Source organism: Trichomycterus rosablanca, chromosome 7, assembly GCF_030014385.1.
Source record: "Trichomycterus rosablanca isolate fTriRos1 chromosome 7, fTriRos1.hap1, whole genome shotgun sequence".
In the NCBI taxonomy this organism is placed as follows: domain Eukaryota; kingdom Metazoa; phylum Chordata; class Actinopteri; order Siluriformes; family Trichomycteridae; genus Trichomycterus; species Trichomycterus rosablanca.
This window is the reverse complement of record NC_085994.1, coordinates 6,287,236-6,359,324: the sequence shown is the minus strand read 5'-3', so window position 1 is coordinate 6,359,324 and position 72,089 is coordinate 6,287,236. Positions and strand designations below refer to the sequence as shown.

The 72,089-nt window shown below is 37.6% G+C and overlaps 1 protein-coding gene across 1 annotated transcript; it reads left to right on the top strand.

The window, feature by feature from the left end:
* The first annotated feature begins 17,099 nt into the window (after positions 1-17,099).
* Positions 17,100-50,349, top strand: snx2 (sorting nexin 2). Its single transcript, XM_062998904.1, has 15 exons — positions 17,100-17,292; positions 27,002-27,116; positions 28,755-28,897; positions 30,091-30,160; positions 31,917-31,960; positions 32,041-32,182; positions 33,034-33,112; positions 36,627-36,702; positions 37,169-37,282; positions 39,157-39,250; positions 41,706-41,911; positions 43,039-43,182; positions 48,092-48,172; positions 50,027-50,098; positions 50,184-50,349. The coding sequence occupies exons 1-15, from the start codon at positions 17,179-17,181 to the stop codon at positions 50,232-50,234; spliced, it is 1,545 nt and encodes a 514-aa protein (XP_062854974.1). The 5' UTR covers positions 17,100-17,178; the 3' UTR covers positions 50,235-50,349.
* The last annotated feature ends 21,740 nt before the right edge of the window (positions 50,350-72,089 follow it).

Sequence of the window (72,089 nt, the reverse complement as noted above, 5' to 3'; positions counted from 1 at the left end):
CTGAGCAGAACTACACCAAATAAAAAAAATATGCGGTTGTGTTATGCACTGGACTTCGCACGGTGGCTAAGTGGGTAGCACTGTCACCTCACAGCAAGAAGGTCCTGGGTTCGATCCCCAGGTGGGGCGGTCCGGGTCCTTTCTGTGTAGAGTTTGTATGTTCTCTTCGTGTCTGTGTGGGTTTCCTCCCACAGTCCAAAGACGTGCAAATGAGGTGAATTGGAGACACTACATTGTCCATGACTGTGTTTGATATAATCTTGTGAACTGACAAATCTTGTGTAACCAGTAACTACCGGGTGCAGAACATGGCGTTAAAATCCTAATAAAACAAACAAACAAATGCACTGGACACTGTGTTAACACTGTAATTCTGTGTTAACACACCACTGGCCTGGCTGGACATTTAAATGGACTGGGCACGACTGGCTGAGGGAGGGGAAGCTGAATGGTGACTGATGCCCCGGCAGAAGAACACAGAGTGGGCCGTTCAGGTGGCGCAGCGGTAAAAACACGTTGGAACCAGGGCTGGATCTCGAATACATCATATCGAATCTCAGCTCTGCCTTGCCGGCTTGGGCTGAGCGGCTATGAACGACGATTGGCCTGTTGTTCAGATGGGCGGGACTAAAGCCGGATATGGGTCTCTCTCTGTCAAAATGGTGCGGTTACGACCTCTGCTGGCTGATTAGAGGCGCATACACAGAGATGAGGAAAGAGTGCTTTTAGGGCGTGTCCCTCCGTACACAACGCTAGGTGGTGCAACACTCGTCAATGTGTGGGTGATGAGATGCATGCGGCTTGCTGGAGGGGGCGTGGGTTAGCTTCGATCTCCTCGGTCAGAGCAGAGATCGGCATAGACGGAGAGAAAGCGTGATGCAATTGAGCAATTGGACGTGCTAAAGGGGGAGAGAAAAAAAAAAGAACACGGAATACTGTCCATGTGTGAATACAGAAAGCAGAAACTCGTGCAAAAAAGGGCAAACCAGCAGCCCCCCCCTCCCCAAGTACAATTTGCCTTTTCACATTAATTAAGGAGGAGAGTGAAAATACCTCTTAAAAACAAACTGAGTAGTGTGTGACTTGTTGAACAGGATCTGATAAAATAAACATTCAGTATACTAACATTTGTTGCTGGCTTGCTCCTGTGTTTGTGTTAGCACTTTACCCTATTACGGGCAAGGTCTGATAACTTTACCTCGCAAACTCCACACAGAAAGTCTGTGCCCTTTTTGCTGTGAGGCGACAGCGCTACCCACAGCATCACCACGCTGCTCTTATAGTATCCTAAACTTTTATATTTTTGGTTTGTTTGTTTTTTGCTTACAAGCAGCATCTAAAGTATTTTCAGCACTTTTGTAATTCTGACATACATACAGGCCAAATCTCAAATTACTTCTGTTTGGTGATGATATTATATACATTTTTGTTGCACAAATATAATTTAGTTTTATCGTTTTTTCCCCTATAAAGTTTTATATTTTGTGTGGTCATTGTATTTATTTAGACACACTAATTTTTTTTTTTTTTTTTATATATATTTTTGTTTATGCCTTTTCTCCCTCTAAGCGCATCCAATTGCCCGATTGCGTCATGCTTCCTCTCCACCAATGCGGATCTCTGCTCCGATCGAGGAGAACGAAGCTAACCCATACCCCCCTCCGACATGTGGGCAGCAGCCGTATGCATTTTATCACCTACACTTTGACGAGTGCAGTGCAGCTCAGCGTTGTGTACGTAGGGACACACCCTGACAGCACTCTTTTCTCATCTCTGTGCAGGCGCCACCAATCAGCCAGCAGAGGTCGTAATTGCACCGGTCATGAGAGAGAGACCCCATCCGGCTTAGCCCTGCCCATATCTGAACAACAGGCCAATCGTTGTTCATGATTCGATGCGATGTATTCGAGATCCCAGCTCTGGTTCCAGCGTGCGTTTTTACCGCTGCGCCACCTGAGCGGCCGTAATTTCAATTTTCAATATTTCTCCAGTAACTATTTCAAACAGCACATGCTGATTCCAGAAATGTGCTCTTATAGGTGTAATATTATGTGGTTGTTTTCACAGATGTAACATGTTAGATTTCACCAGCTGAATGTAATGTAGCAAATGTACTTTTATCTTTTTACAAATTACCCAAAATCTATGAGTACAACTTGATGAACACTTTAGATGTAGACGTCATGGCGTACATTTTGCACAGTACAACACACCTTTGTTTCACACTTTTTTCATTAAAAAGTTATTAGTGCCACTGTGATTTTCTACCTGTTTGATCTTATCTTGCAGCTGTACGTGACTTTGAGAAAAGTGTGATCATTATTCACAATCATCTTTTACAAACCTTGTTGCAATGCAAACTAGAATACATTGTTGTTAGAAAATGTCATGAATATTTATGACCACTGTATTTCATTTAGAACAGTACTGTCACATTGCTGAACCTTTTCTAGAAGAAAAACACCTGCTCTAATACACTGTATGACTAAAACTATGTGAACTCCCCACCCATCGCTAACAAGTGTGTAAAATGAATTATATAAAATTAATGATATGCCTCCAACTTCGGGGACAGGCCCATTTATGTTCCAGTGTGATTGTGCTCTTGATCACAAAGTGAGGTTCATATAGGCATGGTTTATTACATTTGGTGTGAAGAAAATGAACAGAGCCCTGATATCAACTCTTATAGCACACGGTTGAAACAAATAACAACATCCAAATCAAGCCAGGCCTTATCCAACATCAGTGGTTAAACAGACGTATCACTGGAATGAATGCACACACTCAACATTAGTGTGGAGCCTGTTGTGGCTGCCAGGAGGGAAGCTCAGTATTATTGTCTATGGTCTGGGGATTGGATGTTCAACATGCACAGTGAAGTATTTACATACTTTTAGCCACATAGTGTAGGAACTATTTTACATTAGTGGACAGTGTTGGATACTAAATGCTGTACCCTTCACATTGCTTAATAATGTTTTCTAGATTTTAATTGAATCTGTGGTGTTTTCTTTGCGATCTGAAGTAATTTTTTGAAAATATAATTTAAATATTGTGTTTGAACAAAATGAAGTATTACTTAAACTATTGTAATGTCATAACAATCAAAATAAATGCATTCAAATTTAAAAATGATTTGGACATTTGTTACTTTTGTCTGGACTTTGTTTTCTTTTTTTTAGTGAGTGAGTGGGGCGGCGCGGTGGCTAAGTGGGTAGCACTGTCGCCTCACAGCAAGAAGGTCCTGTGTTCGATCCCCAGGTGGGGCGGTCCGGGTCCTTTCTGTGTGGAGTTTGCATGTTCTCCCCGTGTCTGCGTGGGTTTCCAGACGTGCAAGTGAGGTGAATTGGAGACACTAAATTGTCCAAGACTGTGTTTGATATAATTTTGAGAAGTGATGAACCTTGTGTAATGAGTAACTACCGTTCCTGTCATGAATGTAACTTAACAGTGGAAAACATGACGTTAAAATCCTAATAAACAAACAAAATTTAGTGAGTGAGTAAGTGGGTCTTGATCAGAAGCAAGCAGGATCCACACAAAGTACAATCTTCATTCAGGCATCTTCAGTAGCTTCTTTATTCTGATCAAGGTCACAGTGCGTCTGGCACCACTCAGAAACTCCGGGTGCAGGGCAGAAGTACATCCTGGGCAAATATGCAAATAAATTGCATCCCACTTCATAGACAGGACACTGTATCCTGCCCAGTGTACAATGATTTCATATTCTAAGCTGTTTCATTTTTGTGTTTTTTTTGTATGAGCTATAATTTAAAATGTAACATCCTAAAAATCTAACTAATACCTTTGTCCACCTACTTAAGTTATGTACAAGCTTTTTTTCCATAACATACATTTTGTGGAATGCAACTGAAAACAAGAACATGTGACTTAATTCTCATAAAGCTCAATTTAAGTGTCAAAACTACAAGGAAATGACTTTTAATGTTTTGGCGGACTCAGTCTTTGTCAGCAAATGTGTCATGGATTGTTGCTTTATGCCAAACTTTGCAAGAACATTTTTTAATGCAAGATATAGTAAATTATGTATTTTACCATTTACCTTACATAATATTGTAAAAAGATTCAAGGAATCATCAAGACCAGAAACGACTGTTGAATGTGCAGGACCTTTAAGCCCTCCAGTGGCATTGCTTGAGAAACTGTCATGTTACTGTGATAAATATAGAAACATAAGCTTAGGAGTACTTAGGAAAACCATTGTCACCTAACACAGTCCGCCACTGCAGAAGTGCAACCTAAAAACATACACCAACTTTATGTAGAAATGCTGCACATTTTCTGGGCCTGAGCTCATCTCAGATGGACCAAAAGACAGTGGAAACATTTGCTGTGGTTAGATGAGCCAACGATTCAGCTTGTTTTGGGGAAAAACAGACGACAACATTTCCATGCCAAAAATAAAAAAGACTATCCGGACTGCTATCAGCAAATGGCGCAAAAACTAACATCTGCCATGATGTCCGTGCTCACGGTATAGGCGTAAGGGTAATATCAAGCTATTATTGATGTGGAGGTTTATATTGACATCTTAGAGAGAAATATGCTGCCATCAAAGCAACGTACACGCTTATGCGTACATGCCAGGCGTCATTCTGCACATACTAGAATGGCTGGCTTTGTAGACACAAAGTGCATGTGCTTAACTGGCCTGCCTGCAGTATAGATCTGTTACCTGTTGAAAATGTATGGCGCATCATGAATGGGACAATCAAACAGCGACCGTGAACTGTTGAGCAGATGAAGTCTGCAGATAAATGTGCAACAATTCCGACAATTAGCATTCTGAGTGTTATTGATAGGAAAGCAGATGTAACAGTGATAAACATGCCCCAATTTCTTTTGATTATGTTGCAGGCTTCAAACTCTAAATTTGTTTATAACTCTATGAAATCTATATTTTTTATATTATTGTATATTTTTTTACAAATTGTATTAAAAAAATCCCGAGTTTAGAGTTACCTACACTTGTCAGTTGTTTCTATTTATCATCCGTTTACAAAATACCAGCTTTATGTTTCCCTCTAGCAGAAAGCATGTTTCATTTTTTACAAAAACCAATACCTGGGGAGGCTGCGTTTTTGTAAGTTAAGCTGATGAATTAGCCCCCGTTCATTGGACAGCAGTTTGAGGCAATATCCAGGGGAGTCGTTGGACACCTTTACGGAGGCAGGCGGTTTAATTGGTGATGGTGTGGGGCTGCGAGGGGAACGTTTAAGCACGGGCCCGACAGCCTGTTGTGTAGCATGAAAATGGAGGAGACAAGTGCTTGATTTGACAGGAGGAGTCATATATAGATTTTTGTGTCCATTGTTTTGGCTTATTTGTGTGTGCTTTACTCAGTCAATCAAATATAATTGACACCACTGGGCTCAGTTGTTTCCAGCATGACAGCAGTTAATGCCAGTGGAAAAAAAAAGGCTGGGAGGAAAGTTCTCTTGGTGAAGGATGGGGAAAGGTTTCGACCAGACCTGTGACAATTTTTCACACTTTAACAGCATTAATTGATGTAATGATGCTGATGATGGTTACTAATATTTGCAACCTTAAAAAATGTAATAATTATTTAATGCATATTCACATTCGCCTGTTTGAATAAGATTGGAGATTTAATTATAAATACATTGTTTTTTTTGTTTTTTTAATCTAAGTGTGATCCTAAATATATGTAAAATACACAAATAATTCACTGACTTAACCTAAAGGCTAAACAACAATAGGACAAATGGACCATATAACGTTTTATATACTGTATCTATTTCATGTAAATTAAAAATATGAATATTAAACAGATGAACTCTTAGTGAAGATTAATTTGTGTTTCATTTCTTTGTGTCTGTTTAGAGTGTAATTTAATTCTGTGTATATTAAATAGTACCTTTATTTACATGGTAAATATGATGCTCTAGAAGACCAGAAGAGGGAAGCATTGTTGTTTAGCATTGCTGCTAATACACGTAAGCTGCTAATAACTTTTACCTGCTGAAAGAATTTTACCAGCATTAACACCAGCTTGACAAAAAAAAACAAAAAAAAAACATAAATATTACAAATTCAGCTGGATATACTTCTAATTATACTTATATATTTTAATTAATGGGGTAAAAACTTTTTCTTCACTTAGTGTCATTACCAATTGCCTTGTTATCATATAATTGCTAAAGGTTGACTACAACTGCATTTATTAAGAAGGTCCTGGGTTCGATCCCCAGGTGGGGTGGTCCGGGTCCTTTCTGTGTGGAGTTTGCATGTTCTCCCCGTGTCCGTGTGGGTTTACTCCGGGTGCTCCGGTTTCCTCCCACAGTCCAAAGACATTCAAGTGAGGTGAATTGGAGACACTAAATTGTCCATGACTGTGTTTGATATAACCTTGTGAAGTGATGAACCTTGTGTAATGAGTAACTACCGTTCCTGTCATGAATGTAACCAAAGTGTAAAACATGCCGTTAAAATCCTAATAAACAAACACACAAACAACTGCATTTATTAAGACATGATCAAATGTGATTCCATCAAATCATGTCTGCTGGTAATTAGAAGCTGATGAAACATTAATGACACTGTCCACAGTAAAGTGAGCTTTCCCCCACCTTAAGCTTGGAACTGCTGTGCGAAAAATAAGCCTATGTTCCTGGTTTTTCTTTGTTAATGGGATCCACAGCAAGCTTCAATACACTAATCAGCCATAACATTAAAACCACCTCCTTGTTTCTACACTCACTGTCCATTTTATCAGCTCCACTTACCATATAGAAGCACTTCTATTTCTCTACATACCTTTTTTACCTGCTTTCACCCTGTTCTTCAATGGTCAGGACCCCCACAGAGCAGATATTATTTAGAATGATTACAGTGGATGATTCTCAGCACTGCATTGACACTGACATGGTGGTGGTGTGTTCGTGTGTGTTGTGCTGATATGAGTGGATCAGACACAGCAGCGCTGCTGGAGTTTTAAAATATCGTGTCCACACATTGGGTGTGTTCGAAAAGCTAGGGAGCTCTCTACATAGACAGCATTTTACGTCATCCTGTGCTGCGCTCCCGAGAATGAGGCTGTTCGAAATCCTAGATGCCTTAAAATCCTCACTTCTGAGGCATCTTATTATTTCAATGTTATTTTGGCTCAAGAACGAGTGAGCATCCGACGCTGCCTTAGTGATCAAGGCAATCCCAGAATTCTTCTCTCACAGAAAAATAAACATGGCTGACGGGGCGGAGAAACGAATGGAGTTATTTTCAAACGTAAATAAAATATTACTGATTTTTAACTTGTATAAACTTGTACCGAGTGTTTTTATTTGCAAGTTCGGGCTTGTCAGGAAATTTAACCGTTATCGGTACATGAAGGAAGATGTTATATTGACGTTAGCGTGCTGTGCTACCTCAGTTTATTGGTTTTAATGGCAAGATGCTAAACGCGAAATGCAAAACCCGATGGAATCGCTATCTAAGTAGTGCGTTCGAATAACCTGACTTACTTATTAGAATCCTCTCTACTAAGGCAGCTGCCTATGTAGACAGTAAGACAGCAAGGCAGCTCCCTAGGTTTTCGAACACACCCATTGTCCACTCTATTAGACACTCCTACCTAGTTGGTTTACCTTGTAGATGTAAGATCAGAGACGATCGCTCATCTATTGCTGCTGTTTGAGTCGGTCATCTTCTCGACCTTCATCAGTGGTCACAGGATGCTGCCCACCGGGGTGCTGTTGGCTAGATGTTTTTGTTTGCTGGATTATTCTCAGTCCAGCAGTGACAGTGAGGTGTTTAAAAACTCCATTAGCATTGCTGTGTCTGACCCACTCATACCAGCACAACACACACTAACACACCACCACCATGTCAGTGTCACTGCAGTGCTGAGAATGATCCACCACCTAAATAATACCTGCTCTGTGGTGGCCCTGGGACATTCCTGACCATTGAAGAACAGCATGAAAGGGGGCTAACAAAGCATGCAGAGAAACAGATGGACTACAGTCAGTAATTGTAGAACTACAAAGTGCTTCTATGTGGTAAGTGGAGCTGATAAAATTGACAGTAAGTACAGAAACAAGGAGGTGGTTTTAATGTTATGGCTGATCAGTGTATACTGATCACAAAACAATTATGGTGGAAGTTAGAAGATTGGTACAAGTCGACTCCTTATATTTTGAACCAGAGTATTAAATACTGCAGAATGTTGTGATGAAGAGAAGTCAACAATGTCATGGACACAGCAGTGATGATCAAACTAACAAGGATATTAAAATTCTATCAATCAAAAGTCAAGTAGCACCATCACCAAACTACGACTGAGCCTTGGTCTGGCCAGTAGCCACATATGGATGTGAAGCCTGGACACTTTTGATAACAAGTGCATCAGAAAACTGCTGAACATCTCATGGAGTAAGATGATGACTACTGAGTAGGTGTACGAGATGCCCAGAACTAAAAGAAGCTACCAAACCACATTAAATCCTGCAAGTTATGTTGCTTTGGACTTGTGATGAGGCTCCCACATGACAACACTGAAGGCAGTGTTAGGACTAGTGCAAAGACTCAGAAGACTCAGAAGACCAAGAATAAGCTGAATTGACATCACAACATGGACTGCATTAGCAGTGGCTACTCTGCTACAAGCGACACAACACAGAGACAGCTGACCCATCTGTGCAGCCAACCACTGCAAAGCAATGACAACGTAGTGACACGACGTGACATAAAACAACAACAGCATAAACAATCAACTTTATAAAAGTAAAGTGTGTTCTGATCATTCAGTCACAGACACAGTTGATGACATCATTACAATCCCAAAACTAACATTATAAAACGGATAGTTCCGGTTCTAAAATCGGATTGGCTGAGCCGCGTTCGAAGCCGTTGTAAAATCCCCGATAAACGCACACCTAGGACCACCTCACATCATTCCATATTAATACGCCACTGAATAGAAAAAATTAATGTTATTTTCGCCCTCATGTTGCCTAGCAACACTGTTAATCGAACTATTTTGCGTCGCGGAAGAATGCTTTATTGTAAGTTTATACACAATAAATACATTTATGAATTAAACATTGTTGTATTTATTATATTTCATGTTGACCGCCGTTTTATAAAAGCAATAAGCCACTCGAGACCGTGCATTACTGTTATGATTTTAGCACGGGGAAAGAAGTTTTAGGCACTCCGTTTCGCGTCGTGCCAAAAACGTCATCCCCGAGCTAAAATCACAGTAATGCACGGCCTCTCGTGGCTTATTGCTTTATTAAAATACTGTATATAGTCAAAAGTTTGTGGACACCTGGCCATATCAGCATGCCCCCTACCATGTTCCGCAGCTATAACAGCCTACCATTTTCAAAAAAAAGCTTTACACAAACGTTTGTAATGTGTATGTGGGAATTTGTGCCCATTAGGCAAACCAGCATTTGTCAGGTAAGACACTGGCAATCAACATTCCAATTCATCCAAATGGAAATCAATAGGATTCAGGTCAGGCCTCTGTTCTGGCCCGTGGAGTTTTCACCGAATGCATTTCTGTGATGCTGTGTCAGTCAGAGCTTTGACAAGTGCTGTTTCTGTCTGTGTAGCGCTGCCCTTTGACCTGCTGTCATACTGCTCGCCCTGAGAAATTGTTCACAACAGATGTAAGATATCATTTCTGTTGTGATACTTTCAGCTCTCAGTTACAGTTACGTCCTTGTTTGCATCAGCTAAGATTATGTTGGTAAGGTTATGGGCTACTACAAACTGCAAAACAGCTTCAATATGCCTTAATAAAAATGTTAAATTACACTGAAGGGACTTTAATCATCCAAAGCATGTACTTTCACAATAAATGTATTGATGATATAGACAGAACCTCCTATAGTTTTAGTCCAAAATCATCTATATGTATTTAATTGGATTGAGATTTGGGGAATGTAAAAGCAATATTATATTATTTATTATATATACACCGATCAGCCATAACATTAAAACCACCTCCTTGTTTCTACACACACTGTCCATTTTATCAGCTCCACTGACCATATAGAAGCACTTTGTAGTTCTACAATTACTGACTGTAGTCCATCTGTTTCTCTACATACTATTTTAACCTCTTTTTACTCTGTTCTTCAATGGTCAGGACCCCCACAGGACCACTACAGAGTAGGTATTATTTGGGTGGTGGATCATTCTCAGCACTGCAGTGACAATGACATGGTGGTGGTGTGTTAGTGTGTGTTGTGCTGGTATGAGTGGATAAGACACAGCAGCGCTGCTGAAGTTTGAGAATAGTCCACCAACCAAAAGTATCCAGCCAACAGTGCCCTGTGGGCAGCGTCCTGTGACCACTGATGAAGGTCTAGAAGATGACCAACTCAAACAGCAGCAATAGATGAGCGATTGTCTCTGACTTTACATCTACAAGGTGGACCAACTAGGTAGGAGTGTCTAATAGAGTGGACAGTGAGTGGAACTCCATAATACTTGCTATGTGGTGGTCCTGTGGGGGTCCTGACCATTGATATGATAGATATATACAGATATGTAGATATATAGATATATATAGGTATACATAGATATATATATATATAGATATGTACCTGTTGCAATTACACGTGACAATAAAGTTCTATCTATATAAGATATAGATAGAAGATATACTTTATTCGTCATATATACATATACAGATGTACAGTACAATGAAATTCTTTCTTCACATATCCCAGCTTGTTTGGTCAGCCATCATACGGCGCTCCTGGGTTAAGGGCCTTGCTCAAGGACCCAACAGTGGCTGCATAGCAGAGCCTGGATTTGAACCCCAAATCTTCTGGTTGATAGCCCAAAGCTCTACCCACTAGGCTACCACTGTCCCTAAAAACATTGAAGAACAGGGTGAAAGCAGGCTAAAAAAAGTATGTAGAGAAATAGATGGACTACAGTCAGTATTACATATTATCTTTCTAATATGCTTTGAATTATTCAGTAACCCCTTCAACTGTACTTCCAAGTCACTTGTATCTATTTATGTCATTTTAATATAAAATAAATGTTGATCAAGCTAGCTAGCATTTTTTAACATGAAACAAAACATGGTATGACGTTAATTTCTTACTTGGATCATGTGGTATAACTGTTGGGAAGCATCATGTATGTATATTATATTTATGTATGTATGTTATATTTTTTCCTCAATTTAACACTTCTTCACATTCCACCACTATTATTCCCACATCTGCACAAAGTATTGTTTATGTTTTTTGTTTAAAAGTCACAACTCCACCTATAATTACTATTTTATACACAAAAGTATTAACAAAATAGTGGGAAAATAATCCAAACAATACAAACCATAAACACTAGGCTGAAATTATAGTGTGGAGTAACACTGGAGCGTACCCAAACTGCTTCACATGATGTGTCTCGGTATTTTATTCATCCCTGTCAGATTGGATTGACAGAAATGTGAGAGAAAACACTAATGTTCTTCCAAATCAAACGTTTTATTATTGGAATAAAGTCTAAGAAGTCTAGAAGTTATGGGAAATTGCTCCTACATTTCTGGAGATAAAACAAAGAAAATCTTCAGCACTTTATGTTATGTTTCCTGTAAACCAACTGCAGTGTGTTGCTTAATTATTCTCATTGTTTAACCCATCAAACACAATTCCTATTTCAGTTTAAAGGATTTAGTATATGTACGATAAATAAAAACAAAAACATTATGACCAGCACCAAAAATGTGACTAGCAAGGCGAATGGCAATAGCAAATGTGTTTGATTGAACCTAGGACCTTCTTGCTGTGAGGCGACAGTGCTACCCACCGAGCCACCATGCTGCCCAGCATTAAATCAGCTGGCAAATAATTATAATACTGGTGATGAGGTGAATGTGTCACAACAAAATACACTGAATCCTTTTATGTATGAGGCTGCGCAGTGCTCATGGTAAATACTGTCCACCATGGAATGCAGCTAATGGGCACACAGGCATCAAAGCAATAGAAGAAGGTCACCTGGTTTGATGAATCCCATTTTTTCTTAAGACATGTGAACACTCGAGCATGTATTGACAATTCCTATTTCTGTTTAAAGGATTTAGTATATGTACAATAAATAAAAACAAAAACATTATGACCAGCACCAAAAATGTGACTGCAAGGTGAATGGCAATTCTGTCATGGATATTTTACCAGAAGACTATTGGTAGTTACATTGATAGAGTACATGTTTTGAATGCAGCAGATATAAGCAGAAGTAAACATCAGGAACAGTAAGGGTGCTCACTGGCAGCTGTGGTGACTACCTAGCCTACTAGGGACAAACCATGAACCACTGACAGGGTGTTGGGCAGCCAAAACTCATTGATGCCAAAGGACAACAAAGATATTGCATCTGGTATGGAACAACAGAAGTGCGGCATTAAATCACTTACTCACTTTCTTAACTGCTTATCTAATTAGGGTCGGTCCTGGTGCCTATCCCAGTTTTTCAATGGGTGCAAGGCACACAGTAACACCCTGGACGGGGTGCCAGTTCATCGTAGGGCAGACACACACACACACACACCCATAGGGCAATTCAGTGTCTCCAATTAACCTGACTGCATGCTTTTGGACTGTGGAAGGAAATCGGAGCTCCTGGAGGAAACCCACGCAGACACAGGAAGGACCCAACCGCCCCGCCTGGGGATCGAACCTAGGACCTTCTTGCTGTGAGGCGACAGTGCTACCGACCGAGCCACCGTGCTGCCAAAATACATTGAATCCTTTTATGTATGAGGCTGCACAGTGCTCATGGTAAATACTGTCCACCATGGAATGCAGCTAATGGGCACACAGGCATCAAAGCAATAGAAGAAGGTCGCCTGGTTTGATGAATCCCATTTTTTCCTACAACATGTGGACGCTCGGGCATGATCGATGTGACGATGTTACCAGTGAGAAGCTGGCATCTTGAGGTGCTGTAAGATGTTCCACCTTGCAACATACAAGAGTTGATGGACCTTCTGGTGACCACAGGACACCTTCATCTTGTGGAGTCCATGCTTTGGATGGTCAGAGTAGTTTTGACAACATATCAGGCAGATGGTCACACTGTGCAAATAAATAGCTACAGACTGTTATTGTGGCTTTCCAGTTTTTTTAAAAGTGTGTTAACAGTGTGTTTATGATTAAGACTGCTAATATTGCTGAAGCAAAGTAAAGCCCTTCATCCAATAAGTTCTTGAAGTTAATATATTTTTACTTCTTTTGGATATTTTGTCCACTGCTGTATTTTTTCTCTAAATATACATTATTTTACAGAAGAATTCATTTCTCTCTTTGCTTTCTACTATGTAAAAGCAGTTGTCACTTAACCACTGCTGTCATTAGCACAAAGTCACTTATTTCATCGGAATACTCTGGATCCGTTAACTTATTCCATTGATCTATGAGTATTTCCCATTAAAGCAGCTAGCTTGGTTCTGGAGGGCTAAAGAATCTCTGGCTGCCAGTGAAGGCCCCCCTGCCTACGTCTCTAGAGAACAGTAGAACCAGAAACACATCATTTAGGCCAGTGTTCTTCCATCCACCTTATTTGTTGTGAATAGCAGTTCATTACGGCAAGCCAGACATGCAGTGCGTTGTCATGGATCAGTGGCACGGTTCAGCTTGTTTGCAATTTAGTCGCTGGTCACATGAGGAAAAAGACGGCCTTCAGGACCTATAACCGAATTCTCAAGCGGTAAAGTCCTCGGGTCACAGTAAAGTGTGGGGAATACAGACATTTCTTTCCTCTTTGTCCTGTTTCATTGTCTGGAAGTGCTTGTAATGTTAACATTAGGTCTGAAAGAAGACAGATGTAACCTATTCTGAGTTTCATCACATCACTCAGCCCATAAAAGAAGAAACAGAAATGTCTCAATGTGCCATATAAAAGACCATAAAACATGGCTAAGCTATTTCCAGTATTCAGCTAGACAGTTCTGAAAACATGATTTGCCTTCAGGAGCTTGTTATACACGGCATCACTTTTAAACATCATTACTATAGCTGCAAGTACAGTGTGTAAACCCTTGGAAATTACACAATGTGCTGCAGTAATTACTTAGTAATAAATTACAAATGAATTACTAATTGCAGTATGATCTTTATCCAAGACTTCCCAATTGCCTCTGTTAGTCCCACTAAATGATTTTAAATTAAACAAAAAATTATGGTGTATATACAGTAGCCAAAAATATGTGGGCACCCCTCTTAATCATTGGACAAGTGCATCCTATCTACAGTAAAACATGGAGGATCTATAATATTGTGGGGCTAAAAACTAGGTCTGCACTGAACAATATGGGTCCTACAGAAAGATAATGACCACATCCAAAACCACCAAAAGCACACGTCCAAAAGCAGACATCCAAAAGCACACAAGAATGGTTAAGAAGGACAAACTGTTCTTTTTTAAACTGGCCAGCAATGAATCCTGATGTCAATCCAATGGAAAATGTTTGAAGAGAGCTGAAATCTGCTACTGGGAAAAGGAACCCTGCAAATATTTAAGAACGTTAGAGAATTGCAGTGGAGAAGTGGAAGAAACTACCAGCAGACATGAGCAAGAAGCTCACAGATGACTACAAAAACATATAGACCCTGGCATTGTTGCCAAAGGTTGTGAAACCAAGGATTAGGGAAGACTGTCTTTAATCCTGTCCATGTTATATGCTATGTTTTTTCTTTCTTTATTATTTTTTAAAATGACTGTACATACATTGACAGGTCAACTTTTTTGTGTAATGTGGTCCGGAGCACACGGCATCCATTTTTTTTAAATTCTGATTCATCTGACCACAATACACGTTTCCACTGTGTGACGGTCCGTCCTAGATGCCTCCGAGCCCAGAGAAGTCAACGCCGCTTCTGGACATGGTTAAAAGTGGCATTTGTGCATGTAACTCCATATTGTAGAGCTTGACAAAGGTTTGCCAAAGTAATCCCTCACCCATGTGGTTATATCAGCTATTGTTAAGTGGCGGTCCTTGATGCAGCGCCGTCTGAGGGATCGAAGATCACTGGTGTTCAGCCCTTGGCCTTTACGCACTGAAATTCCTCACAATTCCTTGAATCATTTAATGATATTATGCACTGTAGAGGGAGAAAAATGCAAATCCCTTCCAATCTTTCTTTGAGGTACATTGTTTTTTGAATAAACATTTCAATAATTTTCTCATGCATTTGTTGACAAACTGGAGATTCTCTGATCACCTTTGCTTATTAAAGACTCAGCCTTTCCTGGATGCTGTTTTTGTACCAAACCATGATTACAATCACCTGCTGACATCACCTCATATGGAATCACATCATAATTTAGTTTTTCACCCCATTACTAGCTCTAAATTGTCCCAGTCCCAACTTTTGTGAGGAACACTGCATTTTTATTTTATTTGCACTTTCCATACTGTCCCAACTTTTTCTGATTTGGGGTTGTATTTGGATATCCTATATACACATTCAAATGATATAAAGTGAGTACATATCCACTTATTTCTGAAGATTTTGGCTTTTTTAATACTAAACAATCAAGGGTGCCAATAAATTTGACAATTAAAGTGTGTATATAGCTTAAAACTGAATGAGTCCAGCATGTGACTTTGAAGTTGTAATGCTATCTTGGTATCTTTGGGTGTTGTGTTAATGACTGATAAGTAGAAGGTTGTTTAATAAGTAAATTGTGAATACAGGGGACAGAGTTATCAGTACCAACTTACAAATACAGTTAGGCCACAGTTTTGTTAAGCACGAAAGGAAGTTTTTTTCATGCACACAAATATGATTAGGAAATGAATTATTTTATTAAAGAAAACTAAGGGGTACAATGGAAGAGAATTATGGATTGTTATACTGTATATCTGACTTCTTTCCATCAGTTAAACATCAGTTAAACATAATTGTATGTGCTCTTTTTATAACTGTTACTATAAACATTTGTTCTCTTTTAGTCATCGTTTTGTCACCTTTGCCTGTGTGAAGACAGGGGACTGTGTCAGGGATTTTGTCCCCTTGATAAGATATCACATTGGGTCTCACCACCCCAGGCCAAGCCAACTCTACAAATATAACCATGCACAGAAATAAATGCCACAGTGCACATACAGTGGAATTCACTTTCTGATACAAGACTGATACCCTCTACAAAAAATCTGATTTATAATGAATAGCTTGCTAAAACTTTGACTAATTATTTTGAAGATAATTAATTTGCTTAACAATAAATAATGTCAGCAGAGCAAATGTTAGTCTATTCACTATGGACTAAGTTAACAGGTTTAATTCCCTCGCTTACAGAGTACACCCACCATTCTTTGCAAAAGAAAATTGGGTGAAATACTGCCCTTTATTTACTCTCTCCTGTCTATTTTTGTAGCTTTCTGATTTGGCAACCAGATATTTCATTAGAATGAGACATAATGCTCCACTCTTCACTCAAAGTTTACACTTAGCAAGTATACTTCACGCCTGGTTTGAGGATGGACCAAATCACTTCATGTAAATAGAAAGATGGGAGGGGCAATAAAAAAAGAAAAAAGTTGGTTTTGAATGTAATATATATTATTAATTATACTATTAAATTTTAAATAAATATAAAAAATAAAAAAAGGCATTTTTGAAATCATTTTAGGGCCCCTGGTCAGTCATAAGACCTCAGAATCATTCTAAAAACTGCCCTGTGTGAGGGAATCTTTGTGTGAATGTGTGTGCATGTGTATATGATTATTAGATTGGTGTAAAATAATAAATTAATCAATTCACCTCACTTGCATGACTGTGGGAGAAAGGTACCGGACTAGTTATCAGAGGGTCGCTGGTTCAAGCCCCACCACTCCCAGGTTGCCACTGTTGGGCCCTTGAGCAAGGCCCTTAACCCTCACTTGCTTAGACAATATATACTATCGCAGTACTGTAAGTCGCTTTGGATAAAAGTGTCTGCTAAACGCCTTAAATGTAAATATTTTTTGCCAGTATGACCGCGGTTATAACGGATGAATAACAGACTGGTTTGTGTTTGTGGGCGGAGCTTATTTTCAATGAAAGCGCCACAAATGTCATAAGACTGAATTGTTCTTGTAGATCACATGACAGGCTGGGAAGCTCCTGTCTCAGAGCCCAGAGTTTTCCTTCACCGTTATTAGTGCTAGAGCTGAAGATGGCGGAGAACAGGGAGCCTCCACCACTGGCGGCAGAAACACAACACACTGACTTTACAGAGGTGGAGGATGGAGAAGATCTGTTTACCAGCGCCGTCACTACAATAGAGCAGGTAGGAGCTGTTACAGCTAGCCTGCTATACTCAAACCCTGGCTAGCATAGCCGCTGCTCCTCCAAACTCCACTGACACGCTGCTGACGGCTCTGAAGCTTAACATGGACATGCATTTTAAAGGCTTATTTATGATTAATATGAATATGCATTTAATAACAACGAGCGTTTGTTATTACTGTCTAGTCTGTATTTCATTGAAATGCACTAGCCTACAAACATTCTATTGCGCATGCGCGGGCTGTACAACTGACCAGCCAGTATGAGCTTGATGAACGCAGGACAACATGCAAACAAATGCGATTTAAATAACTGTTTTAAACATGAACTCTAATATGATCCTTTTTTGTTATTGTACAATTCAGTGTGCAAATACTTTGTGGAACAGCTCACATTCTGTTGAAGAAGTAAACGTGCAAATTAAGACCAGTTTACTGTAAACATACTTTGCCTATGTCAGCATACACCAGTACTAAATACTCCAGTACTAACTTGTATGCCAAATACTGTATGTACACCATAAACTGTGTATTTACTATCTTAACAATACTAACTTGTATGCCAAATACTGTATGTACACTATAAACTGTGTATTTACTATCTTAACAGTATTAACTAGTATGCCAAATACTGTATGTACACCATAAACTGTGTCTTTACTATCTTAACAATACTAACTAGTATGCCAAATACTGTATGTACACCATAAACTGTGTCTTTACTATCTTAACAATACTAACTAGTATGCCAAATACTGTATGTACACTATAAACTGTCTTTACTATCTTAACAATACTAACTAGTATGCCAAATACTGTATGTACACTATAAACTGTGTATTTACTATCTTAACAGTATTAACTAGTATGCCAAATACTGTATGTACACCATAAACTGTGTCCTTACTATCTTAACAATACTAACTAGTATGCCAAATACTGTATGTACACTAAACTGTGTATTTACTATCTTAACAGTACTAACTAGTATGCCAAATACTGTATGTACACCATAAAATGTGACCTTACTATCTTAACAATACTAACTAGTATGCCAAATACTGTATGTACACTATAAACTGTCTTTACTATCTTAACAATACTAACTAGTATGCCAAATACTGTATGTACACTATAAACTGTGTATTTACTATCTTAACAATACTAACTAGTATGCCAAATACTGTACGTACACCATGAACTGTGTATTTACTATCTTAACAGTACTAACTAGTATGCCAAATACTGTATGTACACCATAAACTGTGTCTTTACTATCTTAACAATACTAACTAGTATGCCAAATACTGTATGTACACCATAAAATGTGACCTTACTATCTTAACAATACTAACTAGTATGCCAAATACTGTATGTACACTATAAACTGTCTTTACTATCTTAACAATACTAACTAGTATGCCAAATACTGTATGTACACCATAAAATGTGACCTTACTATCTTAACAATACTAACTAGTATGCAAAATACTGTATGTACACCATAAACTGTGTCTTTACTATCTTAACAATACTAACTAGTATGCCAAATACTGTATGTACACCATAAACTGTGTCTTTACTATCTTAACAATACTAACTAGTATGCCAAATACTGTATGTACACTATAAACTGTGTCTTTACTATCTTAACAATACTAACTAGTATGCCAAATACTGTATGTACACTATAAACTGTGTATTTACTATCTTAACAGTATTAACTAGTATGCCAAATACTGTATGTACACCATAAACTGTGTCCTTACTATCTTAACAATATTAACTAGTATGCAAAATACTGTATGTACACCATAAACTGTGTCTTTACTATCTTAACAGTATTAACTAGTATGCCAAATACTGTATGTACACCATAAACTGTGTATTTACTATCTTAACAATACTAACTAGTATGCCAAATACTGTATGTACACCATAAACTGTGTCTTTACTATCTTAACAGTATTAACTAGTATGCCAAATACTGTATGTACACCATAAACTGTGTATTTACTATCTCAACAATACTAACTAGTATGCCAAATACTGTATGTACACCATAAACTGTGTCCTTACTATCTTAACAATACTAACTAGTATGCCAAATACTGTATGTACACCATAAACTGTGTCTTTACTATCTCAACAATACTAACTAGTATGCCAAATACTGTATGTACACCATAAACTGTGTCCTTACTATCTTAACAATACTAACTAGTATGCCAAATACTGTATGTACACCATAAACTGGGTCTTTACTATCTTAACAGTACTAACTAGTATGCCAAATACTGTATGTACACTATAAACTGTGTCTTTACTATCTTAACAATACTAACTAGTATGCCAAATACTGTATGTACACTATAAACTGTGTATGTACTATCTTAACAGTATTAACTAGTATGCCAAATACTGTATGTACACCATAAACTGTGTCCTTACTATCTTAACAATACTAACTAGTATGCAAAATACTGTATGTACACCATAAACTGTGTCCTTACTATCTTAACAATACAAACTAGTATGCCAAATACTGTATGTACACCATAAACTGGGTCTTTACTATCTTAACAGTACTAACTAGTATGCCAAATACTGTATGTACACTATAAACTGTGTCTTTACTATCTTAACAATACTAACTAGTATGCCAAATACTGTATGTACACTATAAACTGTGTATTTACTATCTTAACAGTATTAACTAGTATGCCAAATACTGTATGTACACCATAAACTGTGTCCTTACTATCTTAACAATATTAACTAGTATGCAAAATACTGTATGTACACCATAAACTGTGTCCTTACTATCTTAACAATACTAACTAGTATGCCAAATACTGTATGTACACTAAACTGTGTATTTACTATCTTAACAGTACTAACTAGCATGCCAAATACTGTATGTACACCATAAACTGGGTCTTTACTATCTTAACAGTACTAACTAGTATGCCAAATACTGTATGTACACCATAAAATGTGACCTTACTATCTTAACAATACTAACTAGTATGCAAAATACTGTATGTACACCATAAACTGTGTCTTTACTATCTTAACAATACTAACTAGTATGCAAAATACTGTATGTACACCATAAACTGTGTCTTTACTATCTTAACAATACTAACTAGTATGCCAAATACTGTATGTACACTATAAACTGTGTCTTTACTATCTTAACAATACTAACTAGTATGCCAAATACTGTATGTACACTATAAACTGTGTATTTACTATCTTAACAGTATTAACTAGTATGCCAAATACTGTATGTACACCATAAACTGTGTCCTTACTATCTTAACAATACTAACTAGTATGCCAAATACTGTATGTACACCATAAACTGTGTCCTTACTATCTTAACAATACTAACTAGTATGCCAAATACTGTATGTACACCATAAACTGTGTCCTTACTATCTTAACAATACTAACTAGTATGCCAAATACTGTATGTACACCATAAACTGTGTCCTTACTATCTTAACAATACTAACTAGTATGCCAAATACTGTATGTACACCATAAACTGTGTCCTTACTATCTTAACAATACTAACTAGTATGCCAAATACTGTATGTACACCATAAACTGTGTCCTTACTATCTTAACAATACTAACTAGTATGCCAAATACTGTATGTACACTAAACTGTGTATTTACTATCTTAACAGTATTAACTAGTATGCCAAATACTGTATGTACACCATAAACTGGGTCTTTACTATCTTAACAGTACTAACTAGTATGCAAAATACTGTATGTACACTATAAACTGTGTATTTACTATCTTAATACTAACTAGTATGCCAAATATGTACACCATAAACTGTGTCCTTACTATCTTAACATACTATTTAGTATGCAACGTGGAAACCAGGCTGTGTAAAATACAACGTCCTGTGAGAGTAAAAGGCTTTCAGATGACACATCTGGAAAATGAGTTAATAAATGCCAGACAAGCTTTTTTCCTCTCTTTCTTTCTCCACATGGTTTATTTTAACTTTAGTTTTCATTAAGGACAGCTAACTTATACAGTCATGGCAGTGTTGTGTTCTTTTTTTAACTAAATGGTTGAAACAAACGTAAAAAGCTGAAAGGACTGCAGGGTCAAATGTAATACTGAATCGCCTAGACCAGGTGTACATATGACGCAGTCTACAGTCAATTGAGTTTTACATTGCCATCAGCTTATGCCTAGTTCACACTACACGATTTTTGCCTTGATTCGATAGAAACTCGACTCTCATGTGTGAACTGCTCAACAACTCGATCCGAGCAAGAGAGATATCTTAGCTTGTCAAATATCTGGATCTGAGTCGCACAATTGGCAATGAGTGCCAGGGCCAGTGGTAGCTCAGTGGTTAAGGTACTGGACTAGTAAACAGAAGGTTGCCGGTTCAAGCCCCGCCACCACCAAGTTGCCACTGTTGGGTCCCTGAGCAAGGCCCTTAACCCTCAATTGCTCATTGTGTTCTGCTCATTGTGTAAGTCGCTTTGGATAAAAGCGTCTGCTAAATGCTGAAAATGTAATGTAATGAGTGCTATGTCGAACAGCCAATGAGAATGCAAGACACGGGGTGAGGGGAAACGCAGGAGAGCTGTAAAAAGGTGGGACAGGGGCGTAATATAGTTTATATCAGAATACATCAGTACACACACAAGAGTTAAAGTATTTCTGACCTTATCGTTCTCTACAAAACACCAACGTTGCATTGCAAAAAATATTTATTAACCTCCAACTCACTATAGAGCAATCCATACTGCTCATGTTGCCAAATCCACTCAGATTCATTTATTTTTTCTCCTTGATTTTATACTGCACATCAGCGCACAAACTTTGATCGCTTGCTACTTGTTGACGTGCGTTTTTCGACGTGGTATCATTAAACCCCTCGTCACTTCTCGCGTTTGTTTTCGTGACAGAACGTAGTTTGGGAGACCAGAGAAGCTCGCCTGCGATTCCAGTTGGTGATAGATGGTGTAGTGTGAAACTCTCGATCGCTGATCAGTCATGTAGTGTGAAAGCCACACCGATTTGAAAGACTCCCGATTACAAGAGATCCAGTCGTGTAGTGTGAACTTGGCATTAGGGGCTGCAACTCCAGAAAGACGCCCCTGATCTTAAATCAGCACCGTAACATTTGGCTGAAGTTTGTTGCTGAGTACAAGAACAAAAGCGGTTCAGCGATTTCATTCATGCTTGTATCCACTCACATATCAAAAGCAACTGCAGGAATCATTGAAATCTCAATGCTATTTAAAGTTTAACTACTTTTTTTTTTCTTTTTTTTTTTTTATACAGTTGGCTGTAGTTCACCTGTAATTTCACCTTCATAAAATAGCAGTAGGCAGCTGACAGCAGCAGCTAGCATGTGACAGTCTTAGGTTTTGTTGGTCCCGTCATCATCTGGTTTGCCAGAATTGACCACATCAGCAGTTCTGGGACAGAAAAATGTGAAAGGAAGGAAGAGCGGGAGGGGAAAAGTTCAGAGGTGAAAGTTGTGTGTGTTTTGCTTATTTAGTTAATAACACCTATGAGCCACAATTTTAGCTAGTGTACAATTTCTTACAAGTATTATATAATGAATCTGAGCATTATTTATGACCGTTATTAATAATTAATGCATTTGAATGCTGTTCTGTGAGACCTCTGTTCAGTGTTATATTGTCTGTCAGGTTACACCACACACATTACATTCTTAGATGCATTTTATTATTATTTTACAACCCCAAATCAGAAAAAGTTGGGACAGCATGGAAAATGCAAATAATATAAAAACACAGAGTTTCTGAAGATCACAGGCGTTCAGATTAAGCTTGCACCCTTGGCCTTTACGCACTAAAATTCCTCCTGATTTCTTGAATCGTTTAATGATATTATGCACTGTAGAGGGAGAAATATGCAAATCCCTTCCAATCTTTCTTTGATGTTTATTGTTTTTAAACATTTCAATCATTTTCTCACACATTTGTTGACAAACTGAAGATCCTCTGATCATCTTTGCTCATCGAAGACTCGGCCTTTCCTGGATGTTGCTTTTGTACCAAACCATGATTACAATCACCTGTTGATATCACCTGTTTAAAATCACATCATTATTTAGTAGAGATGGGGCGATCGATCGACTTTAAATCGATATCGGCCGATTTTCAATCAAAATATGCTATCGACGATCGGACGATATTTCCCAAATGTAGCCGATCCGATCACTTGATATATAAAGATCATGTTAAGCTTAACAGCTCAGTGAATTGATCCAGACTTTGCGCTACAAAACACGAACCATCACATCACCATTCATCAACCATCATACAGAAACCATCATGAAAGCTCGTCACGACCTAAAATAACAGAATTAACGTTGTGCATCATACATACGATGCAATTTTGCTGACTGAAATATTTACTTTAAAAAGATAATTCAACCCGGTCACATCTGAGTCGATTCCATCAGCACATTATTCAAACTCGTGTTCAGTTTGGTAACTCGTAAGTGGTTCTTGCTTTTGATGTAAATGAGAACAGAAACGTTACAGAGCCAATCAGAGGCAAAAGTTTATTCATTACCAAATTCGTTAGTTCAGGATCATCTGCTAAACTTTTAGGGTAATCAGAACTTTTAGCTCCACAGACGGAACGAGTCTGACTCGGTGACCGCTCTGTGGTAATAGCGGTTTAATTAAGCTTTTTAATGAAGCTTTTTAATGTAAGAAAGTCACACAAAATGTTCTGTAGTAGCTGGTGTTTATTTAAAACCACAGCATTTATTAATAACAGTAAAAACGGAGAGAGAAACTTACGCATCACATTCGACTCCTGAATCAGAATCATTTAAAGCGACACTGTGAACAAAGCGTTTTTTTAAAGAAACACACACACGCTGTTGCTTTCGGTTTATCTTCACTGTGAGGCTCTTTTTAAGTTTTTTTCAGACTAAACTGGATAACATTAAACCTGTGTGTGTGTGTGGTCAGTTAGACTCATAAGATATGTCTCCTGTGGGTGAAAAAAATAATTGTTTGGTTACTTTATTATTTACTGCTGATTTTGCGCTAAAAATTGCATGTCATCCCCCCCACCCCCCACCCCGATCGAAATCGACTATCGGCCGATTGCCCTGAAAGGAGATCGGAGATCGCAATCGATGCCAAAAAACCCGATCGGTCCATCTCTATTATTTAGTGTTTTCACCTCATTACTAGCCCTAAATTGTCCCCATTCCAACTTTTTTTTGGAATGTGTTGCAGGCCTGAAATGCAGGAATGGATGTTTATTAATAAATGAAATGAAGTTGAGCAGATAAAACATGAAATATCTCAGGTTCATCCTGTCTGCAATCAAATAAAAGTCAAAGTAAATGTAAGGAACACTGCATTTTTATTTTATTTGCATTTTCCACGCTGTCCCAACTTTTTCTGATTTGGGGTTGTAAATATTTCAGTATTCATATTTTTTCTTCATTTTGACAACCGTTCTTTAAAATTGTGCTTATTGTTTTTTTAATTATTATTATACTGCAAAAGTCAAAATGTAGATATGCTACATTGACATTCAAACTTCCATTGCACATACTAACCTGAATTAACTTGTGTTGCCTAATCGTACAAAATTAGATAATTCTTATTTTGCATCGTCACCTTTAATAAATAATCCGTGTCCACTATACTGTACATGCATGCTGCAAGTCATGGGAAATCTTTACAGCAAAAAAGTTCACTGATTTACCAGCAGGTAATACTGGGTGAACATTAACTTATCTCTTCAATTCTTCAATAGTGAAAAACCAGTACAGTTCACATTTGGAAGGATTTTATGAGTACATTATAACTGTAAATGTTTTTCAGACTTTTTTTTTTTTTTTACAGCAGAGAGTAACTGTGTACAGTAGATACAGAGACTTCAAACTAATTTATTTTAGGTTATCAGCACTTATGTTATGCATGTGACATAAACTTTCAAAATGTTTCATGTCTTGCCACGTGAGGTGATACATTAAAAAAAAACATAAAAGGCCATTTGTTTGTTGATGTCCATCTTCATTTTCAACTTTTCATTATTCCCTCCACATTGACTAAAGCCCCAGTTCCAGCTGAAGAAAAAACAGACTCAAAGCGTAATGCTACCACCACCATGCTTTACTGTAGTTCTTTTGGTGATATACTGTGTTGTTTTTGTACTTTTCTTTGAGTGATAACTTACAACATTGAGATCCATTTGAGGCTCTTTGTGGACTGTAGACTTTGTCTGCTTTTGCTGTAGAGTTTTAGTTTAGTTTGTTTTTCAAGGTCACATTAAATGTAAAAATATTTATGAATTGGTTTGTATTTGTTTAAGTTGTTATATTATATAACCTGCCATTATATACGTATATATATATATAATTTTAGCGTGTTCAATTACCCGATTGCATCATGCTTCCTCTCCACCAATGCCGATCTCTGCTCTGATTGAGGAGAACAAAGCTTACCCACGCCCCCTCCGACATATGGACAGCATGCCGTATGCATTTTTATTACCTGCACTTTGACGAGTGCAGTGCAGCTTAGATTTGTGTATGGAGGGACACACCCTAAGAGCACTTTTTTCTTATCTCTGTGCGGGCGCCACCAATCAGCCAGCAGAGGTCGTAATTGCACCAGTCATGAGAGATAGAGACCCCATCCAGCTTAGTCCCGCCTATCTGAACAACAGGCCAATCGTTGTTCATGTGGCCGCTCAGCCTTAGCCGGCAGGCAGAGCTGAGACTCGATACGATGTATTCATGATCCCAGCTCTGGTTCCAGCGTGTGTTTTTACCGCTGCACTACCTGAGCGTCCTATAACCTGCCGTTTTAACTGGAGTGTGTAGAGTCTTAATTTTTAGAATCAGAATCAGATTTATCAGCCAAGTATGTTGATACAAAAAATATATAGATTATTTAGGGACAAGCTATACACATGTATGGAAATGTGATTCAGTTTGAAACTATTACAGCATTAGATTGATCACCTATAAACATTGTTTAGCCTTTCCTTGTATTTGATTAATTATCAATATGAACTGCTTTATTGTTCAGATATTTAAAAGCAATTCATTTATCAAAATAATTATACAAATGGTAAAACAGTTGGTATGTCCATTTATATTATTTATGTTGTAATTAATGCTGTTGTAAATGTACTGTAACAAATTTTCGATAAGCCTTTGATAAAAATGTTAGATTCATTTGTTCAACATACTTTGACAATCAGGATCAGTGAGATTCCAAAGTATCTCACCAGACTCGGCTGGAATGTTTTGAGGAAGCAGCTTGTTTTTTTATTATCAGTCTTTGCACGGTCTAACAAGTACGATTCTAGTATTACAAAAAGATGTAATAGCTGGAACAAAATAATCATAATATGGCATACAGAGTGAACTCATGCAGTCTGCAATGTTTGTGAGGCAGCAACAAACCAGTGTGTAAATTCTGTTTTAGGGTCATTTGATATCTGCTTGGATGCTGTCACTGTAGACTGCTAGGCTAATTACTTTTGGTTACCCTTGGGTTACCTTTCCAACTAGATCCACTTGTATTTTAAAAGCTGGTTTGTGTGTGAGTCTCTTTTTTGTCAATCAGCACTTCCAAGGCAAAAGTATCATTAAAGGCAATTTAGTGACATGGTAATAATATAGATATGTTTTTATTTCTTGTTATGATTAGCTGAGCCCAACATCTCCAGAGCCAGCCAGCTTGCCTGCAGAAGATATCAGCACAAACTCCAATGGACCCAAACAAGAAATATTACTAGATGATGACCAGGAGGACCTTTTTGCTGGTATGTAATTTGTGGTTTAACATTAGATCTGTAGAAAGACCAAAGAAAGATCTGTAACTGATCAAAGTGCAAAATGATGATTTTCAGTGTTATCACTGACCAAATTTAGAATTAGATTAGAATGAAATTTTAAAACAAATCTCACGTTATATAAATAAATGAATAATAAATGACTAAAACAAATAAAGTATCCTCACATAAATAAATTTGGCTGGACAATTACGAACCTGGCAACCCTGTAGTGACGTCAACCAGGCGAGGTGAATAGCACCAGTGCCCTCTGCTGAATATCGATTAAAGTGAATATCGATTCATCTTAAATGAATAACCGATTCGAATCGGCACATGTGCACCGATTTTTAACTGTCTTGTGCTGCTTTGTTACATCCCTAGATATGATACTTTAGCTGATCAACAGTCTGTGTCTGACATTGTTGGATTCGCCTTTAATGGCTGTATTTGTCTCTTTAAAATCCCAAGACAACTTGAATGGAACGCACCAACAGACAATAAACTACACAAGATTCACCCCAACGTCAGCTATAAACCAAAAATAAATTATGGAAAACGTACAGACCAAGTTATCTACACTAGATGTAGAATAGGCCATTCTAAAGACTTAGGCTAGAGTCCGAGTCTAGTCACGAGCGGCCAAAATCCTGCTTACCTTCCAGATGCTATTAAATTTATAAGCGTGTGTCCCATTAGGAATAGAATCCGTTATTTTGTAAATGTGCTTATAATTAAAAACCTCCAAACTTTTCCCGGTTGTGAAGTAAAACCCTAACTTGATTGAAAGCCAATCAAGTGTTTCATTGACATAATCTGTGTAACACTGCAAAGTAAATACATGCAAATAACAGCATTTCTTACTAAAAATTAAAATCGGAAGGTCTGATTGGTTTAGAAAGCGGTTCTTACAATCATTAGCGTGGGCGGCACGGTGGCTAATTGGGTAGCACTGTTGCCTCACAGCAAGAAGGTCCTGGGTTTGATCCCCAGGTGGGGCGGTCCGGGTCCTTTCTGTGTGGAGTTTGCATGTTCTCCCCGTGTCTTAGTGGGTTTACTCCGGGAGCTCCGGTTTCCTCCCTCAGTCCAAAAACATGCAAGTGAGGTGAATTGGAGACACTAAATTGTCCATGTCGGATTATATACATATATAAATATAATTGTCACACGTAACTAATGTTGCTGACTTTTGCTGTCCACAAGTCATTTTTTGCGAGTCACGAGTCGAGTCCGAGTCGAGTCCGAGTCATTTGAAACGAGTTTGAAGTCGCTGTGTGACTTACGTGCTACTCTCAGACTTGAGTCCCCATCTCTGATATATAACCACTGTGTAAGCATGGTGTAAAGCATGTAAATACATAAATATTTCATTAGCCCATGAATGTTGAGTGTTAGCACAGTCAGGTAATTAATTATGCTCTAAAACAGGCATCTGGTGTCGGCTTAATCGCTTTTTTGAGATTTTGAGATTTCCGCACACATTCTAACAAGTCAATCAAAGATTAAAAACTTCATTATGTCACAATAACCTTTTTAACTTAAAAATGATTAAATTGTATGATTTGTTCATTGTCACCAAATTGTTGCATACAGTTCTTTTAAACATACTGTATCCTTTTATTACTGTAGAAGCCACAGAGGAGGTGTCACTGGACAGTCCAGATAGGGAGCCTCTTTTGTCGGATGGTCCATCTCCAGCTATCACTCCAGTCAGTCCCACAGTCATCATCAGTCCAAGAGTCGACTCCTCCATGTTTGAATCTCTGGATGAGGTAATTAGATTCTTTTGATATGCAATATTGGAAATAAATAAAAAAAACCCAGAATGAATAGTAATCGTTATGGTACCGATGATTTTTTATAATTTACAGTATATTAAACTGTTATGTTAATTCTTGCTGCTTTGTAGTTCCTTTACTCGAAATCTTTGTAAGCTTTTAGCGCACACAAAATGCAGTTCCCTGCCTGATCTCAAATATTTGGCTTTATCTGAGAGATAAATAGCTTGGTTTTTATTCCTCTGATAGTCATTGCCTATTACAACCAATTAATGGGTTGTTTCCCGTATTCCATTGCTATTTTCCTGCAAAGGTGAGGACTAGCCTGTACTTTAAGACACATCGAGCACATTTCTATGTAGTTGATGGGAATGTGATGGAAGGCAAACTGGTTCCTATTTTAAAGGTCGAGGTTATTTTTGCATGTGTAGAGTTGCAGAAATGGAAAAAGAACTTAATATACAGTATAGGTGAGCGGAACAATCCAGTCAGGGCGGCATGGTGGGTGTGGGTAGCACTGTCGCCTCACAGCAGGAAGGCCCTGGGTTCGATCCCCAGGTGGGGTGGTCCAGGTCCTTTCTGTGTGGAGTTTGCATGTTTTCCCCGTTTCTGCGCGGGTTTACTCTGGGAGCTCCGGTTTCCTCCCACAGTCCAAAGACGTGCAAGTGAGGTGAATTGGAGACACTAATTTGTCCAGGACTGTGTTTGATATAATCTTGTGAACTGATGAACCTTGTGTAATGAGTAACTAATGTTCCTGTCATGAATGACGTTAAAATCCTAATAAAACAAACAAACAAACAAACAATCCAGTCATAGTATCAGAAAACAACCGAGTTAAAGATATAATGTTACCTAGTTAAGAATAAGATAGTGTGTATGTAAACACTCTAATTCTAATTAGGAAAGTTACATAATTAGTAAAAGTACAATTTATTTGCATGTTAGCCTGTTTCAATGGGCTTTGATTAACAATATACTGAACTTAGCATCTAGGGATTGAATACAAAAAGAAAGTAGCACTGCCTGCATGGATTTAGGTGTTCAAACCCCCTCATCGCATTTGTGTCGAGTTTGCAGACTTATTTCCTTTTGCTAATTCCTATTAAACTGCCAACTCATGTCCTGTTCCTAATTCCTGCTAAGGTGCAGACTCATTTCCAAACGAACCGCCTCTTGCTTTACAGGACGAGGAACCCGAAGAGAAACGGGACTCCTTCGATATGAAGATAACAGTATCTGATCCAGAGAAAGTTGGTGAGTTCAGTGAAGCCTCCTGTGTATTCTAGTACTGTAGGCATCTGTAGAGGTTTCTGTCTCCCGAGAGAGGTCTGTATGGCTAGTTGTTTTGCAGGGGGTTGCGATACAAAATCAATAGACCTTTTCAAATGTTATCAGGTATAGGATTTGCTTTCCAGCCCTCGTAGGGAAAGTGCCACTGTTAGGGCAGTGGTTTCCAGTCATGTCCTTGAAAATGCTTTGCCCTGCATTTCCTCCCTCCCAATTTAATGATTTTTTTTCAAAGGAGAGGTGAGTATAGTATATTTATTTTTTCCAGTTCTGAGGCTTTTTTTTTAAAGCACATTGTGGTACAGCTTGTTATGGTTACAAATAAAACCCCCCACAACTTTTCATGTTCCAGTTGAAAACAAACATCAGTTTACGTATCGCGTGATATTATGCTGAGGTTACCAGGGGTTGTGGGGGCATTTTTACACATAAAGAAAAAATGGAGCATCATTATGAAAGATTGATGGATAGACAAGATATTACTCAAAAACAAACAAAACTTTATACACACATACACTCATCATTTATTTTTGCTACTTTATTATTTTTTTTATTTTATACTTCAGCTGTACTGGTTTATTCTCTTTAAATATTCTATATATTCTAAATATGTATTTTAATTACTTTTTTTTAATCTTTTTTGAAGAGTGTCACACATTTTGTTGTACTCAAGTATAATGACAATAAAGGTTCCTCTTCTAATACAGGGGTGTCAAACTCATTTTCACCGAGGGCCACATCTGCATTATGCGGGCGACACGGTGGCTAAGTGGGTAGCACTGTTGCCTCACAGCAAGAAGGTCCTGGGTTCGATCCCCAGGTGGGGCGGTCCGAGTCCTTTCTTTTGTGTGTGGAGTTTGCATGTTCTTCCCGTGTTCACGTGGGTTTCCTCCGGGCGCTCCGGTTTCCTCTCGCAGTCCAAAGACGTGCAAGTGAGGTGAATTGGAGACACTAAATTGTCCATGACTGTGTTTGATATAAACTTGTGAACTGAAGAATCTTGTGTTATGAGTAACTATCGTTCCTGTCATGAATGTAACCAAAGTGTAAAACATGACGTTAAAATCCTAATAAACAAACAAACTGCATTATGGTGTAACGTATCCTGCTGTGATTGCAGTATTTGCAGTCTTGCACAATTTGATGTTTTTCTTGGAGGCTAAATTCTGTGTTTGGTGTCAAAATGCCAAATTTATACTGTACATATAATGTATATTTACATTTATGTTGTACTCCTTTACCACAGACACGGCCTCATAACACAAGAGACGTACCGGTTTCTCTTCATATAGCATGAACTAGTTTTCACTTTCCCATCTTTCATTAAATTTCCTTCCTTCTGCTTCAGTTTTCTCTTCTTATACTTTTTAAGATTACTTGTAAATATTTCTCAACATCACTTGTTGGCAAACTGCCTCAGTTAAATGCTGATGTGGAAACACTGCCATCTGATGGCGGGATGTGGTCACTTTGCTGGTCACAAAATCTGCATGTATTGTGGGAGATGCAGTTTATGTTTGATTTTAAAGTGTATTTTAAGACAATCATACGTATTTTAAGCTCTCGCGGGCCACATTAAATGACGTGGCGTGCCGGATTTGGCCCGCAGGCCTTGAGTTTGACACGTGTTCTAATACATGCAACTTTGAATTAGAATGATGTTTGTTGACAGATATTTGACGATATTTAAAAATTCTGACTTCAAAATATTTTTTTCTTTAAGGTGATGGAATGAATGCATACATGGCTTACAAGGTGACAACCAAGGTGAGAGTTCTCTCTTTAGTGTGTATAGTAAATAAATCATTGAGACATTCTGGTGCAATATGCTGTTCTCTTTTGTTTAGACATCACTAAACCTTTTCAACAAAAATGAGTTCTCTGTAAAAAGGAGATTTAGCGATTTCCTGGGTCTGCATAGCAAACTGGCCTCCAAGTACATGCATGTTGGATACATAGTTCCACCTGCGCCAGAGAAAAGCATTGTGGGTAAGTTGGAAAAAAAGCCATCACAAGTTTAATAGAAATTTGCCTTCGAACAATAAAGCCTGTCACATGGTTTGGGTTATTATATACAGTGCTGTGAAAAACCTAATTGCCTTCTTTGGTACTAAATCAACCAGTTAACCAAATCCAACTGACAATTAACTCATTCAGGAGGTCACAAAAGAACCCAGAGTAACATCTAAAGCAGCGGTCCCTAACCTTTTTTGCACCACAGACCGGTTTCATATATAAGATATAATTTCACGGACCGGCGGGGGCGGGAGGATTTAAAATAAAAGAACTTTAGAATGAAATATCAGTTGTTGTTTTTTTTTGCTGCAACTAGACGCTGCTCCCAATGATTGGGGACAATAGCACCCGAAGAGTTTTGGAAATGTAATTGCTCTTGTATCAATTTCTAATTATTTATTCTTTCTGTGCGGCCCGGTAATAAATGACCCACGGACCGGTACCGGTCTGCGGCCTGGTGGTTGGGGACCACTGATCTAAAGAACTGCAGGCCTCTCTTGCCTGAGTCAAGGTTAATGTACACAATTCCACAATAAGAAAAACACTGTTCAAATATGGCATCTATGGGTGAGTTGCATAGCACAAATCACTGCTGACTGAAAATAATTTACTTTTACATAGGAAAAATTTCTTTTTCACATAGGTGATAAAGGGTTTTGAATAAATCCTTATTTAAACGCTGCATTTTGAATTTACTCGAGTTGTCTTTATCTTGTATTAAGGTGAGTTGGAAGATCTGTAATCTAAATGGGACAAATCAGGTGAGAAGCAAATACTTTGTCACAGACCTGTATTTTATGTGATATTTGTTTGAATATTTTTAGGAATGACAAAAGTCAAGGTTGCAAAAGAGGATCTGTCAAATACAGACTTTGTTGAGAAAAGAAGAGCCGCTTTGGAAAGGTAACTAAAGTAATACTCAACATTAAAAATTTTATTGTTTTTATTTGAATTGTAAGGAGCCCCTTAGGGGTCACTAACGAAAAAAAATATGTGAAGAGCAAAACCCGTACGTACGGATTTGTAAACTGTACCCTCAATTTAGCAAAACTGTACCCATAGATTTGTAAATCGTACTTTCAGATTTAAAATCCGACCGCGGTCACGCTATCTGCAGTTAGGGTTTTACTGTGCGTCTAAACCCTGTTTTACGGTAATACAGTTGCAAAGCATTGATGAGAATAAAGCATCTCTTTACAGCTTAATATACAAAACCTACCGAGTTCTGATGCACAAAAATGTACCAAAAACAAAAGTTACAACCTATATGTAGATCTAAAAAGTTGGGAATTCAAACCTTCTCTGTTATTAATAAAATCTATGCATTTTTAAAAATCACTTTCCTATCTACTCATTATACATTCTTCTGTTTATATTTCGACAACATAAATACATAACATGGAAAAATTATGCAAATGGATAATTTTAAAATTCCATTAAAAAACAAGTTGAATTGTTATAGACCAATTTTAGAGGTCTAATAAAATAAATATATATATTTTCATCAAATCACTCCGCTATATTCTTTAAGAGCATTTACTCTTTTATTAATGACATACATTTCAGACATTTGTACTGTAGGAATCTGGGGTGGGGGTGATGGGATGGCAAACTGCAGAAAGACTGCGGTCAGATTTTAAATCTATGAGTAAGATTTACAAATCCGTGGGTACAGTTTTGCTAAACTGAGGGTACAGTTTACAAATCCGTGAGTACAGATTTACAAATCTGTACGTACGGATTACTAAACCGAGGATACAGATTTTGATCTTCACATATTTTTTTTCATTATTGACCCCTAAGGGGCTCCGTAGAATTGTTATAGCTAAGGTGAACTAAACAAATACTAGTTAAAATCTAAAAACACTTTTTAATATTTAGTATGTAGTAAATAGGAATAACTATTAAAAGCCTTTTGTTTAACCAGATAAAATGCTTTTTCTTTAAGTTGTAGATCCTCAATGACAGCATACTTTGCCTATTCTAGTTGTTACATGATGTATAAGGCTATACAGGTTCTTCTCAAAAAATTAGCATATTGTGATAAAGTTCATTATTTTCCATAATGTAATGATAAAAATTAAACTTTCATATATTTTAGATTCATTGCACACCAACTGAAATATTTCAGGTCTTTTATTGTTTTAATACTGATGATTTTGGCATACAGCTCATGAAAACCCAAAATTCCTATCTCAAAAAATTAGCATATCATGAAAAGGTTCTCTAAACGAGCTATTAACCTAATCATCTGAATCAACGAATTAACTCTAAACACCTGCAAAAGATTCCTGAGGCTTTTAAAAACTCCCAGCCTGGTTCATTACTCAAAACTGCAATCATGGGTAAGACTGCCGACCTGACTGCTGTCCAGAAGGCCATCATTGACACCCTCAAGCAAGAGGGTAAGACACAGAAAGAAATTTCTGAACGAATAGGCTGTTCCCAGAGTGCTGTATCAAGGCACCTCAGTGGGAAGTCTGTGGGAAGGAAAAAGTGTGGCAGAAAACGCTGCACAACGAGAAGAGGTGACCGGACCCTGAGGAAGATTGTGGAGAAGGGCCGATTCCAGACCTTGGGGGACCTGCGGAAGCAGTGGACTGAGTCTGGAGTAGAAACATCCAGAGCCACCGTGCACAGGCGTGTGCAGGAAATGGGCTACAGGTGCCGCATTCCCCAGGTCAAGCCACTTTTGAACCAGAAACAGCGGCAGAAGCACCTGACCTGGGCTACAGAGAAGCAGCACTGGACTGTTGCTCAGTGGTCCAAAGTACTGTTTTCGGATGAAAGCAAATTTTGCATGTCATTCGGAAATCAAGGTGCCAGAGTCTGGAGGAAGACTGGGGAGAAGGAAATGCCAAAATGCCTGAAGTCCAGTGTCAAGTACCCACAGTCAGTGATGGTCTGGGGTGCCATGTCAGCTGCTGGTGTTGGTCCACTGTGTTTTATCAAGGGCAGGGTCAATGCAGCTAGCTATCAGGAGATTTTGGAGCACTTCATGCTTCCATCTGCTGAAAAGCTTTATGGAGATGAAGATTTCATTTTTCAGCACGACCTGGCACCTGCTCACAGTGCCAAAACCACTGGTGAATGGTTTACTGACCATGGTATTACTGTGCTCAATTGGCCTGCCAACTCTCCTGACCTGAACCCCATAGAGAATCTGTGGGATATTGTGAAGAGAAAGTTGAGAGACACAAGACCCAACACTCTGGATGAGCTTAAGGCCGCTATCGAAGCATCCTGGGCCTCCATAACACCTCAGCAGTGCCACAGGCTGATTGCCTCCATGCCACGCCGCATTGAAGCAGTCATTTCTGCAAAAGGATTCCCGACCAAGTATTGAGTGCATAACTGAACATAATTATTTGAAGGTTAACTTTTTTTGTATTAAAAACACTTTTCTTTTATTGGTCGGATGAAATATGCTAATTTTTTTAGATAGGAATTTTGGGTTTTCATGAGCTGTATGCCAAAATCATCAGTATTAAAACAATAAAAGACCTGAAATATTTCAGTTGGTGTGCAATGAATCTAAAATATATGAAAGTTTAATTTTTATCATTACATTATGGAAAATAATGAACTTTATCACAATATGCTAATTTTTTGAGAAGAACCTGTAGATGTACAACAGTCTAAAAGAATTAGTTACAAAAAAAACCAAAAACTTTCAGATTGGAATTAAATATACACTGAATAAAATACAGTGAGCTGACAACAGACAGACCACATGAAAAAGCACTGCCCTCTGAAAGCTTTTACTACTAAACCTGGACCCCTGAGCAGTAGAAAAAAGGGAATATTGTCTGAATACTGCATTAGATATTGACTAGTTTTATCTTTCTTTCTTTTTTAACATGAAAACAATTGAAATGGAAAGAGCATTCTTGTTCTGGTCTTTTGTGGATGAAAGGTTAACCAGCAAGTATTAGATAAATAATGATCACCCAACTCAGGAGGGTTTGTGCTGTCAGTACAAATGCGTGCTGGTGCTGGCAGTTTTCTCCTGAGTGTAAACGCTCGGCGCCCGTATGTCTCTGATTCACGCTGTACTCCTGGTTTTGCGCTGCCTGATGAATCAAATAAAACTTAAAGTAAGGCGCTGACATTTCTCTGCCCTTTTTATCAGCCCGTTGATTGACGTGAAGGTCAGCAGCTTGGATGGGGCTTCCCACATGTCAGCTTATAGACTTCATCTCTTAAAGAACTGAATCTTGATTGCTACTGCTTATAATTTCTCAGCAGTGCACAAATTTGTCCAGTGAGAAAAATAGTTTGGGAATTTTTACAGTAAAAGACTGAAGAGGAAATAATAAAGTAAAGAAAAACATTTTGGATTTTTTATTTCTTTATTAGTGTATTAGCTTTTGAAATTGTACTTAAATGTGACTACATTTTTACACTTTTTAAACAGATATCTAATGAGAACTGTGTATCATCCTGCCCTGCTGAAAGATCCAGATGTCATTCAGTTTTTGGAGAGCACAGAGGTATCATATTCATAATGATTTTTTAAAATTGTATACAATGCTGAGTGTGTTTTTTTTCTATCCATATTATTATTGTTTTTTTTACGTGTTGTGAATAAATTTCCACTATTAACAGAGCTAGATCATTAAATGTAACATTTGTACTTGTCGGTATCTCAGGTGGGAAATCGTAAGAAAACTATATTAATGCAATTGAAAAAAGCCCCCAGTGATTGTACAAGGCTAAATGGTTCGAAGCCAATTGAAAGCTTTTTTGTCCGTTATCCCTCTGAGAGTTTTCTAGGGGAGAAAAGCATTAAATTGAATCCAGCATTAAAATGTATGGGAGTGGAGAAAACCACAGACTTCTTATGGTCCAGGCCTGTGGGTGAGGTGAGGTAGGAGCAACTGAAGCTCCCTGTGGGATTGGGTCCTGGCTGCGGCCTGTTAACCGGTTTGTTTGCCCTTATTTGTCATTTTATCCCAGCTGCCGCGAGCAGTTAGCACCCAGGCACTGAGTGGGGCCGGAATATTGAGGATGGTAAACAAAGCGGCCGACGCTGTCAACAAAATGACAATCAAGATGAATGAATCGGATGCGGTAAGGGCCTGATTTTTGGACTTGAATAATGAGATGAATTAATGAGCTGCTCTCCGGCTTGAATTCTAAGTTCCTTGCAGTGGTGAGAGAGAGACGGAGCCATGCTGTGGAGGCATGTGTCTCCTACACTTACTGTGTGCTTAGAGTACATGCCGGACATGTACAGGTGAGTGTAAAGGTTTGCATCCCTCATGGCTTCAGTATTGAATTAAAAAGGACAATTAAGATTTACTTTTTAATATGTCAAAAAATATTTCACGTTTTACCATAAACCTCTTGAATTTGACGTTGTATAGACCTGATTTGAAGAAGCCATTGTATCACACTGAACAGAATGACCTTTCAGAACAGATTTGTCAGGATTTTAAACAGACTTGTTAGGATTATTTTTAGAATAATGTCTCATAGTTCCCTCGTGACAAAAAAACCCCACATTGTTGAAACCACTTTTTGCTTGATTTTAAATTTTGTAGTTTGGTTTTGAGCTGATGCAAATGACCACTACAATACTTTAATCCTACTTGTTTACACCTGTATATTAGTTTTTTTAGATTAGTTTAATCATGTAAATTAGGGGGCGGCACGGTGGCTTAATGGGTAGCACAGTTGCCTCACAAGAAGGAAGTTCCTGGGTTCGATCCCCAGGCAGGGTCCGGGTCCGTTCTGTGTGGAGTTTGCATGTTCTCACCGTGTCTGTGTGGGTGTCCTCCGGGAGCTCCGGTTTCCTCGCACAGTCCAATGAAACATGCAGTCAGGTTAATTGGAGACACTGAATTGCACTGTAGGTGAATGGGTGTGTGTGTGTACGTGTGTGTGTGTGTGTGTGTGTGTGTGTGTGTGTGTGTGTGTGTGTGTGTGTGTGTGTGTGTGTGTGTGTGTGTGTATGTGTGTGTACGTGTACGTGTATGTGTATGTGTGTGTCTGCCCTGCGATTGGCTGGCGTCAGGGTGGATGGACAGGGTGTTACTGTGTGCCTTGCGCCCATTGAAAAGCTGTGATAGGCTCCAGCAACCGCGCGACCCTAAATGAATGAACGAACGAACGAACGAACGAACGAACGAACGAACGAACGAACGAACGAACGAACGAACGAACGAACGAACGAACGAACGAACATTAGGGTGCTATTAAAAGAAATCCAATTTATTTCTACCTGTATCTAGTTTGAGCTGGGTTAATTAACTGCTAGATCTGAGAAATATTTAGTATAATATTATATTCCATACGTTTAGATTTTTGCTGTATCATGTTAACGGTATATTGTATCATAAAATAGTAAAAGTTGTTGTAAACATTTGGTACAATATATAATTTGTCTTTTGTTTTGTTCTCTTTTAGATTAAAAAAAACAAAACTATTTGTTCAAGAGAGTTATGTTCTAATGGAACATGATTTGAGAAATGAAATCTTACTGTTTTCTATAATACTTCATCAGCTATATTCAATGAGAAAATATCTAAAGCATTTGAACGTATATACAGTTAAATGTATATAATCAGCTCTGTTTCTACCTGATCATTAGTTAATGATTTACTTCTACCACAGTGTATAAGGTGCAGAAAAATGTAACTATGCACACATCAAACGGCGGCGTCCTGTGGCCCAGCCCTACTGCTAATGAACTGAGTTGCTAAATTCTAATCCTGTTTTAATGTATACTGAAATCGCACATGTATGACGTTTGCCATAAAGCCAAAACTGATGTATGATGTGCTTTAAATTTCTTGTTTTTAATTTAACCAGGGTATGCAAACCTTTGCACTCAACTCTACAGTATTAAAGTACTAATTTATGTTTTTCTGTGACCTTTTGAAGAAATTAATTTTTTCTTCCACTTTTAAATAGTTTTTTTTCTGACCCTTCTCTGTGTAAAGTGGTTTGAGGAGAAACAGCAGCAGTTTGAGAACCTTGACATCCAGCTTAGAAAACTGCATGCCAGTGTGGAGTCACTTGTGTGCCACAGAAAAGGTAAAGTTTTTAATGCTAAGCTCAATACCAGTTACAATAAGAAGACTTGTTCTGCTTGTTTATGATGATTGTTATGCCTAGTTCACACTACAAGACTTTTGCCCTGATTTTCACTCGCCGACTGGTTGGTGCTAGATTTGCCGGCTCGGACATTCGCTCAGCGATCGAAACTTGGCTCTCAATCGTTATGTGTGAACTACTCAACAACTCGATCCGAGTGGCTCGCCGAGTGCTCGGTGACCGAAGTGAGATTTCTAGCATGTCAGATATCTGGATCTGAGTTGCACGACTGGCAATGAGTGCTATGTCGAACAGCCAATGAGAACGCAAGATACGGTGTGAGGGGAAAAGCAGGGGAGGAGTGTAAACAGGTGGGACAGGGGGATCATATAGTTTATATCGGCACACACACAAGTTTTACAGTATTTCTGACCTTATCGTTCTCTACAAAACACCAACGTTACATTGCAAAAAATATTTTTTAACCTCCAACTCGCTATAGAACAATCCCTGCTGTTCACGTAGCCAAATCCACTCAGATTCAATTATTTTTACTCTTTGCTTGAACGCTCCACATCAGCGCATAAACTTTGATCGCTCGCTACTTGTTGACGTGCATTTTTGGACGTGGTATCATTAAACCTCTCGTCACTTCTCTTGTTTGTTTTCGTGACAAACCGTAGTTTGGGAGACCAGAGAAGCTCGCCTGTGATTCCAGTTGGTGATAGATGGTGTAGTGTGAAACCCCCTATCGCTGATCAGTCATGTAGTGTGAAAGCCACACCGATTTGAAAGACTCCCGATTACAAGAGATCCAGTTGTGTAGTGTGAACTGTACAGCGACCTGACGACTTGGAAAGTCGTGTAGTCTGAACTTGGCATTAAACATCCAAAACAAGGTTCACTTTTATATTACTCAATAAGATTTTTCTTTAGTGGACATCCCAAACCAGAACAAACAGTCCCAGATCATAATTTCTTCTCTGGCAAAATTTCTAGTTGGCACTACACATTTCAGCCAGGGTTTTCTCAAGTTTCTTAGTCAGAGACATAAAATCATAAATCATCATTACCATTAATTTAGAGTCCGGTGGTGGTGTGCTTTAAATCACTCTAGCCAATGACTGGCATTGTACATGATTAATTTTATGCATGTTCAGCTTCTTGACCATGGGAACTCAATCCCTAACGCTTTTGACAAACCATAATCGTTGAACATATTGCTTTCAGAAACTGTTTAAATTTACAAGAACACACACATACATACACTGACCAGACATAACATTATGACCACTGACAGGTGAAATGAATAACACTGATTATCTCTTCATCACGGCACCTGTTAGTGGGTGGGATATATTAGGCAGCAAGTGAACATTTTATCCTCATAGTTCATGTGTTATAAGCAGGAAAAATGGGCGAGCGTGAGGATTTGAGCGATTTTGACAAGGGCCAAATTGTGATGGCTAGACGACTGGGTCAGAGCATCTCCAAAACTGCAGCTCTTGTGGGGTGTTCCTGGTCTGCAGTGGTCAGTATCTATCAAAAGTGGTCTAAGGAAGGAACAGTGGTAAACCGGCGACAGGGTCATGGGCGGCCATGGCTCACTGATGCACGTGGGGAGCGAAGGCTGGCCCGTGTGGTCCGATCCAACAGACGAGCTGCTGTAGCTCAAATTGCTGAAGAAGTTAATGCTGGTTCTGATAGAAAGGTGTCAGAATACACAGAGCATCACAGTTTGTTTTGGCAGCAAAAGAGGGATTAACACAATATTACGAAGGTGGTCATAATGTTATGCCTTATCAGTGTATACACATATACAGCGATTGTGTGGTTGTATGATTGTTGGTTTTTGTGTGCCTGAAATATCTATACTCACTAAATATCATTAATAACCACATCAATTTGGCCATGTGGTGGGGTGCACGTGTAGGAGCAGCTTCTTGGGTACCATCACAGCAGCAACATGAATTTTTGGTACTGACATTAGACTTATAATACCTGGTCAGTGGTGGTACTGTGGTGGTTTCATTTTAGGGATTGATGGGTTAAAATTGTGCATTGCAGCAGACAGGCTACAAAAAGTATTTGTAGTATTTATGTTTAGTGTGCAAAAAACACACCTTTAAAAAAAGTCAACTTTTATGTTAAGCCATGAGTGGGCAGCACAGTGGCTAAGTGGGTAGCATTGTCTCCTCGCAGCAAGAAGGTCCTGGGTCCCCGTGTCTGTGTGGGTTTCCTCTGGGTGCTCCGGTTTCCTCTCACAGTCCAGAGACTTGTAAGTGAGGTGAATTGGAGATACAAAATTGTCCATGACTGTGTTCGATGACGTGCTGAGTGACTGCTGTTTCTGTCATGAATGTAGCCAAAGAGTGTAAAACATGATGTTAAAATCCTTATAAACAAACAAACATAAAGACAAGATCTGAGTCCCTCCATCCGTTCCCCTTCCCAGAATTATCAATAAATACGGCATCGTTTGCGAAGAGCGCTGCCATGCTGGGAAACTCTGAGGATCACACCGCTCTGTCACGGGCCCTCTCCCAACTTGCTGAGGTGGAGGAGAAGATCGATCAGCTGCATCAGGAACAGGCCTACGCTGATTTCTACCTTTTCGCAGAACTCTTGGGAGACTATGTACGCCTCATCACAGCTGTTAAGGTAAGAAACCTGTGTTTTGGGTCCTAATTACCTGGTAAAACTAGAAGTTGTTAATATTTATAATCTGCATCACATTGTTACTGAACTAAACCTTCCCCACTTTTCTCCATCCCCAGGGACATATTAACGTTTTCACACACAGGTTCAACAAAATTTGTGAAGAAAACAAATCAGTCAATCATGTTTTTTGATGTATTGATAGTATTGAGTTTTAGGGTTGTAGTTTCCTTTTTTAAAGTCTCTGTGCATGGGAATTCTTTTCACTTGTCTATAACTCCCATTGTCCATACAGTGGTGAGCTTAAGCTACAGGGCAGTTGTTGTCTAGTGGGTCGGGTACTTAGACTAGCAATCAAAAGGTTGCTGGTTCAAGACCCACCACTGCCAGGTTGTCACTGTTGGGCCCTTGAGCAAGGCCCTTAACCCTCAATTGCTTAGACAGTATACTGTCACAATACTGCTTTGGATAAAAGCATCTGCTAAATGCCGAAAATGTAAAATGCAAGCTCTTGTGCTTGAATCTCAGCAGTGTTATCAACCTGGCCGTGCCTGAGGGAGGGAAGTTTGACAAAGTTCCTCCTTGCTTCTGCAGAAATGCAATCTCTCCTGTTTGGTTGAGGCACCTGCACGAGTGCCTGGCTCTACACGGCCAGTGCTGGTGCATGCAGCAGACAATTGGAAATAACAGGATTGGGAGAAAAAGGGGGAAAATCCCCACGCCCTTTCCCACTCCCACTTAACTGATTAAAACGTTAATATGCTGAAAATGTGAGTGTTGATTCATGTATTAAAAAGTCTTTAAAATACAGTGGTAACCTGAAACTCGACGTCAATTGGTTCTGGGACTGGTGTCGAGTTTTAAAGGCGTTGAGTTTCAAGTTATTTCTTTCCCATAAGGATGTATGGGAAAACCTGTTAATACGTTCCATGGTCTTGTGAAACTGCATATATTTAAGGCTTATGTAAAATAATGGGGACACCGAGTAACAAGGTACCACTGTAATTTAAAATGCTGATTGATTACATGGGGTTAAAATAAACATCAGTTAAAGTTTGTCATGGGAGTCTTGGGATTTAAGTCTACTCTGGGATTTAAAGTTTACTCTAATGAAATGTTATGTTTGTTAGGGTGTGTTTGACCATCGTATGAAGACGTGGTCCAAATGGCAGGACGCCCAGGTCATGCTGCAGAGGAAGAGAGAGGCTGAGGCTAAGCTTCAATACGCCAACAAACCTGACAAGCTTCAGCAGGCCAGGGATGAGATAAAAGAGGTAAACTGAAACACCATTATAAAAGCTTAATAAGGAATAGTCATGCAGTTGTTGTTCCTACCCATCTTTGAAGACTTTGTTGAGCGATTTTGGCTTAGACTATTCTCTCTAGAGGAAAATCTGACCTACTGAGACCATTGCTTGGTGGATGAACGGTTCCCCTGCTTGCATTGATTTCATTTGCATTGAATTTTTTTTTAAATGCAAAGGATCTTATTGTCCTGACTTATGTCCTGACATTTACGAGCTCAGTAATGGCGTCACACTTGGCGTACCTTCTTGACCCAACTCTCCTATTTATATCAGAGCTTGGGACGGGCACTGAGAGCGCACCTTGAAATGACTAGACTGTCAGACCCTTTTCCTGACTTCAGACGTTAGCCAATCATGTCTGTGCAGACACCTGAATGGCTGATAGCATTCCCCATATCCCTGGATCTCAGTGGGAGTGGGCTAGTGTACTTTACTGCTGCACCACCCAGGCACCCACAGATGTTACTTTACTGATAAGAGCTATTTGCAACTGTAGTCAGTGATGCCACATTCTTGTTTTTGGTGAATGGATTTAGAGGATAAATAGTGTTATTTATACATGTATTTATTTTATTTTTTTAGTCTCACCATCATACTCACTTTTAAATGTTAACTGTAGCCAAATGTGACCATTTCTTTAGGACAACTGTACTGACAGTTTACACCACTCAATTTTTTTATTTGACTTTACATCATATTTTTTTTCTTTGCAAGCCCAAATTATATTAGAATAAACTTTCTTAGTAATAGAAAGGAAGCCTCAGGCATGGTTGTTTTCAGCATCAACACTTGTTATCGAGAGCCCTGGTGTTGATTCTGATCAAGTCTGCTGCATTTCTCTTTCTTTAATTCATGCTTATCTCCTTTTAAATTGCTTTTCCACTTGATATGATTTTATGAGTTATTGATTACTTTAACCACAAAACATTATCAGACGCTTTTCGTTTTTGCATTTTCCCCCGTCATGCCCCACAAAGGAGATTGAGGAGGTAGGACCCTTGGCTCTGATTTTATTAATTTATGTATCAGATCTGGTCCTTTAATGTGTCTCACTGGCATCTGTACAAATATCATTTCATGCTCATGATGACTTATTAACTGTGTGACATGCTTTAACAGGTAAATGAAGCATGAATGTGCTTTATATGGAAGCCCAGATGTGTAAGTGTGCTCCAGTGTAAATGTTCACTTTATTTTTTCTGATATGTGAAACATTACAAAATGCCAAAAAAAGTCTCTAAAGACATTTTTAGCACTGGCGGGTGCCAGAAGGGAATACATAAAGTTAATGTAAAATGCTTATTAAACAGGAATAAGTGATTTATAAATTCTCTTGACCTGTATTATATTAAATCAGTACAAAAACTCAATACAGTGGTACCTTAAAACTCAGCATCAATTGGTTCTGGGAGTGGCGTTGAGTTTAAAAGACGTTGAGTTAGGTATTTTTTCCTATAAGGATGTATGGGAAACCTGTTAATGCATTCCATGGTCCCGTGGACATATATTTCAGGCATATATAAAATAATGGGGTTATTTTGACACTTATATACTGAAAATTACACAAATATAATATAAAAACACTGAAATAAAAAGCTGATTCTTACAATTTCTTAGAACCCCGAGCTGTAACACAAGTTTAAAAGTAAAACTGTGAGGACAATCCAGATATACACAGATACATGTGGAGCTTTCAGAGTGAATCTGATGATTATTCCACACAAATGCAGATTCGTCTCATATGCACACTTTGATGACGTCTTACCGCACCACTCAAACCGAGCACTGAACAAAGTGACTGTTCATTGTTAATTTGAAATGAAATAAATACATGAAAAAAAAAAACCTGAACATGTTGAGTTTAAGGGAAACGTTGAGTTTAAGGGTCCAAATTTCTCGACGAAGGGCGTTGAGTTTCAAAGATTTTGATTTTAGGGGACGTTTGCATGTTTACCACTGTTACAACATCTTTCATTGTATCAAGAACTAATAATTGTTCACTAATCAATCAATTCACTTTTAAAAGAGGATTATACTTTTTTGCTGTACAGCAATACAGGGCCCTTGTGTTTTGTGCTGTAAAAGCACCACAGCAGACAGGACAGTCTAGCACCCTCACTCTATTACATGGATTACACAGCCATGTTGTTAAAATGTGCAGAATGTGGCCTTCCATCAACATATCGAAATCAAGTCATGTGTATAAATCTTTCAGCATTAATTGTGCCCTCCCAAGCCATGGGCACCAATACACTGTCAAACCATGACAGACCCTGACATTTGTGCTTTATGCTAATAATTTAGATGGTCCTGGGCTTTTTTGCATGACATGATTGTTGCAGTGGTATTTGAGTATCATGGGAATTCAGTAGTGTTTTCCACGAATCTATAGATTATATTATGCATTTTAAAGGGTAAAATATTTAACATGTTGACAGTGTCTTTGCAAATAATAAAACAGTTTGAACAAAGTGGTGAGCCAGGATTTTGCTTAGAACCAAAGAGCTTCAGAGTGTCCAAACACAGAGGATCACTCAATGACCCCTATGTTTTTGGCATTTAGCGTTCACTATTATTACAGCTGACTTTTAACTGTGACCAAAACACAGGAAATATTGGGCTTGTTAAACAATAAGCAAGTTTCTCCAAATTTTACATAGCTGTGGTCAACTGTAAACATGTAGTGGTTTGTACTACATGTTAATTGTTTACTAATCAGGTTCCAATTTTTTCACCTTACACTTCTGGGCTTTCATAGCTTCAATATCTGTGTGGACAGATTATCAACTAACAAATGTTAAATGACTAAGTTTAGATAATCTTCATATCTGTTACTTTGTTCATGTGCTTTTTATTTGGGGCTTTAAATGTAGGAGTGACGTTTCGATTTACATTTTAGATGCAACTTAGAGTTTGATTTAGTATTTAGTTTGCATCTTTTATTACTTTTATTTAAAGCCCCTGACACTGGGTTTGCATGCACTTTAGTAATCTGATAAAAAAAAACCTCTGACTGAACTGAGTAGCAGATTTCTTAAAGCTATTGTGAACCTGTTTAATTTTAATTAAGTGGAATCACATTTAAAATAGTAATGTAATAATTGTGTTATAATTAAATTATTATTTTTTTATCAAGTATAATTCAGTTATTTTACTGACCTAAAAGTGCTGATTTACAAAGTTTACTTCCATAATATTTGAATTCTACCCAAATATTTGAATGATTCAATTACTCACATTTTTTTTATGTTTTAATATATATAAAATATTTACTATATTTTTTTTATATGATAATATTTACTGTCACTAGCTAGTGATGACGGAGCCACAGACAACCAGCTAAAAAGGATTTTAGATTTGGTTCAGTTCACAACATTTATGATCAACACTACTAGAGCAGTGGAAAATAATTATTAGAATCATTTTATCTCTATTTATTACTTAGTAACTGATTTATGAGAAGTTAGAAGTCGAACTACATTTAATCATCTATTCTAATGTATAGAAACTCGGTGTGCATTTTTTTTATCTATCTATACAGTGTTAGTAGTGAAACTGCTAATTAATTTACACTTTAATAATGAGGTGGTCTAAACTTAACTTTTCAAATAAACAAATTATAATTAGTTTAACTGGTTTAATGACAATAGTTTTCATCTTTGAACCCAGTATTATATATTTCATGATTCATTGTGTTGTTTATTATTATTTATTCATTCATTTATTTTTTGTTAAAATCTCAATTATTTTAAGAGTATCTTATTCAAACAACTCCTAATTATAATATGACCCTAATCAGAACAAGATCAAGATCATCAAGGTATTGTGTTTACATGACCATCAGATTACCCCCAGAACCTGATCTTAATCAGATTATTAGTGTGCATGTAAAAGTGTTAATCTCTGTATGTAAAAGGTACACACTTGCTTTCTTCATTCTAGTCACATGGCCATACATACACTATATTGCCAAAAGTTTTTGGACACCTAACCATGACCTTGTTGAGTGTACTATTTGAGCTATAACTAAAGTCAGTTTTCTGAAAAAAATTCTCACAAGACTTTAAAGCATGTCTGTAGGAATTTGTGCTCATTCAGTCAAAAGAGCATTTGTATAAGTGGGCAATGATGTTGGTCAAGAAAGTCTCAACTGATGTTCCAGTTCTTTTCTTCAAGTCTTTATAGAGTTTGCTTTGTGCACAGTGGCACAGTCATGCTTGAACAGGAAAGGGCCATCCCTTAGCTGTTTTTGTAAATATGGAAGCATATTTTCCTTTATATAATTGATTTAGTACACCTTTTAGCCGGCACGGTGGCTAAGTAGGTAGCACTGTCGTCTCACAGCAAGAAGGCCCTCGGTTTGATCCCCAGGTGGGATCCGGGTCCTTTCTATGTGGAGTTTGCATGTTCTCCCTGTGCCCATGTGGGTTTCCTCCGGGTGCTCCGGTTTCCTCCCACAGTCCAAAGACATGCAAGTGAGGTGAATTGGAGACACTAAATGAATGTAACCAAAGTGTAAAACATGATGTTAAAATCCTAACAAACAAACACCTTTTAGCAATTGTTGTGGCTGAAACAAGTGAATTTAAAAATTAGAAGGGGTGGCCTGATACTTTTGTCCATATAGTGTATTTATTCTTGAATCCTTATTTCTTGTCACATTGTGTTAATAACCAGATATTTCATTGAATTAAACTTGGTTCGCCGTATCAAGGTGAATTTGGTTAACAATATTGTAGGAGCATTCTCATGTCATGTACTTTTTTTTGTTGGCCCTTAACTGAAGGAATAATTGTTTGAAGGTATATCACTTTAGAAACACAGTGCAGTAAAACTGTCAGCATGGTGCATCTCTTCTTTTCTACTCTTCTTTCAGTGGGAAGCAAAAGTCCAGCAAGGCGAGAGAGATTTTGAGCAGATATCTAAAAACATTCGGCGGGAGGTGGGGAGATTCGAGGTGAGTTGACATGCTGGGCTTTTCTGGTTTGACAGAATGATGTGTCTACTTTGTACTGTTTACATCTTAAACTCTAAATAAAAAGAGATGCTCTTTGGATTTGTTGAGACTAGTTCAGTCCTCTGCAGTCAAAACTGATTTTTTAGATACCCTTTTTGTTTTATACTGCTAAAACTAAAAAAAAAAAAAAAAAAAAAAGCTAAAATGATGAGTGAACAAATCAAAATACCACAAATCTGTAGCACAGCATTCTGTTGTAAAGCTGTTGTTAAAGATTTATTATGTCTAGTAAGGAAGAAGTTAAATTTTATTATAAAAAAAAATCCCATTGGTTGGTAAGATTTCACACAAGTAGGATTCATGGTGTTTAAGGTAAGAGAGCTTACTAAAATATTTTGGTTTAGGAAGATTTAAACAACATTTAAAAAGAAAAGTCACAGAGGTTTAACTAACACCTGAAACATCCCTGTCAGTACAAATGGTGTGATTATTTACAAGTGACTTTGGGACAAGTCTCTGAATGTCTTTGTGTGGTCCAGCTAAGACCCAGGCTTAAACCACAATGAACGTCTGTATAGAGACCTGAAGATAGCAGTTCATTGCCGCTCCCCATCCAGTCTGATGGGGCTTGAGAGAATGTGCAATGAATAACAGGATAAACTGCCAAAATCCAGGTTTCTAGGCCAGGTGGCTTGTAGAGATTTATCAATGAAGAAGACTTGCAGCTGTAATTGCTGTGTAAGGGGCTACTACAACATATTGAATAAAAGGTCTGAATTAATTTTTTTAAAATATTTAAAATATAAATGATAAACTCAATAAAACATTTTTAATTGATTAAGGGATATTATGTGTAGCTTGATGGGTAAATATGGTATGCATATCTTTTCAAAATAATACCCATTATAGAGTAAAGTGTTCAAAAAGTCAGTGTCTAAATATTTCCTGAATCCATGGTGTCCATTTATTAAATAATATTAATTAAAAGTACACACTGTGTGTAATTTATTTTGTTATTGTACTTAAGTCTGTACTTAGGTTTAAATTTTCTAAAAGTTCTTACCTGTTTTCTTGTACTGCTGTAACAAGTTAATTTCCCTGAGCAGACCAATAAAGTCTTGTCTCTTATCTTAAAGCCAGATATCTTGAATCTTTGGCTGTTTTTTTATAAATTAATATTGTAATAGTGTTTTTTGCATTCAAAATGCAGCTGCTCGCCTGGTTTTTAACCAACCTAAACACTGTCACATCACCCCCATGCTGTGTTCTCTTCACTGGTTTCCTGTAGCTGCACGCATTCAGTTTAAAACACTGATTCTCGCCTACAAAGCCAAAAATGGACCAGCCCCAAGCTACCTTCGTGCTCTAATCAAACCCCTCTCTGTACCACGCAACCTCCGAGCCACTAGTCTTGCTTGACTTGATCCTCCACCCAGGACTCGGGGAAGATTAGCATCAAGGCTCTACTCTGTACCAGCACCCAAGTGGTGGAACGAACTTCCTCTGTCTGTCCGAACATCTGAGTCTCTCGCTGTCTTTAAAAGACAAGGAAAAACCTTCATCACCTCTTTACTAAGCACTTAAGCTGACATGTACTTACTTACTAAACGCTGTTATTCATTTCTTGCAAAAAAAAAAAGAAAGAAAGAAAAAACCTTGGTTCTAACAGGGTTCCAGCAAATTTGTGTTCTTGGATCTACTTGAACTAGAGGAAGGTAATGTTTACTATGGAAGCACTTCTGTAAATCGCTCTGGATAAGAGCGTCTGCTAAATGCTGAAAATGTAAATGTAAATGCAGAACTTGGTTTGCAATAATGGGTTAAATTAACATGTATCTTTTATGTTTCTTTTAGAAACAAAGAGTGAAGGACTTCAAAGTTGTCATTGTTAAATATCTAGAGTCACTAGTACATACACAACAGCAGGTAAGCACCTTTTCTACTTGAAATAATATTAAGCCTTTTCTAAAAACTGTAAACCATTGATTATTTATCACCTTGTTTTTTTCAGCTGATAAAGTATTGGGAAGCCTTCCTGCCTGAAGCCAAAGCTATAGCCTAAACTAACAAACTCTTGTGCAAAAGATTTTTTATGTACAACATAATCACCCAATTGTTGATGCATGGACTTCAAGAGTTCTTCATTACCACTCTAATAAAAACACAATATCTTTTAATCGCTCAGTCCTTACGTTTGATTTTTATGTCTTAGTGTGATCACCTCGGCCTTTATTTTTTCTTAAAGGAGAAGTTTGACCAGGGATGTTGAACTTCCCGCTTAATGATACACTACAGCTCTGACTTAAGGGTCCAATCACCGTAGCAGCTTGCATCTCCCGTTAAGTGCTTCTTTTCTGCCGTCACATGAATGTCAAATAAAGTGGATTAATATCCATAAGACTGAGTCTTTTAATGAAATCTTCATTTAGACATTTCTAACACTACATTTCTGTCAGGTGAACAGATTCAGCATGCTTTAATTCATTAAAGTGGCTTTTGTTTGCTGTCTTCAAAACACTATACAGCTCTGTTGTGTTCGGCTTTCACTGCTGCTGTGTGCAGCTGTATACACTTTTTTCTTTCTCTGTCGTTTAGCCTGAAATATTTTACAAAATTAAACAAAATCTTTATTGTTTCGTGTTAAATCTGATTTTTAAAAATTTATTTTTTACTTTACATTCCTGTGCAACAGTGCTGAAATGCTAATAAAGGAATGTACTTCAGTATTAAACATGTGGGTCTTCTTTTATTATTGACTTTATTATTAACACTTGCTTTCGTGGGTGACAGGATGACACAGCATGTAGAATTTGTACTGCACAGCTTCAGGTTTCTGAGGACTTACACCGATCAGCCATAACATTATGACCACCTCCTTGTTTCTACAATCACTGTCCATTTTATCAGCTTCACTTACCATATAGAAGCACTTTGTAGTTCTACAATTACTGACTGTAGTCCATCTGTTTATTTGCATGCTTTGTTAGCCCCCTTTCATGCTGTTCTTCAATGGTCAGGACCACCACAGAGCAGGTATTATTTAGGTGGTGGATCATTCTCAGCACTGCAGTGACACTGACATGGTGGTGGTGTTTTAGTGTGTGTTGTGCTGGTATGAGTGGATCAGACACAGCAGCGCTGCTGGACTTAGAATAGTCCACCAACCAAAAATATCCAGCCAACAGCGCCCCGTGGGCAGTGTCCTGTGATCACTGATGAACGTCTCAAAGATGACCAACTCAAACAGCAGCAATAGATGAGCGATCGTCTCTGACTTTACATCCACAAGGTGGACCAACTAGTTAGGAGTGTCTAATAGAGTGGACAGTGAGTGGACACGGTATTTAAAAACTCCAGCAGCGCTGCTGTGTCTGATCCACTAATACCAACACAACACACACTAACACACCACCACCATGTCAGTGTCACTGCAGTGCTGCGAATAATCCACCACCTAAATAATACCTGCTCTGTGGGGGTCCTGACCATTGAAGAACAGCATGAAATGGGGCTAACAAAGCATGCAAATAAATAGATGGACTACAGTCAGTAATTGTAGAACTACAAAGTGCTTCTATATGGTAAGTGGAGCTGATAAAATGAACAGTAAGTGTAGAAACAAGGAGGTGGTTTTAATGTTATGGCTGATCGGTGTATCTTCACTGTCACTGTCTGTGTGGAGTTTTTCTGTGTCCATACGTGTATTCATGCCAGTCAGTAAATTGGCTTCTCTAAATTGTCACTAGGTGTGGGTATGTGAATAGGTAAGTGTGTGGTGCCCTATAGTGGGTTGCCATTTTGTCTAGGGTGTCTTCCCATCATGCATGTCTTGGTACTGTGTAAACTGGATTAACACTTCATACACTTTTAGTTTTTGTTAGAATGTCATAAATAATCCCACCAGTCTGCAGTTGGGGTTTGTAAATCTCTGAAGCACGACGCATCATGTCTTAAATTTTTTTGACCTGAGCAATGAAAGAAACTGTCCAGCAAGTCCTGTCAAGAGCCTTATTACTTTGCATAAACTACTCTAAAGGACTGTCAAAAACTCACACACGCTCCATTTCATTGTCTCCGTCATATTGGCAAGCTGTCAGAATAGCCCATTGCATAAGAGGATCTGTGTTGTAGTGGCTCAGTGCAGGACATGATTATGAGCGCTGGGTTCTTCTCTCCCCTATCGGCCTGCCATGAAAACACTGTCTCTAATGACATTAAAGAAGACGAGGGGTGACAAGATTCTGCTTTAAACACAGGTGTTTTACTAGAAATGTTTTGCTCAAAACAGTACTCTGAACCGATGCCATCCGGCATGTTTGGCCACAAACAGATAGCAGAACTTTTTGTGGTAGTGGAAATGTTACATGCTTTGTGCCAAGTTAAGCAGCATGTAAGCTTTATACAGTATAAGCTTTAGAAATTACATAAATCAATGTCTGTTTTGATGCTTAATAGAGGTTTAATAAATGTAATAAATTGCTAGTGTAGTGACGGTTGTACAGACGTGTATATATAGCTTAGGCCAAATGTTTGAGACCACTTGTGAACATGCATTTATTAAGGGCAAATGCATTTATGGTATGGTTTGTTTTAGGAAGAGATTTGGACTTTTATAGAAAACTCTGTTTTACAATTTATCAGCTAAGCCACAGTGCTACCATGTTTCAGTAATTCAGGAGATACAGTATGTTCCTATACTGGAGAAGTTTGATAAATACAAGGTTAATTTCCTGCGGCGCCCAGGTGGCGCAGCGGGATATTCCGCTTGCACACCAGCACCGAGTTTCTGAACTCCTCAGTTCGAAACTCGGTGTTGCCACCGGTCGGCTGGGCGCCATCTAGCGGGCATAATTGGCAGTGCAGATACTAATTGGCCACCGTATCTGCAGCGTGGGGGCCGAACTATGTGTGGGTCGAACTATGTGTGGGTCGAACTATGTGTGGGTCGAACTATGTGTGGGTGGGTGTGTGGGTGTGTGGGTGTGTGGGTGGGTGGGTGGGTGGGTGGGTGTGTGGGTGTGTGTGTGGGTCGGTGGGTCGGTGGGTGGGTCGGTGGGTCGGTGGGTCGGTGGGTGGGTGGGTCTTCATACGCTGTGTAAGGACCCTGACTGGCAAAGGAGACGCCTGTGCAGAATGCATGGGCGAGAAGAGGAGGGCTGTGCACGTGTCGAAAGAGGCGTGTACAGCGACGTGCTCTCCTCGGATACAATCTGGTATCTGGTAGCAGCGGAAGACAAAATTGGGTGTGCTAAACCAGGAGGAAAATGGGGAGAGAATGCATTTAAAAAAAATAACAAATTCCTGCAATGGCCTCCCCAATAATCTAATATAAACACACTGAATCTTTTTTAAGAGGAGTAGTTGTCAAATTTTGTTAAAGTGGGTTAATAAAGAAAAGAAACTCAGCAAGGAACCAGGGTAAGGAGCATGTTAAGTAGATTTTGGATTAGCCACTGCTCTATAACTATATCACAATGCAAATAAAGAGAAAATATATTTTAGAAGTGTTCTCTCAAGTGTTCTGGTATGCTAAATTAAAAAAATCAAGTGTAGCTTGATTGGTAAATATGGCATGTATATCTTTAAAAAAAAAAAAGTCAAAGTGTCTACCTACTGAATCTATTGTGTCCTTTTATTAATTAATATTAATTAATAGTATACACTGTGTGTGCAATTTATTTTGTTACAGAAAGCAAGTTCATTTCACTGAGCGGATCAATAAAGTTTTATCTTTTATGTTAAAAACAAATATCTTAAATATTTTATTAATTTATATTTTTGCTAATTTATGTAATTTATTATTTCTATTGTGTTTTTTGGAGAAATTGGCTTGCAATGATATCTTAGAAATTCTATGATCTTTTTTTACTAGTATTTCGTTCCTGTCCAAATCAAACTAAAACATTAAAAATTATTTGTACTTTTATTTATTTATTTTTATTAAGGTTCAAGAGAGAGTTCACAAATGACAGTGTTTTAATGGCTGTTTAAATGCATTTTACAAACTGTCCTCATTCAGTAAATTGAACATAAATAAAACATTTTGTTCTTAATTCTAGATTAAAGATTTTGTTTCACTAGAGCATATCATTTTATTAATAAAAAGCATAGCTTTTATTTATTTAATTATCTTAATGTTCTTAATTTCTTAAATTCTACAGACCTGTGTAACTTCAAGTGTAAAATGAATTCTATATTAACAGTTTTTCTGAAGAATGAAATTGACAGTTTTATTAAAACCTTTTTTTTCTCCACAGCAAAATAAAAGCTTGTTTTGCAGTTTGCCATGTTACGTTCCAAAATGCCCTCTGCAGGCTAAACTCTGCATGTACTCCTGCTCTGCCATTACTGATCATCTAAATCAGGGGTGTCAGATCCGGCCCGCCACGTCATTTTCTGTGGCCCGGTGGAGCTTAAGAGATTGTTGTGATGGTTCGAGCAGTTACAGAGACGCGCTTATAATTTAATGGGACTCCTGCGCCTTTAAGTACAACCGGTGACATCGTAGTCATGGCAACTAACTTTGACCTCCGCTGAGAAGTGTGACTTTTACGGCAAAAGAACGCGGGTAGTAATGTAAACAATAATAATAAATATAAATAATTATCTTGCAGTATAATACCAAAGCATCGTCTGTAAGTAGTGGTGTTTATATTCTCAGTTGTTTGTAAATGTTTAGTGAGTATATCACAGCGTTTTAGTTACAAATTTACCGTAATTAAATACAATTGTTACCGTTACTATAGCAATTAGTATCTTTACACACAATTTTAACTCGTTAGCGCTATTTTACGTTTGGTTAAATCTCATATTGTACCAGATGTAACACTTGACTACAGCTGTGTGCTTTTACTGTATTAAGTTCTTTATTGTTTTTATTGTTTGTATTTTTACTTCATTCTGGTGCACACAGTGTATCACACAGCTGGGGAGCAAATAAACCGACTGTATTCTGAAGAGAGCTGTCTGTCTGTCTGTCTGTCTGTCTGTCTGAGCAAGGGGGATAAACTAAGTGAGGGCAGAACAATTGTCTAAAATACACTGTAAAATCCTACATTAAGTGCATCTCTCAAAATGCAGGCTGCACAGTGACACATCCCGCCAGTAGATTATGTTAAGAAATATTTACACATAATCCCAAAATGTACAAGAAGATAAGTAAGAAAATGAAGCAGAAGGAGGAAATTTAATGAAAATGACAAGAAGTTTGTGTTTCAGGAAGAGAAACCGGTGCGTCTCTTGTGTTATGAGGCCGTGTCTGTGGTAATGTAGGACAATATAAATGCAGAATTTAGCCTCCAAGAAAAACAACAGACTGCAATCACAGCAGGATACGTTACAATCGGCCCTTTGAGGGCCACAATAATGCTGATGTTGCCCTCTGTGAAAATGAGTTTGACACCCCTGATCTAAATTAAATACAGATTAACAAAAACACTGACCTTTAGTAAAGTACAACACAGAAATATAATAGGATACTGCAAGTGTGTTATAAAAAAGCCAGTTTTAAAACCACTGCCACACTATCAGCTTTTATATCATCCAATAGCAGTGTTATGTTGTTACGGTCAAAATACGCTGACCCTACTTGATCAAGTGCAGTCTAGGCCTCCCAGATAAGAAGACCAATATAATGGACTACAACGAAGAGAGTGTGTAGTAATTATTTGTTCCCTGTCAGGAGAAGGGACCCTGGACCCCTGCCGATTCAAATCTGGGAAGTTGTGCGCAACTTAGAAACAACTTTAAGACAAATATCACCTTGCACTTGTGACACTGCTGAAATTACATCAGTTTGTCATGTACACCATTGTACAGCTCGGCTAAAAAGTATAATTTACCTACAAATAGGGACTTCTGTTTGTAGGAGGATTTTTCTTTCCTGCAGCATTATAAACTGAACAATTACTGAGCTTAGTGGTGCAGTTCTGGTCACACTGGAAATATGTTAGATAATCTGTTTAAGCAAATATTGCGCACTATCACACTACTAACAAGATCAGTGATGTATGAATGTGTATGTACATATAAAGTGTGTGTGGGGGGGAGGGGGGTTCAGAAGTGTGAAATTACAAAACCCATTTGCAAAAGAAAAAAAGGATATGTTGTAAAATGCAATAAAAACAAAAATCTAAGAATTGTAAATTCTCTTAAATCTTTATTTAAATGACAAACATATAAACTCATCACAGACAGTGAGCAGCGATGAGGTTTAAGGCAATGTTAAAACAACAAGAACCCTTGTGCTATACCAGCACCAATTGTTCCAGTAGACTAACACAGAAAAACACACAATACATATCAGTGTACTAATTTCACATACAGGTATTTAGTAGTATGAATTGTGAAGTTCAAATAGTTTTTTAAGCAAAACACAGCAAAGGACAGCTCTACAGTATGTGTAGCTTGTAACTATACAGTGAAGCAACTGAACTACAGTCAGTAATCAGCAGTCTGTGGAATGGACCATGATACATAATAGTGTGGTTACTATATGATAAAACTAAATTGGGCAGCACGGTGGCTTGGTGTGTAGCACTGTCGCCTCACAGCAAGAAGGTCCTGGGTTTGATCCCCAGGTGGGGTGGTCTGGACCCTTTCTGTGTGGAGTTTGCATGTTCTCCCCGTGTTTGCGTAGGTTTCCTCCAGGAGCTCCGGTTTCCTCCCACAGTCCAAAGACGTACAAGTGAGGCGAATTGGAGATACAAAATTGTCCATGATTGTGTTTGATACTGAACTTGTGAACTGATGAATCTTCTGTTATGAGTAACTACCGTTTCTGTCATGAATGTAACCAAAGTGTAAAACATGATGTTAAAATCCAAGTAAATAAATAAATAAAACAATCACATCCATTTGCATCATGTATAAATCATTTTATATATTTTTGCTATTGCTCTATATTATCAGATCAGAAATGGGCGGCACGGTGGCTGAGTGGGTAGCACTGTCGCCTCACAGCAAGAAGGTCCTGGGTTTGATTCCCAGGTGGGGCGGTCCTGGTCCTTTTGGTGTGGAGTTTGCATGTTCTCCCCGTGTCTGCGTGGGTTTCTTCCTGGAGCTCCGGTTTCCTCCCACAGTCCAAAGACATACAAGTGAGGTGAATTGGAGATACAAAATTGTCCATGACTGTGTTTGATATAAAACTTGTGAACTGATGAATCTTGTGTAATGAATAACTACCGTTTGTCATGAATGTAACCAAAGAGTGTAAAACATGATGCTGAAATCCTAATAAATAAATAAACAAAGTTTACAGTAGTACATCTACAGTTTGGTTGCATAAATACAACCTTTCTTCATGAGACAGTGTTACTGGGTGGTTTCTTGATTTAACAAATTTGAACTTTTCAGATGTGATACAGCAGGATCAGATAAGAACACAGAGCTTCAGAATGGTGTTAATTCATTTTCCTTATCTGTTGATAGGGGGCTGCTGGGCTCCTAGATGATTGCTGCTCGTTTTGTGCTCTTTATAAGAAATGATCCCGGCTTCTGGAACAAACTTTAATTCCGAGGTTTTCTCGTGCCTGACCTGTCATGCTGGGGCTATTTTGTAGATAAGTGCTCCTGGTGTTTTAAAGCTAAAATGCTCTGCTTCTAGGTAACAATGTCATATCGTCCCTGTTAGTGAATATTGAACTCTGTTCAGGGTGCGTTTAAACCTAATGTTTCTGCTCTCTCACAACAGGTCTTCTTATGGTTGCTCTTTTATGTAAGGTGCATTGTGGAGATGAGATAAGCGGGACTGTGTTTAAAAAGGTAAAATGTGCTGCTTCTGGTTAAATGCAGACGCTCAGATATCAGAGGGACTATAAACAGGTGAGGGTTGTGTTTAAAAAATGAAATCATGGCTCCTGACCTAGAAGAAGAGAAGAGAAGATATACTTTATTTGTCATATATACATATACAGTTGTACAGTACAATAAAATTCTTTCTGCACATATCCCAGCTTGTTTGGAAGCTGGGGTCAGAGCACAGGGTCAGCCATTGTATGGCACCCCTGGAGCAGACAGGGTTAAGGGTCTTGCTCAAGGACCCAACAGTGGCTGCATAGCAGGGCCTGTATTTGAACCGCCAATCTTCCTGTTGATAGCCCAAAGCTCTACCCACTAGGCTACCACTGTCCCTTCATTTTTTTTTTACCTCACCTTTCTTATCTCACAAGAGGGCAAAACTGCACATATACAAAAAGACAACTTGTATTTTTTCATAAAGCAAAGCATCAGTGAAATTGCATTTTGTCATTGTTGTGTCAGTTTGCTGATGAGAAGATCAGTTCCTAACAGGGGAAAGTAGAACAGTCAGAATTTTTAAATTATTAATTAGTAATTACTTGTTCCCTGTCAGGAAAAGAGGCTCAGAAGCCCTGCCGATTCTAATCTGGGGAGTTGTGCACAATCAGAAGATCAGTGGAAATGCATTTTGTCATATTTGTTTTCAGTTATGCAGCTAATGCCTAGTTCACACTACACGATTTTTGCCCTGATTTTCGTTCGGCGTTTGCTCGGAGATCGAAACTCGGCTCTCAATCTCTATGTGTGAACTACTCAACAACTCGATCCGAGTGGCTAGAAGCTAGAAAGCACTCGGCGACCGAAGAGAGATTTCTAGCTTGTTGAATATCTGGATCTGAGTTGCCCAACTGGCAATGAGTGCTATGTCGAACAGCCAATGAGAACGCTAGATACGGGGTGAGGGGAAATGCAGGGGAGGAGTGTAAACAGGTGGAACAGGGGCGTAATATAGTTTATATCAGAATACATCATACACACAAGCTTTACAGTATTTCTGACCTTATCGTTCTCTACAAAACACCAACGCGTGTATTTTCGTGACAAAACGTAGTTTGGGAGAGCAGAGAAGCTCTTCTGCGATTCCAGTTGGTGATAGATGGTGTAGTGTGAAACCCCCTATCGCCGATCAGTCGTGTAGTGTGAAAGCCACACCGACTTGAAAGACTCCCGATTACAAGAGATCCAGTCGTGTAGTGTGAACTGTACAGAGACCTGACGACTTGGAAACTCATGTAGTGTGAACTTGGCATAATAGGTTTGTATTAGTTCTTAAATGGAAAGTTGAACAGTCAGAATGTTTAAAACTATCTGTAAAGTATTTCTGCATATTTAATTTTAATGTAAGATATATACATACACCGATTAGGCATAACATTATGATCACCGTTCTAATATTGTGTTGGTCCCCCTTTTGCTGCCAAAATAGCCCTGACCTGTCAAGGCATGGACTCCACTAGACCCCTGAAGTTGTGCTGTGGTATCTGGCACCAAGATGTTAGCAGCAGATCCTTTAACTCCTGTAAGTTGCGAGGTGGGGCCTCCATGGATCAGACTTGTTTGTTACATGAACATGGCAATGAGTTTAGTGTGCTTAAATGGGCTCATCCTACACTAGATCTACAACCCCAAATCAGAAGAAGTTGGGACAGCATGGAAAAAGCAAATAATAAAAAAAGAGTTTCTTACATTTACTTTGACTTTTATTTGATGTCAGACAGGATGAACCTGAGATATTTCATGTTTTATCTGCTCAGCTTCATTTCATTTATTAATTAACATCCATTCCTGCATTTCAGGCCTTCAACACATTCCAAAAAAAGTTGGGACGGTAAAGTGATTTAGTGTTTCAGGTTTTATTTTGTCTCATTCTTCCTGCAAACAAGTCTTAAGATGTTTAACAGTACAGGGTCGTTGTCGTCACATTTTTCTTTTCATAATTCTCTAGTGGGGGCAGGTCAGGACTGCAGGCAGGCCAGTCCAGTACCCGTACCCTCTTCTTCTGCAGCCATGCCTTTGTAATGTGTGCAGCATGTGGTTTTGCAAAATGCATGGACGTCCTTGGAAAAGATGACGTCTTGAGGGCAGCATGTGTTGCTCTAAAATGTCAATGTACTTTTCTGCATTAATGCTGCCATCACAGAAGTGTAAATGACCTTTGGCAAGGGCACTGACACCGCCCCATACCATGACAGACCCTGGCACTGACACAGCCACAAACCATGACAGACCCTGGGTTTTGGACTGTAAGAAACACTGCATTTTTATTTTATTTGCATTTTCCATACTGTCCCAACTTTTTCGGATTTGAAGTTGTAAATCCAGTGTTAAATCTAATTTTAAACACATTGTAAAATCAAACAACCATTCCAAAAATTACTCCTACTTAGAGACACTCATTTACTCACTCATTAAAGACCTTGGTGCTGTGCAACATTTACACTAGCTGCTTCACCACCGTGCTGCCCCAAGAAATGTTGACCATTTCAGAATCATGTTTTTATAAGTTGTGAGTTCTTCGATTATTTAAAGCAAGAACAGTTTACCCTGTACACAATACAAAACCTTCATGTGTTTAATGCCCATAACCCCTCCCTCCACCAATTTCAGTGTTTGTTAAAACCATTGATTTCTAGTAAATGACTTTCTGTCTGAATGGTAATGAGTAAGCACGAACTGCAGCCTTTGCTTTGATGTTCCAAACTCCACACATGCAGAATACTCTATATATACTGATCATCCATAACATTAAAACCACCTCCTTGTTTCTACACTCACTGTCCATTTTATCAGCTCCACGTACCATATAGAAGCTCTTTGTAGTTCTACAATTACTGACTGTAGTCCATCTGTTTCTCTCTTTTTAAACCTCCTTTTACTTTGTTCTTCAATGGACAGGACCACCACAGAGCAGGTATTATTTGGGTGGTGGATCATTCTTTGCTCTGCAGGATCACTGACATGGTGGTGGTGTGTTAGTGTGTGTTGTGCTGGTATGAGTGGATCAGACACAGCAGCACTGATGGAGTTTTTAAACACCTCACTGTCACTGCTGGACTGAGAATAGTCCACTAATTAAAAAAATATCCAGCCAACAGTGCCCCATGGGCAGCGTCCTGTGACCACTGATGAAGGTCTAGAAGATGACCAACTCAATCAGCAGCAATAGATGAGCGATCGTCTCTGACTTTACATCTACAAGGTGGACCAGCTAGGTAGGAGTGTCTAATAGAGTGGACAGTGAGTGGGCACGGTATTTAAAAACTCCAGCAGCGCTGCTGTGTCTGATCCACTCATACCAGCACAACACACACTAACACACCACCACCATGTCAGTGTCACTGCAGTGCTGAGAATGATCCACCACCTAAATAATATCTGCTCTGTGGTGGTTCCTCCTGACCACTGAAGAACAGGGTGAAAGCAGGCTAAAAAGTATGTAGAGAAACAGATGGACTACAGTCAGTAATTGTAGAACTACAAAGTGCTTCTATATGGTAAGTGGAGCTGATAAAATGGACAGTGAGTGTAGAAACAAGGAGGTGGTTTTAATGTTATGGCTGATCGGTGTATAACAATGTAACCTAAATATTCTGGAAGCTTTTCACTATTATTCTGTCCCTGTTTCAGCTTTTTAACAAAATATAATTCAGCCAACCAACAGACATGTTCACTCTCCATTTATCCTGCTGTTTTTTCCCCAAAATCCTGACTTCATCTGACAGCACATGTTCCTGCGCGACAAATGCCACAGTAAATTAAAATGGCGGCGGAAAGATTGAACGAATGCATTTGCATACATCTATTGGCTATGTGACATTAATCAATGCTTGCTCATCCTGAAAGCCAGGCTGCTGACTTGTGACCGCTGCATTATCGGTTCTGATGGGTTTTTTATGAACTCTGACAGTTCTCTGTCACCTGTTTATGGCATTAAGCAAACAGATAATCATTTGCTTTACTTTGGCAGGCTTAGGTCAAACTGTAGTAAGAAGGTTTGAGAAGTCAAGTTTTAGAATGGGCTATGAGGTGAGTATAGAGGTTTTTAAGCTGTTCTCACAATGCACTGTCAGAAAAACCTAAAGAATCATAAAATAGCATAGATTTTTGTAAAAAAAACAACGTATAGATTAACAGGGATTTAAATAAATACACTGTCCTCTAAATATTTAATTGTCAGATTATACATTTAATATACAATAAACCCTACTATAATTTATTTTCAGATTACATTTTAGTTGAGCTATAAAACTGTGTTTACTGTGTCATAAAAGTAAAAAAATCTCCTTTCACCACTTACATTTTCAATAACAGTTATAAAAAATATGTTTTATTATAAAAGTATATTAAAATTAAATATAGGTAGGTTATTTGTAATAACCTCAATCCCAAATAACCTACAAGAACCTGATGCATTCCTGTAAAAAGAACAAGACCAAACTGCTCCATCTGTGCAAAAAGCCACATGCTAAAAGACCTCTCACTGTTAGAGCTGCTTTTGTTCTCCTTTCTTTACAGTCTCGGGCAGCACTGTGGCTAAGTGGGTAGCTCTGTCACCTCACAGCAAGAAGGTCCTGGGTTTGATCCCCAGGTGGGGCGGTCCGGGTCCTTTCTGTGTGGAGTTGCATGTTCTTCCCGTGTCTGCGTGGGTTTACTCCGGGCGCTCCGGTTTCCTCCCACAGTCCAAAGACCTGCAAGTGAGGCGAATTGGAGACACTAAATTGTCCATGACTATGTTTGATATAACCTTGTGAACTGATGAATCTTGTGTAATGAGTAACTACCGTTCCTGTCATGAATGTAACCAAAAAGTGTGAAACATGACGTTAAAATCCTAATAAACAAATAAACAAACTTTACAGTTAGTCTCTAATAAAAACATCTATTTAATTCTATCATCTCATATTCTATACAAATTTTAGATTCTGATCATTTTTGTGTGAGTGGTGATTGACCAGTTGGATGTCTCCAAATCAAATCAAATCAAGGTTTATTTGTCACATACATGGTCATACACAGTACAACTGGCAGTAAAATGCTTTAGTGACTGCTCCACTACAGTAATTACAAAAACTACAAAATAGTTAAAAAATATATTATACTGACAGAGAACTGTAAGAAAAACCTAAGTATCATAACATAGCATGGATTTTGGAAAAATGCATATATTAATAGCGATTTAAATAAGTACACAGTGCTTTTCATTGTCAGATTACACATTTATTCTACAGTACAATAAACCCTGCTGTAATTTATTTTTAGATTTCATTTTAGTTCAGCTATAAACAGTGTTTATTGTGTCATAAAGGTAAAAAAAACTCCTTTCACCATTTACATTTGCTATAAGTTTTCTTATACAGAAGTGTGTTATATACATATTGACAGCTTGTTAAAAAAATAATATAGGTAGTTTTTTTTTTTTTTTTTTTTTTTTTTTTTTTTTTACAATTTTTTCTAAGACAGCACAAAAGATCAGAGGAATGCTTGTCAGCACCAGTATTAATAGGAAAATGCAACTGCAACTCTAGAGTGGTTTAAAATGTAAATGTTCAGGTTTTAATCATATTAAATATCTGATGGGAGATCTTTAAATTGATGTATGTCACTGCTCCTCAAATAATCTACAAGAACCTTATGCATCACTGTAAAAAGGACAAGACCAAACTGCTTCATCTGTGCAAAAAGCCTCATGCTAAAAGACCTCTCACTGTTATAACTACTTTTCTCCTTTCTTTATTGTTAGTTTTTAATAAAAACATTTATTTAATTTTATCATCTCATATTCTATTGATAAAAATTTTAGATTGTGATCATTTTTGTGTGAGTGGTGATTGTGCAAACCCTCTACCTCTGGTTCCTAATCCAGGAGTGCTGTTGACCAGTTGGATGTCTGCATACAGCTATGTCTGGGGTGGAAGTGGGTCTGGAAGCCGGATCACAACAAAGCAGTGAAAATTAAATGGAGAAAAAAGTATTAATTTGTAAGAAAAAGCTTAGGGCTGAACACTTATTAAGTACTAAAAAAAAAAAAAAATTCATTTGTGAACCTGAACATTTAAATTTTTTCTTAATACATTATTTTGGGGCAGGAACTGTTAAACACTGTAGGTTACAATAAAAAAAGGTTTGTTTCTTTATTTATTTTAAGGCTTAATTTACTTATATTTTAACAACTTTGTGTTTATAGTAACAGGCACTCATATGAATTAATAAATGAGCAGCATAAGCAAATTCAGATGTAAAATTACAGTTTTCAAATTTACAACAGGTCTATGTGTGCAAATCTACTTTAATGCATTAATCCTGTGTTCACTAACTTCCAGCACTAAAGGTCTTAATCTAAGAGCTTCTTGTCAATTTCCTTTGTTCTCTGAAGGGAAAGGTCAGAATTGCAATGGGAATTGATGTAATTGTGAGAGGGGGACAGCTGCCAGTGTCAAACAGCTTTGGCTGCAAGTTCTTCCCATTTCATTATCCGGCTATTTTCCAATTCCTCACCCTGTAAGTGCTGTGACATCCCCAGCATTTAGTATGCAAGAGATTATGAATGGTCACAGTGAACACTTAATAGGCCTGATGAACACCAGGCCTGATCCCATCAGCATCTATACACAGCAATCAGCCAGATCTTTACAGCTACATAAATACAAGTGGCATGATATAATGAAGTTGTGTCCTTTAGGCGAAAGCTGCTGGAAACAGCACTGTAATGTCTTCTATGAAAGCGAGCTCTTTTAGATACAACCTTATCTGCTCCACTGAATAGTTTTACACTGATCAATAAGCAGTTTTCTGTGGCCTTTCAGTGGTGTCAGTTGTCATTGAAGAATGCAAATGCATGTCAGAAACTAGCTTGACAGTTTTCCCTTTGCAGCGTTAAAACATTGAAAAAGCCCATCAGCAATAAAGCAGATGAGGACATTGTGATGCTCATTCTGAATAATATTATAAGTACATAGAGGACACAGTTTTCAGTATTGCTTTATTGAAAAGATAGTTATATCAAATTATATTATTATTATTACTATTACTATACTGTGTCCTCTTCTTAAACAGTTACAGCTCATTCAGAACGCTGCTGCTAGAGTTTTGACCAAGACGAAGAGAACATCAGTCCAGTTCTAAAATCTCTACACTGGCTTCCGGTTAGTTCCAGAATAGAGTTTAAAGTGCTGCTACTAGTCTATAAATCACTAAACGGATTCGGCCCAGGATGTATCTCAGATATGTTTAGAGAATATAAACCCAGTAGATCTCTCAGATCCATGGACTCAGGTCAGCTAGTCGAGCCCAGAGTCCAAACTAAACATGCTGAAGCAGCATTTAGCTGTTACGCTGCATATAACTGGAACAGACTGGCAGGAGATATTAGATGTGCCCCAAATGTAGAAATGTTTAAATCCAGCTTTTCTTGTGCCTATGAATGAGCTCTAAATTTTGCACTTTAATAGTACTGCACTTTAGCTTTTTTTTACCTGTTCCTGTATTTTTACGTTTTCTATGTTGCACTTTTTATAATATTTTATTTTTTAAATCACTTTGTCTTGTTTTTAATTTCATGTTCTTTTAATTGTAACTTTACTTGCAAAAAGTCTTTCTGAGGTTCTACATTCCAGGAATGTTTTAATGCTTTAAATTTTTCCTTATGTAAAGTACTCTGAATTGCCACTGTGTATGAAAGGTGCTATACAATAAACTTGCCCTGCCTTATTATTATTATTATTATTATTATTTTTATTATATTATTATTATTTTTTTAATTATTTTTATTATATTATTATTATTATTATAGGTCCTGGAGAAAACCCACACAGACAAGGGGAGAACATGCAAACTCTGCACAGAAAGTACCCGGACCACCCCACCTGGGGATCGAACCGACCTTCATTCTGTGAGGCGACAGTGCTACCCACAGAGTCACCGTGCAGCCCAAATCTGTCATTATTATTTTAAACCAGTAGCGGCCCTGCTAATCGATTAAAATAAGATTAAAATAAGATTAAAATCTTGAAAATAAGACATATATGAATAAAGCAGACAGAACGGAGACTTTGTCACTGCACACATCTGTTTTTAAATGAAAGAACTATGTACAGTAGGCCCTTGACTTACGAACTCCAAAGTTCTGTTCTTAAGTCAAAATGTTTGTTAGTTAAACCTATTTTTCCCATAAGTAATCATGTAAATAGAATTAATCTGTGCCAGACCTCCCAACCCCCTCTTACCTAACCTTTCTAATGTCTTAAAAGGTCTTTTTTGTTATAAATACAAGTATATTTTCCCCTAAATCTTAAATATACAATGGACCTGGCCATCTTTTGTGGCCAGTATCTTATTCTATGCAGTCTGGTCTGGGGAGCAGCGCCAATGCTGGAGATCCTTAACCCGTAATTTCTTCTCCCAAACTTATCAAAAAGGTCAGCTCTATCACAGGACTGATCCTGAACTCTGAGGAGACAGTGACTGAATAGAGAATGTAAGCAACAGTAGTGGACATTCTGAACAATTCTGCTAAATCTCTCTATCATGCTGTATCCAGAAGCATCTTCAGCCACAGACTCATTTCACCAAGATGCTGCTGTTAGGCTTCACAATGGCTCCAGTCAACGTGCCCTACCGTCCATAACCTCACAGCATGGACAGTAGAAAGTGCAGTCAATGGTAAATAAAGCACAGACACACAAATGCTCTCACGTACACACAACTCTAACTGTAAGTGCTAAATGTTAATGATGTTTCGTGAATTTTCTTGCTTTTTGGAATTTGCTATTTAAATAAGTGAATGCAAATTATGTTGTTTTAAATGTCCATGTGTACAGTTGCATATGAAACAAATTATATTTAAAATTAAAATGACTTATCTAATACATCCAGACCAGAAATAATAAATATCAAGGGCAAAATTTAAATGTCCACATATCACAATAATAACACTGTGATGATACTATTATGCTTAGGTTTAATTATTTTATTAGCAAGAGAAATGTATAATAAATAGAATTAAACACACTTATTACTTAAGAACTACGTATAATAAAGTAATAAAGGTATCCTCAAGGACCATGTCACTGATCACCTTAAAAAGTAACAACAAGTAGAAAGAGAACAACCATGCTAGATTAATAACCTATTATGTTTATCCAGATTTTATTACTGTTACACCTGGTATAAGCAAAAAAGTAAGGAACTATTTTATCCAAGGGCTATTTTATCTAAACCTATTGCTAATAGTCACATAAAATCAAGCCTACTATTACGAAATCAAACTTCATAATTTCACTCTTTAAAATGTCCTTTAACTGTAAGATTGGCAAGATGATGAAGGTTTTTAAAAGTAAGGATTTTTAAATGAAATGTGAAATTATAATGAGAACAATACATGTGAGGCATTAGCTATTACTGGTAAGCTGGTGTGTAGAGTGTAGAGTAGAACAATTTAAAAATAGAAATGAAGGCATAAAATTAATTCTTGTAATTATTATTTATATATATAAAATGCTTATGCATTTTCTCCCCTTTAGAGTGTCCAACTGCCCGATTGCGTCATGCTTCCTCTCCACCAATGCCCATCCCCGCTATGATTGAGGAGAATAAAGCTAACCCACGCCCCTTCCGACATGTGGGCAGCAGCCGTATGCGTTTTGTCACCTACATTTGACGAGTGCAATGCGGCTCAGCACTGTGTACGGAGAGACACACCCTGACAGCACTCTTTTCCCGTCTCTGTGCAGGCGCCATCAATCAGCCAGCAGAGGTCATAATTGCATTAGTTATGAGAGAGTCCCTTTTAATATTCCACCCCTATCTGAACAACAGGCCAATCGTTGTTCAAGTGGCCGCTCAGCCCATACAGCAGACAGAGCTGATACTCTATACGATGTCTTCGAGATCCCAGCTCTGGTGTTCCAGCGTGTGTTTTTACCGCTGCGCCACCTGAGTGGCCAATTCTTGTAATTATTTTGAGGACTTTGTTTGACTATGTTTTGTAATACATCACTGCTCAATAATAATCTTGTGGCTAAAGGAAAGTGCATCCCTGCAGTCATTTTGTAAAATCTAGTTGAAGGCCTTTCCAGAAGAGTTAAGGCTCAGTGTCCATATACATTTCCTTGATTTTAGGATTAGGTATGTATATAAGCATGTTTGATAATTAGAAATACCAATTTATTTTATGTTTTTAATTAATTAAATCAATGAATTATGTTTTTTTTGTTCAAGTACTTTGATTACATCATTTACTTTTGTCATTATGAGGAATATTTAACACTTTATTAGGTTTTCAATACATTGTTTTGCATTATTTTTAAGAATAAAAACCTCACATTTCAGATGGCATCCATAAGAACTAGGCCACCAGTCTCATAATCTGAGAATAAAAAGCTTTCTTGAATGGTCTTGTTCTCACTCAGTGTGAGATCTTAGTGCTTATTAAGATTTCAGAGATACAAACGGTAAGTTCAGTAATTGCTTTCTTGAATCTGCCTTTAATAATTACACGTGGCAAAAAGGTGGCGAAAATTAGAGCGGCAGAGACTAATGGAAAACTAGATTTTTTTCACTGAATTAGAGAGCACAACGATCCATATATTGACAATACATCAAGATGAAAGAGATCAGGAAAAGTGTTTCAGACTGTCTGGGAACAGGGAGGCAAACTGGGTGTGATGCAGTGTGGCATCAACCGCCGGGGATACTGAGTAAAGAGAGAAAAGGAATCAGACAGAGCAGAAGATTCTAAGTGAACGTCTTTCTTTTCTCTTTCTTTCTTTCTCTCTCTCTCTCTCTCTCTCTCTCTCTCTCTCTCTCTCTCTCTCTCTCTCTCTCTCTCTCTCTCTCTCTCTCTCTCTCTCTCTCTCTCTCTCTCACTCACTCTCTCTTCTCACAGATTCACACAGGCCAGATTGAAATGCTTTCTCTCTCTTTGGCTCTCACTGAGGGAGGACTGTGACAGGGGTACCTAATCAGACAGGCAAAGATTTCATTCAAATGTTATAGAAAGTTTGGAAAGTGTTGATCAGTAGTTTTGGTCTGGTAGTAACACAGTACTCAGTTTTAGTGACAGTTTTAAAAAGTAATACAGTAAATATAATATAGTAAACTAGCTTTTTCGTAAAGCCACAAATGTGCAAAGTAAGTAGAAATAAAGAATCCATATTGATCTGTAATTCTCCAATATCATATTACATGGACTTAGGCAGATTTAACATCCTCAATTCATTCATTTTGGTCAGGGTTGCAGTAGATCTGAAGCCTGAAACACCGGGCTCTGGGCAGGGCACCACTCAATCAGACACTTAATTAGGTCACTTACTTAATACCTGACTTAAATACGAAACTATAATACCTAGACAAAAATTCACACTAAAAACTGAAAGAACATGCCAAAACCCAGGACCCTGTTGCAACACAGTGCTACCTCAAAATACCTATCAGTAAAATATTATACTATGCTACGTCTTTTGGTTTTACTTTTGCATTAAATTGTGTATATTCTGATTACTGTGTAATTAATCAGTATGTTTGCATAAGTAAATTAACTCAGTATTTGTTATTATGGTCAAATGTTGTGCAGTCAAGGCTTCTAAATCTTTAAATTTAGAAATCTTTAAAGAAACAGCTAAAAGCTAAATAGAGGAAGTTCACAGGTAGAATAACAATTCCTACTTTTTGATCAAAGCACCAGCACAAGTAAAGCAGTCATATGCAAGCATGTGGCCCTTCTCGGGCCAGGGTTGGTGTCATGCATATAGCAGAGATCAGGAGTAATATAGGGAATTGAAAATGTCTAAATTGGGCCAAAAGTTTTTGAAAGCCAAATAATGAAATTGTTATAATTTATTAAAATAATCGGTTGGTTTGAAATGTATTTTAGTGGAACTGTGATGGGAAGCTGGATAAAATATTGCACTTGTTAAGGATAATGTCAGGAGTGGGATTTGAACCCACGTCTCCATGTGGAGACCAGAACCCTCATTAGGGAAATAAATAATCTTGAGTCTGGTGCCTTCTGCTTGGCCATCCTGACTTAAAATTAAATAACAATAATAATTAAAGCATATAATAATAACATACTATAATAATAAAATATAATATTAGTATAATATTAGTATAAAGTAATATTAATGTAATATAATAATAATAATAATGTAATGTAATAATAATAATAATTAAAGCATATAATAATGATAATAATGCAATATAATATAATAATAATAATTAAAGCATATAATAATAATAATAATAATAATAATGTAATGTAATATAATATAATAATCATTAAAGTGCATTAATAACAATAATATATCCATGTATGTAATTTTTAAAAAGCACAGGTCAACAGTTACTTTAAAGGGTAAACATAATAATAATAATAATAATGTAATAATAATAATAATGTAATATAATAATAATTAAAGCATATAATAATAATTATAATAATATTAATAAAGGGTAAACATAATAATAATAATAATGTAATAATAATAATAATAATAATAATATGTAATAATAATTAAAGCATATAATAATACTAATAATATAATTAAAGCATATATTAATAATAATAATAATAATAATAATAATAATAATGTAATATAATATAATATAATATAATATAATATAATATAATATAATATAATATAATATAATATAATATAATATAATAATAATGAAAGTGCATTAATAACAAGAATATATCCATATATGTATGTAATTTTTAAAAAGCACAGGTCACCAGTTACTTTAAAGGGTAAACACACCTCGACAGACATAAATTAGAGGCAGTGCTATATAGTGTAGTAATGCTAAATATAACTAAAAAAAATCCCAGTAATTTTTGTATGTATTAATGAATAGAGGCAGCGAACACTTTTACAGTTTAACTTCTTTACTAAATCTTTTTCATTCCTTGGTTGAAGCAAAGGTACAAATTACATGATTATGATGTATCATGTATTTGAGAAAGTCTCTTTGTTCGGGGGAAAAAATCAATAGCAAAGCTCCTGGAGCAGCTCTTTCTCCTCTTTACATTTCCAGTTAGGATGGCTCTGGAATTGCTGATTCTACATTTAGAATGACAGTGATTCATACCATGGCAGTGTCCAGTTAGGCTGCTAACATATACCTGAGGGTCCAGCACTGACATTTCATCTACAACTTTGGGAAAGGTTAGGGGCTGGGAGGCTACAAGCTGCAAGAAACCTTTGCTATCAGCTTATTTTTAGATGTAGTGCAGGAGTGCACAGAGAGAAAAAAACTCCTTTCTTCTTCTGTTTTATTTTCTTGCTCTATAATGGAGAGCAAGACAAGTGAATTATCCAGGAGAACAGCAGTGTGAGTGTTGGATAAGTATGGCATCCGGTGAAGTGGATCATAGTTACTGACGTGTAACTTCTAGACGCTGATTTTTTCTTCTACATGAAAGATTGACATTAAAGAAAATACAGCATGATCTAAAGTGCTTCATGCTGAGGGGTCATAAATTAATTGTTTAGTGGATTTATGGAAATAGACACGTGTTTTAAATGAGCAAAATTACATTAGCTGCTGGGTTTAGCATGTTGTTGGGTAATGTAAGCCAGGCTGGATTATATTACCCAACAACATGCTAAACCCAGCAGCTAATGTAATTTTGTAATGTAATTATTATTATTATTATTATTATTAATTTTCCACATTGCCTGAGGTTCTAAATTTAATTGTTGTTAAACATTTTAAAATGATATTATTATATTATATACAAGTTTTAAATTATATTATTATATTATGTACTAGTTTAAACTTATATTATTATATTATATACAAGTTTAAAATTATTATATTATACACAAGTTTAAAATTATTATATTCTATACAAGTTTAAAATTATATTATTATATTATATACAAGTTTAAAATTATTATATTCTACACAAATTTAAAATTATATTATTATATTATATACAAGTTTAAAATTATATTATTATATTATATACAAGTTTAAAATTATATTATTATATTATATACACATTTAAAATTATATTATTATATTATATACAAGTTTAAGCTTATATTATGAATTATTTATGTATTTAACTATATTATGTAGGCAAGATATTTTAATACATTTTAATGTCATTTTGCTT

Coding starts and splice junctions, on each gene's coding strand:
- snx2 (XM_062998904.1), top strand. CDS start 17,179: ATGGCGGAGAACAGGGAGCCTCCACCACTGGCGGCAGAAACACAACAC. Junction 33,113..36,626: donor AGAAGAGCCGCTTTGGAAAG/GTAACTAAAGTA, acceptor CTTTTTAAACAG/ATATCTAATGAGAACTGTGT. Junction 50,099..50,183: donor TAGTACATACACAACAGCAG/GTAAGCACCTTT, acceptor TGTTTTTTTCAG/CTGATAAAGTATTGGGAAGC.